The sequence below is a fragment of the Lycium barbarum genome, chromosome 7, assembly GCF_019175385.1.
Source record: "Lycium barbarum isolate Lr01 chromosome 7, ASM1917538v2, whole genome shotgun sequence".
NCBI classification, from domain to species: domain Eukaryota; kingdom Viridiplantae; phylum Streptophyta; class Magnoliopsida; order Solanales; family Solanaceae; genus Lycium; species Lycium barbarum.
The window spans coordinates 65083933-65156021 of record NC_083343.1 but is presented as its reverse complement, the minus strand read 5'-3'; the positions used below and the strand labels follow the sequence as shown (position 1 = coordinate 65156021).

The following is a 72089-nucleotide window of genomic DNA, read 5'->3' as shown; positions in this document are numbered from 1 at the left end:
TGAAAAGTAATTAAAATGGATCAAGAGAATACTTCATGCGGACGTGAGATATGACATTTGTTGACACCCAAATTTGTCCCGCCTCTCCTCCAAAATACCTATTTACGCTTTTAATATTTTTGGGCAAATTAAAAAATATATTTATATTTTTACTATAATTATTAGCCTCTTATCAATATCGGCATTTCGTTATTCTATTACAGTTACTAGCTATTATTATTATTATTATTATTATTATTATTATTATTATTATTATTATTATTATTAGTTCAAATATGAGCCCAATTCACCCCCAATATTTTTGGATTAACCCAAAACAATTTTCATAAAATCATCCCACATTTTAATTCACCCAGCCCATATTTTCAGCCAACCCAGTCCACTACACCCAATACCCGACCCGACCCGGCCGGCCCAATTTTCGGTCCAAAACAAGGGAACCCTAGGGTTCCCTTCCCATTTTTGCTTCAGCCGCACACCCCAGCCCCTTTCTCCTTCTCTTCTCCCTCTTTCGTCTCTCTCTCTTCTCTCTTCCACTTCCCACGTTGCCTCTGTCTCTTCCACCTCCCTTTGTCCCCCCACGCTCACTGCCATCTCCACCTCCTCTTGTTCCCCACTCCTCTGTATTCTCCACCTCCGTCTGTCCCCCCGCTCCTCTCTCTCTTGTCGTCAGACGAAAAGCCCTAAAATTTCCCTATAAGTACTCACTTCTTTGATCGATATAGGGAGGATTTTTTGGGGGGGATCGGTGAAAACCCCCCAAGAACGAGGTTGTTTTTCGATTCATGAAATTCCCCCAAAGCAAATTTTCAGCCGCACAAAATCCCCAAAATATTGAGCTTGTAGTAGTTGTGATAATCCAAAATATTGAGTCAAAATATTAGAATATTTGTTTCCTGTTTTTTTCGTCTGCCTTGTTTGTTGCTGTAAATTCGAGCATCGCAAGCTCTGATTTAGTAGTCTTCGAGGTAGATATCGAAACCTTCGCCTCACTTCGTTGCACCCGAAGAAGGTAATACCCCTTCCATTAGTGATTTTTTTTAGCAAATGTTTGAGTGCTTAAACTGCTTACGTGATTCGTTTGATCGTTGATGATTTAGTTCCTGTTTGTGTTCGGTTTTAGTTGTATTACGCGTGTTTGAGCTTAGTTTAATCCTGTGTGTAGTTCTGTAGTTATTCAGTTCTATGTTAGGTATCGATTCAGATTAATCATGTATTTTTTTTAGGTTCACATTGCTTATTTGTTCTTCATAAGATTAGTTCTGTATATTAGTTTGTGGTTTGCTAACGATGTGTATGGGTTTACTTTTCAGTTTGTTCCACGATGGTTCATTTTATGTTTTTGTTTTGATCAACCATATGCATCCAGCTTATAGCAGTTTAAGTATATTTTGTATGCTCAATAATGTTTGTTCACATATTAGTCCAGGTCTGTAGCTACTTAGCTATGCCATACATGTCCAGCTTTGACTAATCATGCATCAGATAAACCTGTGGTTTACCTGGCTATGGTAATAACATTTAGTTTAGGTTTATTATTATCCCCCATACTAGTTTAGTAGAAGTCCTATCGGCACAATTGCATATGTTTACTCAGATTGTTTTAGTAGTTCAATAAAGAATGTGAATGTTGTTTCAGCTTAGTGTCTCTTTCATATCGGTTTGGCATAAGCATATTGACCTTTTGTGCCTCTGTAGTTGTTTGGTTTGATTTGAACTTTGTTTGGCAGTTGTGTCATGGTAACCTCACTCAGAATATGACAATGGCCTTCCTTATTTGACTAGAATATGTTGTAATAAAAAATGAATGAGTTTCAACATGTTAGACTAAGTCATTAAAAATCTATGTTCTAAATCTCATCTGTTTGCACTAGAAATGCCAGTTTTTGGTTTTGTATTGTTTGAATCCCCTGGGTATGAGTTCATACACTAAGGTCTCTGAGTGTTCTATAAGAATTTGGATAAACATTTGACCTTAGCATAAGTTCATTTTTGTCCGCTGGGTGGAGTGTATATTAGTCCAAATTAAACATTAGCCTGTTTCTTTTGTTGCCATTCTTAGTTTGGTTGCTGTTGTAATCTATACCTAGTCTAGATATTAGCATATGGTGTAACTTTAAAATGGTTTTGAAGCCACTGCTGAGACTTCAAACTGATGACAGTTTTAAAAGTGTAACTTTGTTTTTAACATAGTTTGTCTAAATTTCTAGTTTGTAGCTGTTTCTTGGCAAGAATCTGCATTACTGCTATTAATCTCCAGATCAGCCCTTAGTTGGACTCTAGGATCAGGATCATATATTGCATCTCAACCATGCATTTGTAGGTCATACTACCCTTAGCATCATTCATTGACTAGTCTATCCTGTGGGAACACCGTATTAGCTTCATCCTGGTTTATGATCTCTGTGCATGTCACCATTTGCATTGTACCTACACTGTTCTGATTAATCTCTTATATGTTGATGTTGATATATCTTCCTTCCCTGCTATCCTGCCTCTCATCGTAAGCATCTCCTCCATCTCTGTGTATGTTTCCTTACAGTTCATAGCCTACTTGTATCTCTTTGCATCCATTCCCTTTACCAAGTTATGTCATAAAATCTAGGACTTCTTAAACCACCTATTCTATTGACTAACTGCAGTAGTTGTCTCTTGATGATCCTGACAACCTCGTGATCTTGCATCTGTTTTATTTGTTTTAATTTGGGTACATGTAATGATCTTGAGAAAAAGAGGTAACTACGACAATTATTTTTTAACTAGATAATGCATTCTTCTTTTCATTTGCTGAAAATATACAAGTAAGTGTTAAGATGATTCAGTATATATGAACTAGTCCATTGAACTTCCACCTGCCTGCTCCCTTACCAGAAAAGTATTCTGTGAGTCAATCATGTATGATGTATGTCTGCGTTTGCAATAGCCGTAACATTATCATATATTACTTGTTTCAAAATGACTTTGAGGCCTAGTATTCTACCTGTCTGTGTTATGTCTCTGCCTCAATATTTTGTCTTCCTCTTTATATGTTCATGATAAATGAGAAACTGATTGAATAATGTGAACTGAGAGGCGACGATGTTCTGTTATCGCTCTAGTATTATAAGCTACAGGCAGAGATGATATTTACTATAACTACTGGTGTCTTGCCTTGTTAATATAAAGATATGAACTGAAATGTGTCTGAATGCCATAAATGTCCCTCCTAAATTCAGTAGATGTTTAGTATACCATGAATCATCCCAAAATCTGCAGACCCTCGTTACTGCTAGTGCTGGGCAGATGTTGCCTTAGTATGTATAAATACTCTAATGCTGTTTGCCTTAGCATACTGGGCAGTTTTCTTGCAATATTCACTGCTATTGCTGTGTTGATGTTGTTTGCCTTAGCATATTGTATAATTTTTCTTGTAATGTCCACTGCCGTTGCTGGGCAGATTATGTGCCTCAGTACGTTATAAATGCTTTAACGTTGTTAAGGCAGTGAGATCGTATACCTATGTATACACGAGGTATACTTCAAATATACATAGAATATACAGATTTGTTTGAGTTTATATTCTACATGTTTGACCTTATTCATCGATTATATACTAATCCTTTTCTTCCGTTTTTGTGCATGAACATCGCATACGAGTCCAAGGGACTCGTTCTTCTTCCGCATTCGGTGTTGGGCTAAAAGCCCAACGTAATCTCCTCGAGTCATCGTCCGTCAATCCTGTCCGCAGCTGTGTATAAAGTTTCTGCTGGGCCGAGGCCCAACAGCAGCAAACAGATCCTAGCAGTTCCAAAATGGGCAGAGCCCATTTAATGTTATTTGCTCCTTATTTTATTTTATGCATTTAATTTGTATTATGCAACTAACTCTTGGTTTGTTTTTGTTTTTCTTAGTTTAGAAGAATACTAATGAATTAGTAGGTTAGTTTTAGTAATGGGTAGTTAGTTAAAGGGAGATCAATAATTAATTCCATAAATTTCATTTTCTTCTTTTTATATTAAAATTATTTATAGTATCCATAATATTCACTTCTAGAATAATTGGTAGTATAAATTCATATTTTCGAATTAAAGGAGTCATATCCTTATTATCTTAATTTCTAAACATCACTAATATGCAAATATAAATTCCCATTTTTGCTTCAGCCGCACACCCCAGTCCCTTTCTCCTTCTCTTCTCCCTCCTTCGTCTCTCTCTCTTCTCTCTTCCACTTCCCACGTTGCCTCTGTCTCTTCCACCTCCCTTTGTCCCCCCACGCTCACTGCCATCTCCACCTCCGTCTGTCCCCCCGCTCCTCTCTCTCTTCTCGTCAGACGAAAAGCCCTAAAATTTCCCTATAAGTACTCACTTCTTTGATCGATCTAGGGAGGATTTTTTTGGGGGATCGGTGAAAACCCCCCAAGAACGAGGTTTTTTTTCGATTCATGAAATTCCCCCAAAGCAAATTTTCAGCCGCACAAAATCCCCAAAATATTGAGCTTGTAGTAGTTGTGATAATCCAAAATATTGAGTCAAAATATTAGAATATTTGTTTCCTGTTTTTTTCGTCTGCCTTGTTTGTTGCTGTGAATTCGAGCATCGCAAGCTCTGATTTAGTAGTCTTCGAGGTAGATATCGAAACCTTCGCCTCACTTCGCTGCACCCGAAGAAGGTAATACCCCTTCCATTAGTGATTTTTTTTAGCAAATGTTTGAGTGCTTAAACTGCTTACGTGATTCGTTTGATCGTTGATGATTTAGTTCCTCTTTGTGTTCGGTTTTAGTTGTATTACGCGTGTTTGAGCTTAGTTTAATCCTGTGTGTAGTTCTGTAGTTATTCAGTTCTATGTTAGGTATCGATTTGGATTAATCATGTATTTTGTTTAGGTTCACATTGCTTATTTGTTATTCATAAGATTAGTTCTGTATATTAGTTTGTGGTTTGCTAACGATGTGTATGGGTTTACTTTTCAGTTTGTTCCGCGATGGTTCATTTTATGTTTTTGTTTTGATCAACCATATGCATCCAGATTATAGCAGTTTAAGTATATTTTGTATGCTCAATAATGTTTGTTCACATATTAGTCCAGGTCTGTAGCTACTTAGCTATGCCATACATGTCCAGCTTTGACTAATCATGCATCAGATAAACCTGTGGTTTACCTGGCTATGGTAATAACATTTAGTTTAGGTTTATTATTATCCCCCATACTAGAAAAGGATTATATAGATTTGTTTGAGTTTATATTCTACATGTTTGACCTTATTCATCGATTATATACTAATCATTTTCTTCCGTTTTTGTGCATGCACATCGCATACGAGTCCAAGGGACTCGTTCTTCTTCCGCATTCGGTGTTGGGCTAAAAGCCCAACGTAATCTCCTCGGGTCATCGTCCGTCAATCCTGTCCGCAGCTGTGTATAAAGTTTCTGCTGGGCCGAGGCCCAACAGCAGCAAACAGATCCTAGCAGTTCCAAAATGCGGTCATTTTAATTTCAGTCAGGCGTCCATCTTCCAATGCGGGTATTCCATTTTAAAGCTCTAGCATACAAAGTAGAGTATGCATCAGGATCTAGGCACACAACCCGATCTATTCATCAGGGTCCCAACACACAATTTTGTAGTCCGTTTCAATCCATGGCTCTGAGATCGGTCGCCCCTCTAGCAAGGAATCATTTTCCTCCCCAACAAGTTTTCACGAACTACGTCTGACCTAATTCTTTTGGGATACGTAGGTAACCCAAGGCGGGTTCGGCCCTTCTATTTTAAATTTTTAAAATCTTTGGTTTGTCCAACCATGTTAGTCCCTAGAAGATACATAAGGGTTTTTTGTATAAATTTTTGGTCTTCCCGTTGTTTAAATTCATGTGTCCTAATATCTTGAAACTGGGACAAATTTTTGAATTCGGTAAAATCGCTTCCAAAAACTTTCATTATAAGTTCTCACTTTTCAATCATTTAGAACCAAGCGCCTCCAGGACTGGAAACTAGGACAATTTTTTTAGAAGTAGCACAAAAGTGGTCTTAAATGTTCAACAATTTTAAATAAAGTTCGTCCATGTCTTTCTAAAATGTTGATAAGTTTGAATTCGAGTCTTCATAATCATTTTTATCTATTAGAGCCACTAAGTATCCTCTTTTGAAGTCATCCAAATCTCATTACTCTTATTTTCAAATACACTTTTTATTATTTATAACTGAAACTCCTTGGCAAAACAAAATATCTAGTGGGGCCTCGAAGAACGTGGACGCGATTGAGACAAGAATCAATTCAAGGACCAAGTTCCCCAACAAGCACAAGTCAACCAATTTTCTTTAAACTCACAACTTTTCTTTGATGAGACAGGTTTCAATTAACATAGATGTGGCGCATATTTGACTCTTCTTCAAATTTTAGTTATGGACGTGAACAAAGAGTTAGCCTTCTGCAAAAGGCAAATATTCTTCAATGTGGATGTAAATTTAGCTTGCGCTAAACGGTGGACGTTGTTCCACTCGTCATGAAATTTTGATCGCAGCAGTGGACACAAATTTATCTTCTCAACCAAGGGCTATGAGCATAACTCTTTCAAACCCAGCTATTTACATATTCTTATCACTAACAGTTGTTTTAGATCGTGGCATTTCTCGATGGATCAAGGGCACATAATCGTGGAGTTATCTTTCTTCAAGGTGGATACGGACATGGTCACCTAGTATCGGGTGAAATTCCTCAACATTTTCATCACTTTATATATACTTATTTATTTCAAGTCGATAAAAAGTTATTTTTTTAGAATGTGATATTTACTAAGATGACAAGATCGAAATCTTGCATCATATATTAAATTGTGGGGATAATTATAGATTTAACTTCCGTCACAACGGGACATGGATTAGGATGTGGATATAAACGTGGATACCTTTCTACAATACTATTTTTAAAGTGGACGTGGATTTACATTTTTTTACATTGTGGATGTGGACGTGGAAGTAGATTTATATTTGTACATTATAAAAAAATAAAATTGTGGAAGGGGATGTGGATTCATATGAACATTGTGGACGTGGAAGTGGATTTATTTTTAAAGTTTGTGAAAGTGGAGGTGGATTTATTTTCTTGCACCGTGGAAAGTGGATGCGGATTTATTTTTTGCATTGTGAAAGTGGATGTGGATTTATTTTTTGTACCGTATAATACGGATGTGGAAGTGGATGTAGATTTATTTTACCGTGTAATACGGACGTGGAAGTGGATGTGGATTTATTTTTTGTACCGTATAATACGGACGTGGAAGTGGATGTGGATTTATTTTTTGTACCGTATAATACGGACGTGGAAGTGGATGTGGATTTATTTTTGGTACCGTATAATACTGTTACACCTCGGAAAATTTTCCGTTGGTACGCAAATAAATGAACTAATGATGTGTGCGAGGAGTGCGAGTGTATAATGTTTTATGGGAAATGTGTGTAAAGGAATGTGGATGATTAGAATGAAAAGTCGAGAAATGAGAAAAACTGAAAGTTGGCAAAACTGCCCAGTGGTCGTATAGTGCAAAATACGGACCGTAAAGTGCAATACGGTCCGTAAACTTGACGTCGTAAACTGGCATGTCCAACTAAAACTTTCTGCCAGCTGAGGAAATGGCTAAAATACGACCTGGTGGACGGACCGTAAAGTGATTTACGTAAACCATGGTCGTAAATCACCATGCATGCAGGCCAAAGTTTCTGGTGCTGCTTAAGCTTAACAACGACCACGAGGGACGGTCCGTAAACTGAAATACGGACCGTAAACCTCCATGGACGACCACTGTTCACCCAGCACAGATTTTTTCAATTCATTAAATATGAGGATCAAGACTTGTCTTATTTCATTTACAACATTACACCACTTCTCTCTAGAACTTCTCTCTACATTTATTTTATGAGTTTTCAAGGATTGTAAGTCATCCATAACATTAAGACAAGTAAATCAAGGATAAGGGAATCATCAAGGATCATCCAAGTCAAGAAATCCAAATGGAGAAAAACTAAGGTTTTGCTCAAAGAAGAGTATTATCAACCAAAGCTTGTTCCTACAACTTCTAAGGTAAGATTCATGATTTTTACAAGATGTTTGAGGTATTGGAGAATTAAAATACATGGATTGTAGAAAATGTGGTCAACTAGGTCATGAATGATGAATAGTGACATTTTGAGAAATAGTTTGAATTGAGTTATGAATGTTGTTGTGTTGTGATATGAATGTGTTATAAATGTTATTAAGATCATGAACTAAACACTTTAGACGAATGGACGAAGATGGGTGTTATAATCATGAATGTGGGTGAATTAGAGGCAAATTGAGGAATTCTAGATAATGTGGATAATGTGAATGACTAATGGCCATTGTTATGATATTAATGAAGGTATAAACGCTAGCATTGGAAGGGAACGTGCAAGCATAGAATAGTTCGACGGAAAGGTATGTAAGGCTAACCCTTCTTTCATAAGGCATGGTTCTTGGCCAAATTCCTAAATTCCTCTATATGAGTATGTTGTCTTCACTTGGTTGACATTCCGAGCTCATAAGCTCACGACCCTTGATGTGTACTATGCTTATACTACGTTCCTCGTATGACGAGTAAGTCTATAATGTAGATGTAACGATAATGATGAGGATGGTAATGATGATGAGAGTAAAATGAGACTAGAGATGCTTGCGAGCTACGGTATATGTGTATGTGTGCCTATGAAGGGCTATAATAAGACCCCGAGCTTATGATGCCGGGTAAGACTATATGTATATGACTATGTGTAAAGTTTGTATACGATTACGAAACGCGCGCACACCTCTGCAGAGGGTACGGATAACCCTGATGCCTTGGTAGGGCCAGGTATGTATGACCTTGAGCCTTGGTTGGCCAAGTATGTATAAGACACCGATCCCATGAGGTCGGGTATGCTATGTAAATGCTATGTATATGAAATGACTATGTATACAATATGAATATGAATGTGAAAAGACTATGTATAGGAATATGAATAAGGACATGTATACGAATATGAGCACAAGTATGGTACGAGTATTATTATGGGATACGAACGACGATTTATGCAAGTAAGCGACATGATGATGATATTACTGTCTCCCCTCCTATGCTATCTTCATATGATATCTATTATGCTTCTATATTGATGTTGATCATTCTTTACATACTCAGTACATTCTTCGTACTGACGTCCTTTTGTTTGTGGACGCTGCGTCATGCTCGCAGGTGTGCAAGGAGACAGATTTGATCCTTAGCTGCCTATTCGGAGATTTCATAGATAGCTCCATTTCCTTCGGAGCCATATCTTTTGGGTACTCATTCTTTTGTGTATATAATTATGGGCATAGCGGGGTCCTGTCCCGCTAAGGTGATATGTTATACTCTTAGAGGCTCGTAGACATGTGTGTGTGTGGGTAGATGTGTTTGGCCTTGTCGGCCTATGTTTTGTATATCATTTTGTCGGCCACGTTGGCCCATGTATATTGACGTGGCATAAATGCCTATGATGATATAAATATGCGGTTGTCCATATGGGACTAGTTGACGAATGAATGGAAATGCATGTATAATTATGTGGCTCACCTAGATGTAAGTGTAAGAGTAAGCTAAGAGGGTGCTCGGGTGGGTTAGCACCGGGTGCTCGGGTGGGTTAGCACCGGGTGCTCGTCGCGTCCCCGAGTCGGGTCGTGACAAAAGTGGTATCAGAGCAGTTCAGTCCTAGGATGTGTCTACGAGCCGTGTCTAGTACAGTCCTGGTTATGGGTGTGTTGCGCGCCACACTTATAAACGAGAAGCTGCGGACATTTTAGGAATATATGACCTTCTTTCTTCATAAGAATCGTGCGATAGAGCTATGATGTAAGAAATTCTTGTTCCTAAGTCGTGTGTTGTGTATTTCAGAGATGCCTAAAAAGAAAAAGGCTACAGCAGCCCAAAAGGGCAAGACGGTGGCAGAAAAGCGGGCTGAAAGAGCACCGCCACCGGTAGTAGAGGAAGATGAGTCCCAGAGTGCGGCTCATTCTCAGTCCTCCCAGACAGTGCCTATTACTGAGGAGCACGTGGGAACCTCAGCCCCAGCTCCAGCTCCTCCACCGAATGCTTCGGGCCAAGACGTGAGAGAGGCCATTAATTTGTTGACTCAGTTGGTTGCGGCCCAGACTCAGAGGCCAAGCGCAGGGCAAGGTGACAGGGCTGTTAGTGCAAGGGCCCGTGACTTCATTGCTTTGAAACCCCCGGAATTCTTTGGGTCGAAATCGGAGGAGGATCCCCAGGACTTTATTGATGGTATGCTAAGGACGCTCAGGTTGATACATGCTTCAGACACTGAGTCGGTAGAGCTAGCGTCCTATAGATTGAGAGATATCTCGATCCAGTGGTATACAGTATGGATGGCTTCGCGGGGAGCCAATGCACCTCCGACGGTATGGCAAGAGTTTGTCGATGCTTTTCTCCGTCACTACATGCCTCCAGACTTTCGGCGAGCTAGGGCCGATAAATTCTTGAATCTGAGGCAAGGTAGCATGAGTGCTACAGAGTATAGTCTTCGCTTCAATTCCTTGGCTAGGTATGCTTCGGCCATGGTAGCGGATATGGGCCACACTTGATGGATAAATGTTTGACTGCGTCCCTTCAGGATGGCATGGATATTTCACGCATTCAGGCACATGCTCAGGAATTAGAGGAACACCTACAGCAGCGGAGAAATGAAAATGAGCAGGATAGGGGCCATAACAAGAGGGCCAGACCTTCGGGTTCAAGGACCGAGTACAGGGGCGGACACAGACAGCAGTTTCCCAGCCATTCAGGCTATTCTATGATCAGTACACCTCTACAGTTCACGGGGCAGAGATTTGACAGATCTACTCGTTCCGAGCCGAGTCAGGGTTATTCGGGGTCTCAGTTTAGAGGTGATTCAGGCCAGCCAAGGCCACCCGTACCATGATGTTCTCAGTGTGGAAAGTTGCATTAGGGTCAGTGCCGATCAGGTTCAGACACTTGCTATTCATGTGGTCGGCCAGGCCATATTATGCGTGATTGCCCCTCAGTACATGGTAGAGGTAGGACCCAGCTATCAGGGTCGGCAGCCGGATCTTCGGCATCTGTACGCCCTACGGGGCCAGGTTTACATGCGCCAGTTGGCCATGGTAGAGGTATAGGCAGAGCTCCCAATACTAGCGGTCCTCAGCACCGTATTTATGCTTTGGCTGGACGCCAAGATCTTGAGTCTTCTCCTGATGTGGTCACAGGTATATTATCGGTATTTTCTCATGATGTATATGCTTTGATTGATCCGGGATCCACATTATCATATGTTACTCCATATATTGCGGGTCGATTTATAATTGAGCCGGAGTCTATCAAACCTTTTGAGGTGTCTACACCCGTGGGTGAATCGGTAATAGCTAGCCGAGTATATAGGAATTGTGTGATTGTGATTTTTGATCGTCGTACCATGATTGATTTGCATGAGCTAGAAATGGTAGATTTTGATGTTATTATGGGCATGGATTGGTTGGCTTCTTGTTACGCCAATGTTGATTGCCGAATGAAGATGGTTCGTTTCCAGTTTCCGGGAGAACCAGTCTTAGAATGGAAAGGGAATGCGGCATCACTAAAAGGTAGGTTTATTTCCTATCTAAAGGCAAGGAAGATGATCACTAAAGGGTGTATTTATCACCTAGTGCGAGTTCAAGATGTAGAAGTTGAGTCGCCGACTCTTCATTCAGTTCCGGTAGTGAACGAATTTCCGGATGTGTTCCCGGAAGAGCTTCCAGGCCTTCCTCCCGAGCGAGAGATCGATTTTGCGATTGATGTGTTTCCAGACACTAAACCCATATCTATTCCTCCCTATAGGATGGCACCCGCAGAGTTGAAAGAGTTGAAGGAGCAATTAAAAGACTTACTTGAAAAAGGCTTCATTAGGCCTAGTTCATCCCCGTGGGGAGCACCCGTATTGTTCGTCCGGAAGAAGGATGGCTCTTTGAGAATGTGCATTGATTATCGGCAATTGAATAAAGTGACAATTAAGAACAAGTATCCCCTCCCGAGGATTGATGATTTATTTGATCAATTGCAAGGTGCCAAATGGTTTTCAAAGATTGATTTGAGGTCCGGGTATCACCAAGTAAGAGTTAGGGAGAAAGATATCCCTAAGACAGCTTTCAGAACAAGATATGGCCATTTCGAGTTTCGAGTAATGTCGTTTGGGCTAACTAATGCACCGGCAGTGTTTATGGACTTAATGAACAATGTATTCAAGCCTTTTCTGGATCGATTCGTGATTGTATTCATCGATGATATCCTGGTGTATTCTAGATCCAAGGCAGAGCATGTGGATCATTTGCGAATTGTGGAGGTCCGTAGCTTTTTGGGCTTAGCCGGTTATTACAGAAGATTTGTTGAGGGTTTCTCTTATATTTCTGCACCGCTCACCAAGTTGACTCAGAAGTCAGCTAAGTTTCAATGGACAGATGCTTGCGAGCGTAGTTTCCAAGAGTTGAAGGACCGACTGACTTCAGCCCCAGTCTTGACACTTCCAGAGGGATTGGAAGGATATGTTATTTATTGTGATGCTTCAGGCGTCGGGCTAGGCTGTGTATTGATGCAAAACGGTAAGGTGATTGTGTATGCTTCTAGACAATTACGGAAACATGAGCAGAATTATTCTACCCATGACTTAGAATTGGCCGCGGTGGTCCATGCTTTAAAGATATGGAGACATTACTTATATGGTGTCCACGTGGATATTTATACAGATCATAAGAGTCTCCAGTACATCTTCAAGCAGAAAGAGTTGAATTTGCGGCAACGACGATGGCTAGAGTTGCTAAAAGACTATGATGTTGAAATCCTATACCACCCCGGAAAGGCAAATGTTGTGGCTGATGCTCTTAGCCGTAGGTCGATGGGAAGTCTAAGTGAGGTACGACCAGAAAAGAAAGAGATGGCCTGTGATCTTCAGCAGTTAGCAAGCCTAGGAGTCCGAGTGGTGGACTCAGGTAGCAGCGGAGCTACTATTCAGAATTCAGCAGTTTCATCGTTAGTAGCGGAAGTAAAAGAGCGACAATATGAGGATACCATGCTAATGCAGTACAGAGATACACTCCCTCAGAAGGAGGGGTCATCATTTGACATTTCGGAAGACGGAGTTCTCCGATGTCGAGGCAGGTTATGTGTTCCCGATGTGGCAGGTCTACGCCATCAGATTTTGAGAGAAGCTCATTGTTCCCGTTACTCCGTTCACCCCGGAGCGACGAAAATGTATCATGATCTTAAGACTATATATTGGTGGAATGGGATGAATAAAGACGTAGCAGAATTCGTAGCTCAGTGTCCTAATTGCCAATGGGTGAAGATCGAACACCAAAAGCCGGGTGGCTTATTGCAAGCTATAGAAGTCCTAACTTGGAAGTGGGAAGTGATTAATATGGATTTCATTACAGGGTTACCCCGTTCTCGACGTAAATATGATTCTATATGGGTGATCATGGATAGGCTCACAAAGTCAGCGCATTTCTTACCAGTCAGAACGACCTATATGGCAGAAGATTATGCCAAGCTTTATCTTAAAGAGATAGTGAGACTCCACGGCGTTCCGGTATCTATTATCTCCGATAGAGGGACTCAGTTTACAGCCAAGTTTTGGGGGTCTTTCCAAGAAGGTTTAGGGACCCAAGTGTGCCTAAGCACAGCGTTTCAGCCACAGACCGATGGGCAAGCTGAACGTACCATTCAGACTCTTGAAGATATGTTACGGGCATGTATGATAGATTTTGGAGGAAATTGGGATGACCATTTGCCACTCATTGAGTTTGCTTACAATAACAGTTATCATTCTAGCATTCAAATGGCACCGTATGAGGCTCTATATGGGCGAAAGTGTAGATCCCCAATTGGGTGGTTTGAAACCGGAGAAGCTAAGTTGATAGGGCCAGACTTGGTCCAGCAAGCAATAGAGAAAGTTAATCTCATACAAGATCGGTTGCTAGCGGCTCAAAGTCGTCAGAAGTCCTATGTGGATAATCGTCGAAGAGACTTAGAGTTCGAAGTGAAAGATTGGGTATTCTTGAAAGTGTCGCCGATGAAGGGCGTGATGAGATTTGGCAAAAAGGGGAAGCTCAGTCCCCGGTATATTGGGCCATACAAAATTGTGCGCAAAATAGGCAAGGTGGCCTATGAGCTAGATCTACCTCCAGATTTGGAGTCAGTCCATCCAGTATTTCATGTCTCGATGCTTCGGAAGAGTGTTGGAGATCCTACGAGGATCGTCCTAGTGAATGATATTCAAGTGACAGAAAAGTTAACTTATGATGAAATACCCATTGCCATATTAGATAGGCAAGTACGGAGGCTTAGAAACAAAGAAGTGGCCTCAATTAAAGTTCTGTGGAGAAATAACAATCTAGACGAAATGACATGGGAAGCAGAAGAGAATATGCGATCCAAATACCCACATTTATTTCAGCCCTTGGAAGAAGTCCAAGATGAGACGTCAAAATCATAAGGTATGCATGTTTTCCTTTTATACATTCAGGTCGTGTGTGGCCAAATTTCTAGTGCGGTTGTATTATTGCCCTGTGAGGCATTGTTATTGTGGGTTGTTGTGACAGGGTGGTAGTGCCACATTACTGAGGAAACTCTGGCGAAATTTTTATAGAATTCCCCAAGCCTTTAACATTCGAGGACGAATGTTCCTAAGGGGGGTAGAATGTTACACCTCGGAAAATTTCCCGTTGGTACGCAAGTAAATGAACTAATGATGTGTGCGAGGAGTGCGAGTGTATAATGTTTCATGGGAAATGTGTGTAAAGGAATGTGGATGATTAGAATGAAAAGTCGAGAAATGCGAAAAATTGAAAGTTGGCAAAACTGCCCAGTGGTCGTATAGTGCAAAATACGGACCGTAAAGTGCAATACGGTCCGTAAACTTGACGTCGTAAACTGGCATGTCCAACTTCAACTTTCTGCCAGCTGAGGAAATGGCTAAAATACGACCTGGTGTACGGACCGTAAAGTGATTTACGACCCGTAAACCATGGTCGTAAATCACCATGCATGCAGGCCAAAGTTTCTGGTTCTGCTTAAGCTTAAAAATGACCACGAGGGACGGTCCGTAAACTGAAATACGGACCGTAAACCTCCATGGACGACCACTGTTCACCCAGCACAGATTTTTTCAATTCATTAAATATGAGGATCAAGACTTGTCTTATTTCATTTACAACATTACACCACTTCTCTCTAGAACTTCTCTATACATTTATTTTATGAGTTTTCAAGGATTGTTAGTCATCCATAACATTAAGACAAGTAAATCAAGGATAAGGGAATCATCAAGGATCATCCAAGTCAAGAAATCCAAATGGAGAAAAACTAGGGTTTTGCTCAAAGAAGGGTATTATCAACCAAAGCTTGTTCCTACAACTTCTAAGGTAAGATTCATGATTTTTACAAGATGTTTGAGGTATTGGAGAATTAAAATACATGGATTGTAGAAAATGTGGTCAACTAGGTCATGAATGATGAATAGTGACATTTTGAGAAATAGTTTGAATTGAGTTATGAATGTTGTTGTGGTGTGATATGAATGTGTTATAAATGGTATTAAGATCATGAACTAAACCCTTTAGACGAATGGACGAAGATGGGTGTTATAATCATGAATGTGGGTGAATTAGAGGCAAATTGAGGAATTCTAGATAATGTGGATAATGTGAATGACTAATGGCCATTGTTATGATATTAATGAAGGTATAAACGCTAGCATTGGAAGGGAACGTGCAAGCATAGAATAGTTCGACGGAAAGGTATGTAAGGCTAACCCTTCTTTCATAAGGCATGGTTCTTGGCCAAATTCCTAAATTCCTCTATATGAGTATGCTGTCTTCACTTGGTTGACATTCCGAGCTCATAAGCTCAAGACCCTTGATATGTACTATGCTTATACTACGTTCCTCGTATGACGAGTAAGTCTATAATGTAGATGTAACGATAATGATGAGGATGGTAATGATGATGAGAGTAAAATGAGACTAGAGATGCTTGCGAGCTACGGTATATGTGTATGTGTGCCTATGAAGGGCTATAATAAGACCCCGAGCTTATGATGCCGGGTAAGACTATATGTATATGATTATGTGTAAAGTTTGTATACGATTACGAAACGCGCGCACACCTCTGCAGAGGGTACGGAAAACCCTGATGCCTTGGTAGGGCCAGGTATGTATGACCTTGAGCGTTGGTTGGCCAAGTATGTATAAGACACCGATCCCATGAGGTCGGGTATGCTATGTAAATGCTATGTATATGAAATGACTATGTATACAATATGAATATAAATGTGAAAAGACTATGTATAGGAATATGAATAAGGACATGTATACGAATATGAGCACAAGTATGGTACGAGTATTATTATGGGATACGAACGACGATGTATGCAAGTAAGCGATATGATGATGATATTACTGTCTCCCCTCCTATGCTATCTTCATATGATATCTATTATGCTTATATATTGATGTTGATCATGCTTTACATACTCAATACATTTTTCGTACTGACGTCCTTTTGTTTGTGGACGCTGCGTCATGCCCGCAGGTGCGCAGGGAGACAGATTTGATCCTTAGCTGCCTATTCGGAGATTTCATAGAGAGCTCCATTTCCTTCGGAGCCATATCTTTTGGGTACTCATTCTTTTGTGTATATAATTATGGGCATAGCGGGGTCCTGTCCCGCTAAGGTGATATGTTATACTCTTAGAGGCTCGTAGACATGTGTGTGTGTGGGTAGATGTGTTTGGCCTTGTTGGCCTATGTTTTGTATATCATTTTGTCGGCCACGTTGGCCCATGTATATTGACGTGGCATAAATGCCTATGATGATATAAATGTGCGGTTGTCCATATGGGACTAGTTGACGAATGAATGGAAATGCATGTATAATTATGTGGCTCACCTAGATGTAAGTATAAGAGTAAGCTAAGAGGGTGCTCGGGTGGGTTAGCACCGGGTGCTCGTCGCGGCCCCGAGTCGGGTCATGACAAATACGGACGTGGAAGTGGATGTGGATTTATTTTTGTACCGTGTAATACAGACGTGGTAGTGGATGTGGATTTACATTTTTGTACCGTGAAATGCGAACGTGTATTTATATTTTTGAACTGTGGAAGTGGACGTGGATTTATTCTTCTGCACTGTGGAAGTGGATGTGGATTTACATTTTTGTACCGTGAAATGCGGACGTGGATTTATATTTTTGCACTGTGGAAGTGGACGTGGATTTATTTTTCTGCACTGTGGAAGTGGATGTGGATTTACATTTTTTGTACCGTGAAATGCGGATGTGGATTTATTTTTTGCACTGTGGAATTAGACGTGGATTTATTTTCTGCATTGTGGAAGTGGATTTATATTTTTGTACCGTGGAAGTGGATGTGGATTCATATTTTTGTACCGTGGAAGTGGATGTGGATTTATATTTTTGTACCACGAAAGTGGATGTGGATTTATATTTTTGTACCACGAAAGTGGACGAGGATTTACATTTTTGTACCACGAAAGTGGACGTGGATTTACATTTTGTACCGTGGAAGTGGACGTGGATTTATATTTTTGTACCGTGGAAGTTGATGTGGATTTATATTTTTGTACCGTGGAAGTGGATGTGGATTTATATTTTTGTACCACGAAAGTGGACGTGGATTTATATTTTTGTACCACGAAAGTGGACGTGGATTTATATTTTTGTACCACGAAAGTGGACGTGGATTTACATTTTTGTACCTTGGAAGTGGACGTGGATTTATATTTTTGTACCGTGGAAGTGGATGTGGATTTATATTTTTTGTACAGTGAAAGTGGATGTGGATTTATATTTTGTACAGTGGAAGTGGATGTGGATTTATATTTTTGTACAGTGGAAGTGGATGTGGATTTATATTTTTGTACAGTGGAAGTGGACGTGGATTTATATTTTCTACACAGTGGAAGTGGATGTGGATTTATATTTTGTACAGTGGATGTGGATTTATATTTTGTACAGTGGAAGTGGATGTGGATTTATATTTTAGATTTCCTTAAAATAAACGTGGATGTGGATTTAGATTTCATTAAAGTGGATATCAATGTCGACTTAATTCTTCTTCAAGTGGAAACCATAAATTTAATCTCCAAAGTATGTTGCGGATTCAACTTTCAAACAGGGGTTACAAGTGTAAACTTCTCCAACCCTGTCTTATTTACACATATATTTCTTTATTGCTAACAATTGTTTTTAGCTTGTGACTTTTGACAATATTAAAGTTGGCGTCACACATCAACTCGTGGAACTATTTCTTCGGCAGCGAACTGGGGCAATTTGTTGGGAAGGATAATCAGACTTCTCGACAAGGGTCAAGGATCTACCTCGAACACTCATCTCGAACCCCAAATATTCCTCTTGCATTCCAGCAATTCAGTTTTCAGAATTCCCAAGTTCTATCATTATACCCAGTGTCATCATAATTCGACACTGGGAAAAAAAGATTCGCGCAAATCGGGATTCGTTATTCATAAGGTGTCGTGGTTATCCCGGAACTACACTCGGCCTGATTCTCGTGTAGCCCGAGATATGTAGGCAACTCAGAGACCGGAGTTCGGCCATAATCCTCTCAAATTTCCTTTAGCCGGGACAAAATAGGCTACTGAGTCAACGTCTTTGCCCGACAATTCTTTTCATCATTACCGGGCAATGAGGGACAAGTTGTTGACACCCAATTTTGTCCCGCCTCTCCTCCAAAATACCTATTTACGCTTTTAATATTTTTGGGCAAATTAAAAAAAAAATTATATTTTTACTATAATTATTAGCCTCTTATCAATATCGGCATTTCGTTATTCTATTACAGTTACTATCTATTATTATTATTATTATTATTATTATTAGTTCAAATATGAGCCTAATTCACCCCCAATATTTTTGGATTAACCCAAAACAATTTTCATAAAATCAACCCACATTTTAATTCACCCAGCCCATATTTTCATCCAACCCAGTACACTACACCCAATACCCGACCCGACCCGGACGGCCCAATTTTCGGTCTAAAACAAGGGAACCCTAGGGTTCCCTTCCCATTTTTGCTTCAGCCGCACACCCCAGCCCCTTTCTCCTTCTCTTCTCCCTCCTTTGTCTCTCTCTCTCTTCTCTCTTCCACTTCCCACGTTGCCTCTGTCTCTTCCACCTCCCTTTGTCCCCCCACGCTCACTGCCATCTCCACCTCTTCCTGTTCCCCACTCCTCTGTATTCTCCACCTCCGTCTGTCCCCCCGCTCCTCTCTCTCTTCTCGTCAGACGAAAAGCCCTAAAATTTCCCTATAAGTACTCACTTCTTTGATCGATATAGGGAGGATTTTTTGGGGGGATCGGTGAAAACCCCCCAAGAACGAGGTTTTTTTTCGATTCATGAAATTCTCCCAAAGCAAATTTTCAGCCGCACAAAATCCCCAAAATATTGAGCTTGTAGTAGTTGTGATAATCCAAAATATTGAGTCAAAATATTAGAATATTTGTTTCCTCTTTTTTTCGTCTGCCTTGTTTGTTGCTGTGAATTCGAGCATCGCAAGCTCTGATTTAGTAGTCTTCGAGGTAGATATTGAAACCTTCGCCTCACTTCGCTGCACCCGAAGAAGGTAATACCCCTTCCATTAGTGATTTTTTTTAGCAAATGTTTGAGTGCTTAAACTTCTTACGTGATTCGTTTGATCGTTGATGATTTAGTTCCTGTTTGTGTTCGGTTTTAGTTGTATTACGCGTGTTTGAGCTTAGTTTAATCCTGTGTGTAGTTCTGTAGTTATTCAGTTCTATGTTAGGTATCGATTCGGATTAATCATGTATTTTTTTTAGGTTCACATTGCTTATTTGTTCTTCATAAGATTAGTTCTGTATATTAGTTTGTGGTTTGCTAACGATGTGTATGGGTTTACTTTTCAGTTTGTTCCGCGATGGTTCATTTTATGTTTTTGTTTTGATCAACCATATGCATCCAACTTATAGCAGTTTAAGTATATTTTGTATGCTCAATAATGTTTGTTCACATATTAGTCCAGGTCTGTAGCTACTTAGCTATGCCATACATGTCCAGCTTTGACTAATCATGCATCAGATAAACCTGTGGTTTACCTGGCTATGGTAATAACATTTAGTTTAGGTTTATTATTATCCCCCATACTAGTTTAGCAGAAGTCCTATCGGCACAATTGCATATGTTTACTTAGATTGTTTTAGTAGTTCAATAAAGAATGTGAATGTTGTTTCAGCTTAGTGTCTCTTTCATATCGGTTTGGCATAAGCATATTGACCTTTTTTGCCTCTGTAGTTGTTTGGTTTGATTTGAACTTTGTTTGGCAGTTGTGTCATGGTAACCTCACTCAGAATATGACAATTGCCTTCCTTATTTGACTAGAATATGTTGTAATAAAAAATGAATGAGTTTCAACATGTTAGACTAAGTCATTAAAAATCTATGTTCTGAATCTCATCTGTTTGCACTAGAAATGCCAGTTTTTGGTTTTGTATTGTTTGAATCCCCTGGGTATGAGTTCATACACTAAGGTCTCTGAGTGTTCTATAAGAATTTGGATAAACATTTGACCTTAGCATAAGTTCATTTTTGTCTGCTTGGTGGAGTGTATATTAGTCCAAATTAAACATTAGCCTGTTTCTTTTGTTGCCATTCTTAGTTTGGTTGCTGTTGTAATCTATACCTAGTTTAGATATTAGCATATGGTGTAACTTTAAAATGGTTTTGAAGCCACTGCTGAGACTTCAAACTGATGACAGTTTTAAAAGTGTAACTTTGTTTTTAACATAGTTTGTCTAAATTTCTAGTTTGTAGCTGTTTCTTGGCAAGAATCTGCATTTCTGCTGTTAATCTCCAGATCAGCCCTTAGTTGGACTCTAGGATCCAGGATCATATATTGCATCTCAACCATGCATTTGTAGGTCATACTACCCTTAGCATCATTCATTGACTAGTCTATCCTGTGGGAACACCGTATTAGCTTCATCCTGGTTTATGACCTCTGTGCATGTCACCATTTGCATTGTACCTACACTGTTCTGATTAATCTCCTATATGTTGATGTTGATATATCTTCCTTCCCTGCTATCCTGCCTCTCATCGTAAGCATCCCCTCCATCTCTGTGTATGTTTCCTTACAGTTCATAGCCTACTTGTATCTCTTTGCATCCATTCCCTTTACCAAGTTATGTCATAAAATCTAGGACTTCTTAAACCACCTATTCTATTGACTAACTGCAGTAGTTGTCTCTTGATGATCCTGACAACCTCGTGATCTTGCATCTGTTTTATTTGTTTTAATTTGGGTACATGTAATGATCTTGAGAAAAAGAGGTAACTACGACAATTATTTTTTAACTAGATAATGCATTCTTCTTTTCATTTGCTGAAAATATACAATTAAGTGTTAAGATGATTCAGTATATATGAACTAGTCCATTGAACTTCCACCTGCCTGCTCCCTTACCAGAAAAGTATTCTGTGAGTCAATCATGTATGATGTATGTCTGCGTTTGCAATAGCCGTAACATTATCATATATTACTTGTTTCAAAATGACTTTGAGGCCTAGTATTCTACCTGTCTGTGTTATGTCTCTGCCTCAATATTTTGTCTTCCTCTTTATATGTTCATGATAAATGAGAAACTGATTGAATAATGTGAACTGAGAGGCGACGATGTTCTGTTATCGCTCTAGTATTATAAGCTACAGGCAGAGATGATTTTTACTATAACTACTGGTGTCTTGCCTTGTTAATATAAAGATATGAACTGAAATGTGTCTGAATGCCATAAATGTCCCTCCTAAATTCAGTAGATGTTTAGTATACCATGAATCATCCCAAAATCTGCAGACCCTCGTTACTGCTAGTGCTGGGCAGATGTTGCCTTAGTATGTATAAATACTCTAATGATGTTTGCCTTAGCATACTGGGCAGTTTTCTTGCAATATTCACTGCTATTGTTGTGTTGATGTTGTTTGCCTTAGCATATTGTATAATTTTTCTTGTAATGTCCACTGCCGTTGCTGGGCAGATTATGTGCCTCAGTACGTTATAAATGCTTTAACGTTGTTAAGGCAGTGAGATCGTATACCTATGTATACACGAGGTATACTTCAAATATACATAGAATATACATATTTGTTTGAGTTTATATTCTACATGTTTGACCTTATTCATCGATTATATACTAATCCTTTTCTTCCGTTTTTGTGCATGAACATCGCATACGAGTCCAAGGGACTCGTTCTTCTTCTGCATTCGGTGTTGGGCTAAAAGCCCAACGTAATCTCCTCGAGTCATCGTCCGTCAATCCTGTCCGCAGCTGTGTATAAAGTTTCTGCTGGGCCGAGGCCCAACAGCAGCAAACAGATCCTAGCAGTTCCAAAATGGGCAGAGCCCATTTAATGTTATTTGCTCCTTATTTTATTTTATGCATTTAATTTGTATTATGCAACTAACTCTTGGTTTGTTTTTGTTTTTCTTAGTTTAGAAGAATACTAATGAATTAGTAGGTTAGTTTTAGTAATGGGTAGTTAGTTAAAGGGAGATCAATAATTAATTCCATAAATTTCATTTTCTTCTTTTTATATTAAAATTATTTATAGTATCCATAATATTCACTTCTAGAATAATTGGTAGTATAAATTCATATTTTCGAATTAAAGGAGTCATATCCTTATTATCTTAATTTCAAAACATCACTAATATGCAAATATAAATTCAAACATATTTTAAATAACTCTTCAAGTTTTGAGTCAATCACGCATTTTCTTAATTAAGCATAGTTAATAAAGATAATAAAAATGGATAAAGAAAATCTATTAGCTATTTTGTATTTTATTCACACTTCTAAAACTTAAAGTCAATTAATACCTCATCGCTTAGTTCGTTTTAAATATTTATTAAAACATTGCATAAACTCGCATCTTCTTCTACTTATATGTAAATTATCATATTTCGTAAATTTCATTTTCATTATGCTGCTTCCATTTAAACCATTAGCAACATTTATAAGCTTTATTTTAAATAGCATTTTAAAACCTCCTTTTATGCAAGTTATTATATCTTCTACAAGCCTTATTTTATATAGCATTATTATTTTTTAACATTTATAAGTTTTATTTTAATAGCATTTAAAATCATCTTTTATGCAAGTCATTGTTTTCTGTAAATTTTATTTTAAATAACATTAGTATGTTTTCCTTTAAAACGTTAGCAACATTCTTTAGCCATTTTTCTTAAAACTTTAAAATGCTACATTAATATCTTTAGTCTTAATTAATTAACCTAAGTTTGGCCGGATAACCGTAAGTTAACGGATCTTAAAGGATGCCTAACCCCTTCCCTTTAGGATAATATAGAACCCATATCTAGAATCACACTGGTTAAGCAGACCATTAACGGAGGTTTAGTTTTAACTTTACCTTAGTTAACATCTAGGTGTCCTAATTCACCGTTAAATTAATTAGGTGGCGACTCCTTAAAGTAAAACAAATATGAATCACCAATATGTTGTACTCTAAAATAACCCGGTTAAAATGGGGTATAACAACATTTCTAGACCAAGAAAATTTGTGTCGCACCTAAATAGGCAGCGACGTATCCTAAAGAGTAATAAAGAAAGTAAGAATGCTCTGCAAGTTAACTACAAAGAGAATGTCGAAATGGATGATGAGTACAAAGGACACTTTGGGTTACCATGGAGGAAAATCTTGATATAAAGGAAAAATATGAGAATCTTAACAAAAGGAGTAACCATAAGCGGTGTGGCGATCTCTAAAGAGAGGAAAAATGATGTGGGTGCAGATAGAAAGGCATCTGCATCACTAGAAATTATAAAGTATATCACGGTCACTAACCATGCGGTGCATAAGGGTATGTATTATAGAATTATACGAATCATCAGCGTAAGGTTATGCCCCGCAGATGGGAATGGACACACCGAAAAGCCAAAAAGGAATGACAGCTAACTAAGTGATCACTGGAATGAGGATGTCAAGGGTAAGTATACCATACCGATGTTGGAAAAGAAGCTGTGGTAAAGTGAGAATTGCCCTAACTTCATAATTATAAGTTATATTACAAGATTTTAGGCAAAGGAATTAAAGGGAGAGTTTGAAAAGAGCTCGAAGATATTGTGAGCTATAGACTAGTTCGAACTATGATTATTGGTTCATCGCAATACATAATCCTGCTACGACAAATAATAAAGATGGTGATGGAACATTAGGAACCGTTAAGAGATTATATTGAGGATATGCTTATAACTGATCATGGAAAGAAAGTAAGACGGATGGTTGAAGAAACGTAACTGTTAAGAATAAGGATTTGTCAGTAGCAGAGTACCGCTGAACAAGCAACGGGACATTAGTATAAGAAAATTTATGATGAATCGGAAAGCTTGGCTGATGAATTACAAGGGGATAATCTAGCACGTATCTAAGCTCAACAAGTACAAGTAGGGATAGCCAACATAGCATCAGAAGAGTCAACAAAAGAAGGTGTTGTATTCAAGCAAGGGAATTATCCGTTAGTAAAGAAATGAGGAACGAAGAGGAAGGACGCTCGCAGGTCGGCGAGTAACCGTGGCGTGGCTAGTTAAACCACAGGAAGGAAGACAGAATGAGAATGGAATACTAGCTAACTTGTATACATGAAGATTGAAGACTGTACGACTCACAAATGACTTTGATAAGGAGCTACAAAAAAGCAGGACAAAACGGACCAAATTATAGTATAAGTATATGGTAATCGAACAAAAAATTCAATAAGGATATTGAGGATTGGCACACTACAACATTCGAGGACGAATGTTTTTAAGGGGGGAAGGATGTTACACCCCGTATCTTCGAAGAAGCGCTTATCAAATTTGAAACATAAGTACGTTGAGTTATGGTTAAGTAAAACCACTTTGGAATATAAGGAGCAAGCATTATTAAGTATATTTAATGAGTGAAGGATGTATATAAGGTATACCGGAAGGTTTTATAAGGAAATGAGTGGAAGAGATGGAGTAGTACCACTTTGGAGAAAAGATGGGTAATGTTTTGTGTGAAAATTTTGGTCCAACTTGGGGGACGAATATCTCTTAGCATATGAAGTGTTTGAAGGTGAAACAAAAGCCTAAAATGAAGTTCGTCGAGTCTAGTTTCCAACGCAACAAACTTCTCATCAATAGGATATCGGAGTAGAGAATTATGGACGTTACAAGTTCAGCTGACAGAGCAGAAACGCGTGCTACAGTACTGATACATTAACCGACCTGCTACAGTAAAATACTACAGTCCCGACCCGAATTTGACCCTTATAAAAAAGGTAGGAACCTCTTTTTTTTCACCATATTTTGCTGGAAAATTCCAGAAAATGAAGAGAGAGAGAGAAAGGGAAACAAAAAGTGAGCAATTTTTAAGTCGCGCAGTAGTGGTTTAGGTCCGGGCAACGCATGGTTGTGATTCTAGTATCGTTTTGCGGGAGATTTTAGTGTGGATATTGAGGATATTGCTGCCTTAACAAGAAAAAAGACTTGCGGGCTCGGACGGATAAGCGTAGGTAGTTGGTGGCTGAACAGGTATGTAAGGCTCGTCCCTTTCTTTCAAAGGCATGATTCATATGCTATGATTCCATAAGTGTTTCCATAACCTCCTTGATTTCAAAAGCTAGAAGTTTATGACTCTTAAATCTTCTTATGATGCTAAAAATGAGAATGTTTTTATGAGGGTTACGTGAGGATAATTTTATGCTTAAAGGTCTCAAATATGATTTCAACGATGATGTGAAGAAGTTAAGCTATTTCAAGATTTTCTCGATTTATTTCATTGTTGTTGATCTCACCTTATAAATTGTTCCTTCAAGGTGGGATAGAGCGATAGTTTTCATTTGAACTCTTATGCATGCCATGAGTATAATATATGTATATGGCTATTTTGTGACATTACGGAGAGCTCTATTATTTCATTTTGATTATGCACTGCACTCATTTTCATTCTTCATGTATATGTAAGGCACAGTTGACAGGGGGTGTGCTGTGGCCTTTATTGTGATGTGTATATCTATGGCACAATTAACAGGGGGTGTGCTGTGGCCATTGTTGTGATGTGTACATATATGGCACAATTGACAGGGGGTGTGCTGTGGCCTTTGTTGTGATGTGTATATATATGGCACAGTTGACAGGGGGTGTGCTGTGGCCTTTGTTATCATGTGCCTATATATCACACAGTTGACAGGGGGTGACGCTGTGGCCTTTGTTGTGGTATTTCTATGGATATATGTGTTTCTTTGATATAGCTATGCTGATGCATTTATTTTGCCATTCATTGACATGCCTCAAATGTTTTCTAGGATTTTATGTATATGTTGATTTCATGCCTTACATACTCAGTACACTATTCGTACTGACCCCCTTTCTTCGAGGGTTGTGTTTCATGCCCGCAGGTACAGACACTCAGTTTGGTGATCCTCCGGCTTAGGACTTCTGCTCAGCTGCTTGGAGAGCTCCATTGTTCCGGAGCTTGAGTTATTTTGGTACAGATTCTTTTGGCATAGACTTGGTTATACTCTTAGAGGTCTGTAGACATGTGTGGGTTATGTATATATGGTTTGGTCAGCTATACGGATGTAGTTCGTTTTGGATATTCTCGCGTATAGTGGCAGCCTTGTCGGCTTGCATATTTTGTTATGTTTGGTTAACTGTGACTCCTCAGGAGACAGGTTCATTTGATATATCGCATTATGAGTTTACAACACGTTTTTGCAAATTTTTCGCACTGTCCTAGTATCAGTCTGATTATAGCTAACAGGTTCGTGTACGAGTGTCCAGCTCGGGCACTAGTCACGGCCCATCGGTTTGGGTCGTGACACCAACCCAACCCTCAAGTTGCCACATGTGCAGTCAACGGTTAGTGGCGTTTAAAACATAGGTTTTGATCAAGTAGAAGTGTCTCGATGAAACTCCGTGGAGTATTGAGACCGGGATGTCAAACTGGTACAAGTACAAGGGTTTACTAGGCTATTCGGCCTGACTAGAAACCAGGCATGTGATGGAAAATGGTTAGCTTGGACTTGAAGTGCGCTAATTTTGAAAACTTGGAGGACTATTATTGCTCCAGATAATAAAGCTGGGATGATTTCAAGTGTTGGTCCAAACAGTAGGGGTGATTTTAGGCCTTTTCTTGAACATTGGTTCCAAAATTGGCCTGAAAGAAATAGTAGAAAAAGGTTAACAGAAGAAACAGAAGGTGAAAAGACGTGGCAAAACAGAGAGCCACAAATATTAGGCTTTGTAAATATAGGTGTTCATTTTAAATTGCAGCCTCAAGATTCAATAGAAGAAGAAATCTCCAGCTTCGGTTTGTGATTTCTGATAAAAATTTGTGGATAAGATCGCACCAACAAATGTCACTACCCAACAATGTCATGTCTTACATGCAGATTCTAACTGATCTGCAACCATGCAACTCTTCTTCTCTTCTCATAGTCAACAGGTACCCACATATCCCTTCCTCCTAGCCCTTCTCAATTTCTTAATTTTCTGCTAATGGTAATTGTTGCTCTTTTATCATCTTGTTTACTTAGGTAAAGTGCTTATTGCTTAAAACAATAAGAAAAGTGAATGACAGAGCTACAAGTTATAACTTTTTGAAATTTGTTTCATGAGCAAGGAATCTCAGTTTGTTGCAAAATTCATGGATTATCTTTCCTGTTCTTTCTTTTAAGTATATGGGAAATTCAGTAGAGTGGTTCAAAGAATACTCGAAGTTGTTGGGTTTGTTTACAATTGCCAGTTTTTGTTAATTTATTTGCCTATATCATGATCTTTGACTTTGTAGTCCTCTCAGATTGCAGCTTCTCAATCCTTAATGCAGTAGTTTTTGCTCATACCTGTATATGTAGAAAAGTATCGTCACTCATATAGATTGCTGACGCGTGGCCGTCTTGCAATTTTATATTCCCTATGTTTTAATTTATGTGAATTTATTTACTGGGCACGGAATTTAAGAAAAAAGAGAAGACCATTAAACTTATGATATTAAATGAGTTATATATTTTTTGTGTGGCTATAAATTATTTCATAAAGGTAAATTATTTTCAAATATAAGAAGAGGTCATTCTTTTTTGCACGAACTAATAAGAAAATAGGTTCACATAGATCGAAACGGAGGTAGTATTATCTTCCCACTTTAGGAAATTACCTTTTCGAACTAGAAGTTGCATACTACCGGATTTTCCCTTTCTGGATTTGGGTGACTAATTTACCCCTTTGGAGCTAATAATGGAATGACTCAGTGACCACTCTATTAATTGCCTATACTTCTTATCTTAGCTAATTTCTATTTTGAGTGTGTATATATATATAGTGCAGATCTAGATTGATTATTAAAAATGATTAACAAATACTAATATTTTGTATCCAGTAATTTAATAGAACACATAAAGTTCAAGGATCTGGCTCAGGACATGGATTTTTGGGTTCTTAGTGTCTCACTAGCCATACATGGACTTATTGCTGTCATTTCATGCTCAAATATCAGCTTGACAACACCCTTGAGTGGCTATCCTAACACTTTTATTTGTGATAAGCATTTAAATTTCAGAGTGCAATCTCTCTTGTGAACCTTTCTTATCAATAGGCAGATGTTTTTCCTTGGGCTCCTAATGTTTGGCATTTTCAGCTTAGTCTGTTACAAACTGCTAATTACCTATCAAGTCTTGCAAGTGGACATTTGTTGCTTTCAAGATAGCTGTGCAAATTCCTTGTTACTTCAGTGTCTACATGAGTAGTAGATTAAAGTAAAATTGCACATAATTTTCCTATTAAAATCTTGGCACTGAGGATTAGTATGACCTTAGTTGCCTTGCACAACCACTGCATACTTTTGTGCAAACATGATACATGGCGGCTTCCCTTCTTTCCTAATGAGTACATCTAAAACTTGATTTTGTCCTTACTTAACCGAGTTACATTTTTGAATACTGATAAGATATTATGGCTTAACTGGATCACACTGAATACCTCTAAGTTCTGTAATACAATAGAACCCAATGGCACTAATTCTAGTGATTCTTCGTTTCAATATACCAGCATGGCCAAGGATGAGCTAGGCGGATTTTGGGCAGGTAGGGGCTGCGGCCCCATCTAGCTTTTCAAATTGTAGGTTTCTGGCCTTTTTGACTATTGAATAGTTTACTTGTTGAAAAGAATTGAAAATTCTTCTGAAATATACTCTTCCCTTGCCCCCATCCCTAATTTTTTGAATGTTCCTGTATAAGTTGCCTCCACTGTCCCTCCACTCTCCTGGCTCCAACACTGACGTGTTTACCTGGAATACTACTTTCAGATAATTGGCTTTCAATTGCTTGACAAGTTGAGTTCTTCTGAAGTCTATACTCTGCCTTTTTGATACTTCTGGTGTGGAAAAGTCCTTGTCGAAAACGTGTGGTATCATCAACTTCTTCCAGCTCACTCTTGTTTCCCGGCGTTCTTTTGCTTTTTTATTCATCACTATCTTAAAAGGTTCCCATTTTGCAGGGAAAATTCCCTTGAGGCAGCGGTAAATTTCTGTGGGATAGATAAATAGAGGCAATTAATATTGCTATCATCATAAGCAGCAGGACAATTAAGAAGTGATAAGCAGAGTATGGGAGAATTTGGAAATGAGGTAGCCAAGTCTATTATTTTTGAGAAAAAGAAGAATGGAACAAGTTCAAGCAAGGTGAAGATTTCTGCGTCTTCCACCATGGTATTGGCACACAACTGAATGGATTTTGATGACATCTTAGTTATGCTTTCTTGTATATATGTTTTAAGCTCTCTGTTCACTTAACGTGTGCAGGAATCTCATCTACATGAAAACCAAGCTCATCTTATTTCAGCTATGGCGAATTCTCCACGTCAATCTCACTGCACTGCCTGTAGGGAAAGTAGGAGTTGCCAAATTGTTCGTTCAAGAACAAAACTGATGAATGTTTTTATTGAGAGGAAAAAACCACAAGAGGTCCATTCAATATTGAAGGGTCTTACAGAAGAAGGACATCGGCCAACACTTGTGACATATACAACTGTTTTGGCTGCCTTGACTCTCCAGAAACGTTTCAAGTCGATTCCGTTGCTTTTTTCCAAATTGGAGCAAGATGGACTAAAACCTGACTCCATATTCTTCAATGCCGTGATAAATGCTTTTTCTGAATCTAGAAATGTCAAGGAGGCAATGAAAGTGTTCCAGAAAATGAGGGAGAAAGGATGTAAGCCCACAACCAGCACTTTTAATACATTAATTAAAGGATTTGGAATCGTTGGTAAGCCTGAAGAATCTCTGAAACTGTTGGAAATTATGTGTCTTGAAGAGAATGTGAAACCTAATGACAGAACGTATAATATTCTGGTCCGAGCTTGGTGTAACAAGAACCAAATTGCAGAAGCCTGGAATGTGGTTCACAGAATGGTTGCAGCTGGTGTAAAACCTGATGTTGTTACTTACAATACTATAGCAACGGCCTATGCTCGGAACAAGGAGACTGGTAGAGCTGAAGCAATGATTTTTCAAATGCAAAATCACAAAGTGCCACCAAATCATCGAACGTGTGGTATTATTGTGGATGGGTACTGTAAAGAGGGAAATATGACAGAAGCATTGCGGTTTGTTTACAGGATGAAGGATCTTGGTGTACTTCCTAATCTAGTAATATTCAACTCTCTCATCAAAGGCTTTCTCAACATCACTGATACTAATGGTGTTGATGAGGTATGCATCCATATTGGTTTTATATCAGCAATTTACTGATCATTAAGTTGTATAGAAAACCATTCTTCATTGTATCTTTTCATCTACAAATTTTAATTTTGCATGTATGAGTGTCAGTTTTCACCTATAAAGAGTAAATAAATACCCCTTGAATACTTAAGAAGGGTGGAAACCACTGCAGTGTTATTTAGTGTAGCTTCGAGCTTTGTGGAGAAACAAAAGGAGAAAAAGAAAAGAGTGTTGCGTCATTCTGATCATGACATGTTTCTTATTCATCGGTTAAATGTGCAGACACTTACTTTGATGGAAGAGTTTGGGGTGAAACCAGATGTGGTAACATTTAGTACTATCATGAATGCATGGAGTTCAGCTGGACTTATGGATAAATGCCAAGAGATATTTGATGACATGATTAAGGCCAGTATAGAACCTGATAGCCACGCATTCAGCATTCTTGCTAAAGGCTATGTGCGTGCTGGAGAACCTGAAAAAGCCGGAGCACTCTTGAAAGTTATGGCTTCATCAGGTGTACATCCAAATGTTGTAATGTTCACAACAATCATCAGTGGATGGTGCAGTGCTGGACAAATGGAGTATGCTCTGAGGGCATTTGAAAGGATGTGCCAAATGGATGTACCTCCTAACTTGAAAACCTTTGAGACCCTCATATGGGGTTATGGAGAAGCACAACAACCATGGAAGGCTGAGGAGTTCCTCCAAATTATGGAAGAGATGGGTGTATCTCCCACGAAGAATACTCTTCAACTTGTTGCAGATGCATGGCGATCAATTGGTTTCCTTAACGAGGCCAAGAAAATTTCAGATGATGGTAGGGCAATCTTGAATGCTCTGGAGGATAAGCAACCAGCGGACAACTATGAACAAGTTTATCCTATAGAGAAATCAAATGGTTCTCTCTCAAGCCTCAAGCAAATAACCAACAAAAATGGTTCGAGCACTGTCAATAAAAGAAGCCAAATTGTGCTGAACAGATCCACGTCTTTTTCCAGAAGCATAAATGTGGCAACTAAATCAATATTGCTTCCCCACACTTGTAGATTCAAGGTGAAATCTTTGATGATATTACACAAGCAGTGTCAAGTGCAGATAGGAATATACGGTTTTGTGAATTCATGTAGAATGGTGGCCTGAAATTAACAAGCTTGTGGTTCAGTCTATTATGGGAAGTCTCATGAATTCAAAATGTATACAGGCATTGAAGCCTTTGGCATCACAAAGGCCTGCAATTGTACCATTGGATCATAGATGGTGTATTTATTAACATGTATGTACACTGATATCTTATTCAAAACGTATACGATTATGAAATGTATATTCTTTAGGTTGAAATGATGTTCATGGCAACTGTCCAATGTCTTGGGCTTCTATTAACAGAATTAGCTACCTGCATCTTGAAGTTATCTAATTTCTTGGCGATGGTTTTTAGAATGGAAACTGTAGCAATTTTATCTTTGGGAAAGCCTACGCCTAAAATGATAATCTAACTCTTTCAGCGGATACAGACAATCCTTGAGGTCAAGTTTTACTTCTTCATTTTTGTTTACTAATTTTTCCCTCAAAATCTCCTCTATCATGGTTCGTAACCCCTTAAAAGAATCTTACCCAATGTAATCTTTCAATTGATTTTGATTTTTTCTCTCGATTTCTCAGCTCACCCAATCGGAGTTTCATCATTTTTTGGCGTATCATTTTCAGTTTTTCATACTCATTAATGATTTCCACCTTGGAGCTCATTTCTCACATTCAACTGGTTTTTGAGATTAAGTTTGTAACTAGTTAGTTCTTAGTACCACTTAGTTATGAGATTAAGTTTATAACTAGTTAGTTCTTAGTACCACTTAGTTACAGTTGTATTTATTAATTTACAACTCAGTTAGTTAATTACTAAGGTTAGTTCTGTAATTGTAGGTCTCGGCTTAAATCGGTTGTGTATGCATATAGCATAGATAGCACTTGTACTTTACTCATTTTACATCAATAGAAAATATCTTTTTCCTCCCATATTCTCCCCTCTTCTCTGAAGCTCGACCTCTCTTCAATGGAGATTGAAATTGTTTTTTTTCTCAATTCAACCTCATACAACATGGTATCAGAGCTACAACTTTCAACTCCGCATCATTTCATCGCTAATGTGATTTTCAGCTTATCGATTCAACCTCGTTGTTTCTAGCTTTAGGAACCTAGAATAGGAAAACAATTGTTCAGTTCTCTCTAGCAATTGTTGCAATTATTGCAACTCTATTTGGATCTTATTGCAATTCTCACAGTTCTCTAGTTCAATTTCTGTTCAACTTCTTCTTTCGATTGACTTTTACTTCTCCGTTGGTGAAATTTCTTCTTGAACCAAAAATCAATGGCTAAGGATAAGGAGACGTCGGATTCAACTGATCCACTGTACATGCATTTGTCTGAAAGCGTTGGATCTACTCTAGTACCTCTACCTTTTGATGGGATTGGATATTGATCATGGAGAATGGGAATATTGCGAGCCTTTTCAGTGAAGAACAAAATGGTCTTCACTAATGGGAAGTGCAAAAAGCCAGATTCAAATGATCCTACGTTTAATCAGTGGGAAAGATCGACGATATGGTCACTTCGTGGATTCTAAACTCACTATTGAAGGACATAGCAGATAGCATGTAATATGTCAACAATGCCAAGGAACTTTGGCAGAATTAGAAGACCGATATGATTAAACTAACGGAGCAAAACTGTATCAACTTCAAAAATAAATCAACGACCAAACTCAGGGGCCTTTGGACATCACTAGCTACTTGTCACGACCTATTTCAGCCTAGGTCATGCGGGCACCTACCTTTCCCACCTCGGTAGGCGAACCCTTAACTCAACATTGACAATAATAGAAAATAGCAAAAGAAAGTAAAATAACGTAAGTCTCACAATATAATATAATTTTAACAAGTGCGGAATTAAATGAAATCCACCCCAGTATCTGGTCTGGTCATACAAGGTCTGAATAATAATACATAAGTAGTCTTAAATCATGTCTCTGAATGGAAAGCAAGATATAAGTAACAGAAGAGTCTTCGAGGTCAGCGGACGCCATGCTCACCCTGGAAAACTCGAGTGGAAGCTGAAGAGTCGATCAACCACGAGTCAGAGAAGTAGATCCGAAAAGAATGCAGCAAGTGCAGGTCAGTACAAACAATAGTACTGGTAGGCATCATCGGCCGACCAAGCATAGATAACACAATTCAGAAAATAAGTAGATAGCAAGGAATCCAACAAGTATAAGATAATAAGATCACGACCAAGTATTCATCATCGTCTACGTAAAGCCTCTAAACCCAAGTACACCAAGTTCGAAATATGTATATATCCAATTCAATCATCACAATAGAATCATCACGATCCATCATCATAACAGAGTCATCACAATCCAATCATCACAATATCTCAATCAAGTCATAATGCAATGTAGTGCAATGTAATAATGGAATAGATGAGATGTAATGCCATGCAAATGAGGTGTACACATGTACTCCGGATGGAAATATCGACGTCTCGGTTTCACAACTCAGTGTGACTCGTAAAGTCTAAGTTCCACCCGTCCCGGATCTTTGCCCAACAGACAAACGGGACCCTGGTTAATTGCTCACAGGGAGAGTCTCACCGGCACCACTCTGGGGGACCCGCGGAGCCCATGCACTAACAATGATTCCGGAATAACATCGGAATCGGCCATGCAACAACGATGCCGGTGTCATGACCCAAATCGATGAGCCGTGACAAGTACCCGACCACTACTGGCCGAGCACTCCCATGTTGACATTTACTCCTCACTGACTATCCTAGGCCCATACACAATTTGTAACTGAGATATACTGTCTCCTGAACAACCAACACAAGAGACACCACATCGAGAACTCACGGCCAATACATACACATAAGCGTAAACATGAATACTGACAGTAACAGCGTAGACCAATTCAGCCGCTATACATACATACACACACACACACACACACACACACACACACACACACACACACACATATATATATATATATATATATATATTTATATATACTGTGCGACCAAATTAGCGCCGATGAGGCTGCATAACACCACGACTACATATCACTGTCTACAGACCTCTATAGAATACAGACTGTAGAAAGGACAGGACAAGGCCCTGCCGTACCCATATATGTAGATAACAGATGGCATACGAAAAAGAGCTGCAGCTCCGGATCAATGGAGCGTACTGACTACTGCTGAGGGGAGGTCCTACTGCTGTGGATCGCCCAACTGGCTACCTGACCCTGCGGGCATGAACGCAGCGTCCACAAGAAGGGACGTCAGTACGAATAATGTACCGAGTATGTAAGGCATGAACAATACTATAATAAAAAATACGGAACACAACATGAGATAAGGGAATAACCTGTACATCAGGATGCCTCTTAGGGCAGATGCCATGTATGCTTAGCTTTCTTTGAAAAACATTTCTTATACATGTATACATAAAATAGAACATATCATATTACCGAGGAACATCGGCTCCGATCCATTAACCATATACCCCACGTCCGGGCATCCTGCGTCCGGGATGATATCATGTCATATTATACCAACTGATCAGGTGGCCATGCGACTATAGCGCCTCGCCCTTATTCCCATATTCCCCATATACATATACATATACATATACATATATCATATACATATATCGTATAAGCAGCATGCGTGAGAGCCCAAAAAAAGTTATGTCTTTATCGGAGTGACGTAAGGTCGGTAACCTCCGATTGTGTTATGGAATAGTCATCATCGCTCTATCTCACCTTGAAGGAATAATTATTATAAGGTGAGACTACCAATGAAGAATAGCATCTAGAGAAAACATAGAATAAGGTTATAAATCTCATAAGGCGTCAATTCATATACTTTGGAATCTTTAAAAATAGTCATCATCCATGAATAAAATTGAGAAATCAAGAAATAGCTCAACATTCTTATATCGTCATTGAAATCGCAAACTTGGAACCTTTAAACACAGAATCATCATCATCATAATCATCATAGGAGAATATTCTCATCTTTGACATCATCAGTATCATTGTGAAAACAGGTTCATCGTTGTTATCATAAGACCTTACAGAGCCATAAATCTCTGATTTGGAAATACGAACATTTTGGAAAGCATTTATGAATTATTAGGAAAGGAATTATGCCTTGGAGTCATAAACATCTAACTTTTGAAAACAAGGAAGATATGGAAACATTTATGAAGTCATAACATAGGAATCATGCCTCTAAAAGAAAGGGACGAGCCTTAGCATACTTGTTCGACCTTCTATTAGCTACGCTTATGCGTCCGAGCTCGTAAGTCTACATTTAAGAGGATTTACACTAACATTAGCCTCTTTATAGCACACTTGTTCCAAGTTCTCAAATCAAACTATTTTATATTCTGCCAAAAATCGGGCAGCATCTCCCCTGTTTATATGCCTAGCTCGAATTCTCAATTCAGCAACCAACAACAACAACAACAACATTACCAACATCAATAACATCATTTCCAACGCCAAAGTATTCCATAAAACAGCCCACACGCTGTTTTCTAACTTCCATAACTAATCGGCTCAGTATGCAATTATTTAACCATTCTATCTTCGTGAATAAGCCGGTAATAACATAAATAGGAAGAGTATCACGACCCGTCTAGAGGGCCGCAACGAGCACCCGGTGCTAGCCCACCCGGGCACCCTTGGCTTACACATATACTTTCATCTAGGTGAGCCATACGATTAAACATACATCTCCTTTTTTTATTAATCACGCTAGTCCCATTGGACGACAACTTCTTTAAATCATCATTGGCATCTATGCCACATCAAATGTATATAAGCCGACGAGGCTATCAAAAGATATACAAAATATAGGCCGACAAGGCCGGACACGTCTAATCATACACACGTGACTACGAGCCTCTAAGGAGAGTATAACATATCACATGAGCGGGACAAGACCCCGCTATGCCCACAATTATGTACACAAAAGAATAAGTACCCAAAAGTTATGGCTCCGAATGAAACGGAGCTCTGTTGTGAAGCCTCTGAGAAAGCAGCTATGGATCAAGCCTGTCTCCCTGTGTACCTGTGGGCATGACGCAGCGTCCACAAACAAAAGGACGTCAGTACGAAGAATGTACTGAGTATGTAAAGCATGATCAATATCAATATAGAAGCATAAATAGCAACATAAGAAATAGCATAGGATGGGAGATGACAATATTGTCGTCATATGCACTTACTTTCCTTTCATAGGAACTTTCCCTTGCTAATACGTATTTGTGTACATACATCATTATCCGTATTCCGTGATAGTACCCGTGCCATATTTGTGCTCGTATTCGTATACATGCCCTTATTCACATTCATATACATAGTCATATCATATTCGTACTCATATCATATACATAGCATTTCCATAGCATACCCGACCACGTAGGATCGGTGTTTCATACATACTTGGCCAATCAAGGCTCAAGGTTACTCATACCTGGCCCTACCAAGGCTTCAGGGTTATCCGTACCCTCTGCAGAGGTGCGCGCGCGTTACGTAATCGTATACAAACTTATTTACATATCATACCCGGCCTCATAAGCTCGAGGTTCTATAATAGTCGTACATATACATAATAGCTCATAAACATCTTTAATTTTAATCATCGTTATAATAATCGTCATCGTTATTATCATTATAGTCATCATCAATAGCATTATCACTACTATCGTCATTCACCTCTTCTACCTTAATAGGCCTACTCGTAATACGAGAAACGTAGCGCAATCGTACCGTATCAAGAATCGTGAGCTTACAAGCTCGGAAGATCAATTCATTTGGAAGACAACATACTCGTATAGAGGATTTAGATGTTTGGCCAAAGAACCATGCCTTATGAAAGAAGGGTTAGCCTTACATACTTTTCCGTCACACTATTCTACACTTGCGCGTTCCCCTCCAACGTTAGCGTTTCGACCTTCATTAAAGTCATACTATCATTAGAATCGATAATTAGCACACATGGCTAAAACTAGGGGAAAATCGGACAACATTTCCTTCACATCATAATTCAACTCCCAAACGTCAACAATACATTCACAATATCATAACAATGGCCATTAGTCATTAACATTATCCACATTCCTCAATTTACTTTCATTTGCCCATATCTATGGCTATAACACATGATTTCGTCCATTCACATACAATGTCTATTTCATGGTCTTTCAACGTCATTTATAACCCATTCATGTCACAATATAACAACAATTATGATTCGATTCCAACTAATTCTCTAAAGGGCACTATTCATCATTCATGACCCATTTTACCATATTCTTCTACACTCCAAGTATTTCAACTCTCCAATATCTTAAACAACATATAAACATCATGAATCTTACCTTAGATGTTGTAGGAACAAGCTTTAGTTGATAATACTCCACTTTGAGCAAAACCCTAGTTTATCTCCATTTGGATTTCTTGACCTTGGATGATCTTTGATGGTTTTCTTACTCTTGATTTACTTGTTTTATGTTGTTGGTCATCAAATATCTTTGAATTCTTGTGGAATAAATGTAGAGAGATGTTTTAGAGAGAAGGGTGTGATGTAGAAGTGAAATGAAATAAGCCTTGGTCCCCTTATTTAATGACTTGAAAATCTGATTTGAAGTGCACAGTGGTCGTAAACTTGGTTTACGGTCCGTATTCCAGTTTACGGACCGTCCTTCATGGTCGTATTTAATCATAACAGAACCAGAAACTCAGGCTGAAGCATGGTGATTTACGATCACGGTTTACGGGCCGTAAACCACTTTACGGTCCGTATTTTGGGTCGTATTTAACCATTTGATCAATTGGTAGAAAGTTGAAGTTTTGGAAGCCAAAATATGACATGGCAGTTTACGGACCGTATACCAATTTACGGTCCGTATTCACTTTATGACCAACTGGCCAGAATGCAAGCCTGCAACTTTTCACATTTCCAAAACCTATAATTAGTCATTGTGGAGCATAACCTATCTCTTATCGCAATTGCCTTTGGAATCTTATTTAGGGTCATCAAATGTCGTTTCTTACTCATGGAAACATCATACACTCGTGCTCATCACAAGGTCATTCACTTGCGTATCAACGGAAGATTTTTCGAGATGTAACATTCTTCCCCCCTTAAGAACATTCGTCCTCGAATGTTAAAGCCTTCGGGAATTCTATAAAAAATTCGCCAGAGTTTCCCCTATAATATGGCATTACCATCCTGCCACAAAAACCCATAATATCGATGCCTCACAGGGCCACAACACAATAGCATAAAAATTTGGCCACACACGACCCAGAAAACATAAAAGGAAAACATGCATACCTTATGATCTTGACGTCTCATCTTGGACTTCTTCTAAGGGCTGAAATAAATGCGGGTATTTGGATCGCATACTCTCTTCTGCTTCCCATGTCATCTCTTCTCGTTTACTGCTTCTCCATAGAACCTTAACCGAGGCCACTTCTTTGTTTCTAAGCCTCCGTACTTGCCTATCTAATATGGCAATGGGTACCCCTTCGTAAGATAGCTTTTCTGTCACTTGAACATCATTTACTGGGACGATCCTAGTGGGATCTCCAACACATTTTTGAAGCATTGAGACATGAAATACTGGATGGACTGACTCCAATTCTGGAGGTAGGTCTAACTCATAGGCCACTTTGCCTATCTTTCATACAATTTCATATGGCCCAATATACCGGGGACTAAGCTTCCCCTTTTTGCCAAATCGCATTACACCCTTCATAGGAGACACTTTCAAGAATACCCAATCTTTCACTTTGAACTCCAAGTCTCTTCGACGATTATCCGCATAAGACTTTTGACGACTTTAGGCTGCTAACAACCGATCTTGTATGAGCTTGACTTTCTCTATAGCTTGCTGGACCAGGTCCGGCCCTATCAATTTAGTCTCCCCTGTTTCAAACCACCCAATTGGGGATCTACACTTTCGCCCATATAAAGCTTCGTACGGTGCCATTTGAATACTAGAATGATAACTGTTATTGTAAGCAAACTCAATGTGTGGCAAATGGTCATCCCAGTTTCCTCCAAAATCTATCATGCATGCCCGTAACATATCTTCAAGAGTCTGAATGGTGCGTTCAGCTTGCCCATCGGTCTGCGGATGAAAGGCCGTGCTAAGGCGCACCTGGGTCCCTAGACCCTCTTGGAAAGACTTCCAAAAGTTAGTCGTAAACTGAGTCCCTCTATCGGAGATAATAGATACCGGAACGCCATGGAGTCTCACTATCTCTTTAAGGTAAAGCCTTGCATAATCTTCTGCCACATAGGTCGTTCTGACCGGTAAGAAATGAGCTGACTTTGTCAGTCTATCCACAATCACCCATATGGAATCATACTTACGCTGAGAACGGGGTAAACCTGAAATGAAGTCCATATTAATCACTTCCCACTTCCAAGTTGGGATTTCTATAGCTTGCAACAATCCACTCGGCTTTTGGTGCTCGATTTTCACTTGTTGACAATTTGGACATTGAGCAACGAATTCCGCTATATCTTTCTTCATTCCATTCCACCAGTATATGGACTTAAGATCATGATACATTTCCATTCATTCGTCACCTAGTCCCATTTGGACAACAGCACATTTATATCATCATAGGCATCTATGCCACATCAATGTACATGGGCCAACGTGGTCGACAAAATGATATACAAAACATAGTCCGACAAGGCCAGACATATCCAAACACATACACGTGACTACGAGCCTCTAAGAAGAGTATAACATATCACATGAGCGGGACAGGACACCGCTATGCCCATATTTATATACACAAAAGAATGAATACCCAAAAGCTATGACTCCGGAAGAAATGGAGTTCTGCTATGTAATCTCTGGATAAGCAGCTATGGATCAAGTCTGTCTCCCTGTGCACCTGCGGGCATGACGCAACGTCCACAAACAAAAGGACGTCAGTACGAAGAATGTACTGAGTATGTAAAGCATGATCAAAATCGATATATATAAGCATAAGGAACAACATATGAAATAGCATAGGTGGAGAGACAATAACATCATCATCATTACACTTACTTGCCTTTCATAGGGGCTTCCCATTTTTCATACGTATTCGTACACCTACGTCATCATCCGTATTCCATAATAGTACTCGTACCATACTCGTGCTCATATTCGTATACATGTCCTTAGTCGTATTCTCATACATAGTCTTATCACATTCATATTCATATTATATACTTAGTCATTTCATATACATAGCATTTTACATAGCATACCCGACCTCATAGGATCGGTGTTTCATACATACTTGGCCAACCAAGGCTCAAGGTTACTCATACCTGGCCCTACCAAGGCTTCAGGGTTATCCGTACCATCTGCAGAGGTGTGCGCGCATTTCGTAATCGTATACATACTTTATACATATTCATATACATATATTCTAACCGGTGTCATAAGCTCGGGGTTTCATTATAGCCTTTCATAGGCACATATAAGTATAATAGCCCGTAGGCACCTTTAGCATCATTATTAATATCATCATCGTTACTATCGTCATCATTATCGTTACTTCTATATCATGGGCTTACTCGTCGTATGAGGTGCGTAGTACAATCGGAGCACATATCAAGGATCGTGAGCTTATGAGCTCGGAATATCAATCATTTGGAAACAACATACTCATATAGAGGAATTTGGGATTTGGCCAAGAAACCATGCCTTATGAAAGAAGGATTAGCCTTACATACCTTTTCGTCGGTCTATTCTACGCTTGCACGTCCCCTTCCAATGTTACCGTTTCTACCTTCATTAATATCATAACAATGGCCAGTAGTCATTCACATTATCCACATTATCTAGATTTCTCAACTTGCTTGTAATTCATCCATATTCAAGGTCATAACACCCAACTTCGTCCATCCGTCTAAAGTGTCTAGTTCATGATCTTTAATACCATTTATAACACATTCATATCACAACACAACAACATTCGTGATCCAATTCAAACTATTCCTCAAAATGTCACTATTCATCATTCATGACCTAGTTGACCATATTTTCTACAATCCATGCATTTCAACTCTCTGTCACACCCCTTTTTTTCCGTTATAAAAAATAAATTAATTTAATTTGTTGGTTTAAAAAGGGTTTTTCCAATTAAAGTGACGTTTTGAAAAGGGACTATTTATTTTACAGAGTCGCCACTTGGAATTGAGTTTCGGTGTTCCAAGTCACCTATGAATCCCTAATCAAAAGGAAATGACTCTATTTTTATTGGTCTACGAAAATAAAAGTACGGGTAAGGAATTCTGTTGACCGAGGGGAAGGTATGAGGCAGCCCTCGAGTCCCGTGGTTCTAGCACAGTCGCTTTATCAACTTGTGTTCGGCTTAAATTATTTATGGAAAAAATGTATTTATTAGCTATGCCTATGGTTTGCTAAAAATGTTAAACTTTTATTAATCTTAAATAAGACGCATAGTTGCGACCTCAGCTTCGACATACACGCGTCATGGCGTGTAAACGCGACCTCAACTTGCATACCACACCTAGAATTTTGAGCCTAATGAAAATATTATCTTTATACCTTGTATCCTTATATATGAGATGCGAGTCCAAAATACACTCAGGTGCAAATTAAACATGATCCATTACGTTGTTAACTAGGATTTTAATATATCTATTGATCAATATTTGAGAAAAGAGACCCTTTAACACCAAGGTAACATTTATTAGCTTAAATACTGCAAACCCTCCTAGTTGTGTTAGAAGAAAGAAAAAGAAAAAAAAGTTTTTACCATACCACAAACATGAGATTGAAAAATATAAGTACTAAAACTAAGCAAATTCTGAATGAACAGAATATTATGGAATCAACAAAAGGTCAATCCCTTTTACTCTAACTTTTATTAAGAGAATCATTTTTTACCTTTTACTTTTAAAAGACATCAGTAGTGCTCTATTATTATTATTATTATTATTATTATTATTATTATTATTATTATTATTATTATTATTATTATTAATAATAATAATAATAATAATAATAATAATAATAATTACAGTAACCACCTATTCAACTTGGAACACAAATCAATGATAAATCTAAATCTACTTTTTGTGCTAGCAGAATACGTTCCAAAGTTCATAATCTCGTTTTTTAATAAGTAAAGAAAATTGTTTAACAAAAAATAATACTCATAAAAAAACTAAAAAAAAAAATACTCATAACACAACTACGCTAACTAGCATGCCATTAAAGATTTTTGATGCAACAAAACAACTTTGAAGATTACTCCTGTTTGTACTTTAGCATCCTCGTAAGAAAAAATAGCAACAAACAAATAAAATAACATGATAGAAATATGAAATTGTACGTTGTAACTTTAATACTCTAATAGCAAAATATCAACTACAACATGCTTATTATTAGACTTTAAAAGTACTCCTACCATAACTGGTCAGACCATCAAAATAGGAAGGAAGCGTAGTGACATGTAAATAAATTTATTATAGCTAATCAAATGGAAAATATAATAGCTACTTCAGATCCTTCATAAATTGATGTAAATTTAGAAAAAAAAATTAACTTAAGCATGCAATAACAATCACATGTTATACCAACTTTATCCTAAATTTAACGATACAAGAATCGGAACATACTTTATGTTATAACATCGAAGAACAATAGGCGGCTAAACAAATTCGAAATTTGAGCAACCTCGTAACATTGAAATCAGGTCTCATATAATAGTGATATTAAATCATACAATGAAGATTGAGTGTTACCTTTGTGTAATATCTCGCTGAAAAACAGTAATATGAAGCTATAATATTCTACCGATTTCCCAGTTAGCAACGACTAACTTCAAGTCCACGAACTCAAAACCGCGAAACGGAAACCTCGAACTCCAACTTAATTTTCAAACAAAAACCTTTTCGAATACTGGTATTCTTTATCTCTTCTACTGCTTCTGATCTTTTTGTTTTTTTTTTTTTTTTTAACTCTCCGTTGCCTTTTTTTTTTCTTTCTACTCTCTGTTGCTTTTTTCTTTCTACTGTTTCTGATGCATCTTTTTTCCTCTCCGTTGCTTTTTTTCTTATTTATTCTTTTCTCTGTTGCTTTTTTTTTTTTTCTTTCTACTCTTTGTTGCTTTTTTTTTCTTTCTCCTCTCTGTTGCTTTCTTTTTTCTTTCTGTTTCTAATGTCTTTCTTTTACTCTCTGTTGTTCTATTTCTTCTTTTCCTACGTTGTTTTTCTGTGTTTTTTTCTTCTACTGTGTTGTGTGTGTATTTATATTTTGTGTGGGCTGCATCATGTGTGCATGTCGTGTGTGTGTGTGTGTGTGTGACATGGGAGGAGGATGTGAGGGAGTGGGAGAGTTGGGATAATTTTTGTTGAGAATTTTAAGGGAGGAGGTTTGAAGGGATTAGTTAGGATGAGGACGTGAGGGGTTTAGGGTAGTAGGTTATAGGGTTTGTTTTGGGTTTATCAGACATATGGTGTAGGGATTTTAGGATTAGTGGTAAAGTTATGTTAGGTTAGTATCTTTTAGTTATTTGGTCCTTTTTTAAAAAAAAATTAAAGTTAAATAATATAAAAATATAAGGATAAGAAAAATTAACTAATTATTTCTAAACCAATGAAATATAGCAAAAATTAAATATCTAGTTCATAGTAAAAGAATACTAAAATCCCTAGTTTATTTATTAAACCCAATTTAGAAGAAAACGTATTATTATTATTATTATTATTTATTATTATTTTTTATTTTTTTGCAAATTTCTTTTCTCTTAAAAATAAAAATGAAAATAAGATTTATTCTAAAATGTGACTCTATTTTTAAAGTTTTCAATTTTTAAAATAAAACTAACTAAAATTGACATAAAAATCAAAATATCTAATCTAGACCTAAAAGAAATATTTAAAATCTAAATAGGGTGTAAAACTTATGTCCGGTCAAAAATTAGGTGTTTACAGAATGTCCCTCTTTGCTTGGAAACATGAAGAGTTTTCAGGCAAAGATGTGAACACTGTGACTGATTTTTGACCTGACTATTATTTGAAAGGCGAAAAGAAATAAAAGGAAAGGATGTACCGAGTCTTGGTTTTGGATAGCCTACATATCCCGGGTTATAAGGGAATCAGGTCACGTGTAGTTCAGGTGGGTAAAAGGATGAAATGATGAGTTGGATGATCGAGTGAGGTCCCTTCGAGATTACGGTTCGTGGCTCATGTTATTACATTAAAGAAATGAAAAATACGACAAAAGAAGAAAGGAAATACAAGATCCTATTTACTCTACTTGTCTTGAATCTTCCTTTAGACCTTCACTTGGATCTTCAGTTATCACCTCACCTTCTTTCGGTGGGTACCTTGATCTCAAAGTATGATCTTGAAGTTAGAATTTGTGACTTGAACTTGCAACTTGGAGTGAATTGTTGATTATCTTCCAAGTGACAGTTCGCAGAATATTCTTGGATGCTTGTTTCTGGATTAGAGGCTGAGAAGATGAATCTTGAGATGTTGGGTTGCTTTATATGTCAAAGCCGACTCTAACTATCCTTACGATTGAGCATTCTTCTTATCTCTGACCAATGATGGAACTTCATTCTTGAATATCAATTCTGTGCTTCACGGGAGAATCTGCAAGCCATCAAAGACAAACAAAAACGAACAAAATTTTTCTGTCCCAGTTTGTACCAGGAAAATTTTGTGAGTGTTAGCAAAATCATGAACCACTTGGGACTGTATTCTGAGGTAGTCAACCTGAAATTTAAAAACATGACTTTATTTTGAGGTAGACGACCTGAGAAAAAAAAATGACTTTATTCGGAGGTGGTCAACCTAAAATTTAAAAACGTGACTGTATTCTGAGGTAGTCAACCTGGAATTTAAAGTACGTGACTGTATTTTGAGGTAGTCAACCTAAAATTTAAATACGTGACTGTATTCTGAGGTAGTCAACCTGGAATTTAAAATACGTGACTGTATTTTGAGGTAGTCAACCCAAAATTTAAATACGTGACTGTATTCTGAGGTAGTCAACCTGAAATTTAAAAACATGACTTTATTTTGAGGTAGTCAACCTGAAATTTAAACACGTGACTGTATTCTGAGGTAGTCAACCTGAAATTTAACAACCTGAAATTTAAAAACGTGATTGTATTCTGAGGTAGTCAACCTGAAATTTAAATACGTGACTGTATTCTGAGGTAGTCAACCTGAAATTTAAAAATGTGACTGTATTCTGAGGTAGTCAACCTGAAGTTTAAAGACGTGACTGTATTCTGAGGTAGTCAACCTGAAAATATGACTTTATTTGGAGGTAGTCAACCTAAAAAATATGACTTTATTGTGAGGCAGTCAACCTAAAAATATGACTTTATTTGGAGGCAGTCAACCTGAAATTTAAAACGTGACTTTATTCTGAGGTAGTCAACCTATGAAAATATGAGAAAAGCAGGGATTTTTGTTCCCTAAAATGCAACCACTAATAACATGATTATATGCATATCAAAGGAAAAACAAACATTTGAGAACTTTACTTTATAGCGTTCATCATCATTTTTTTTAATAACAGTTTTTTCCTAAATTTCTTCGCCCCTGTTTTCAACAAAGAAAAATTTGTTAGTCTTAAAATGGTGGTCGGTTTGTGGCCTTCACTCGCTGTGGAAATTGTCTTAGAGCCCATCCCACTTTACGAAAAACGAGGCTGATAGTGATCGACCAAATTGCTTAGTAACTATCTTTGCTTGCGAGAGACCATGATCTTTCAATGCTCACCTTGACTATTTTGTACCCCGTATCATTTTACGTATGTGGTGTAATCGATCTTATTCTTAGAGCGAATTTTTGTTGTGGTGATCCTTCACCCTAGTACCTCGAAATAATGCTTTGCTTTTTCGGGCAATTCACTTTCCTGGATAGATCACGAATGGATTTATGCCGTTGCCGATGCGGTGCGTGCCCAATAGTCATTGCTCTGTACCGCTAGGAAACTATAGTCAATTTTGCAGCCTTTTCTTTGCTCTTGAATTTGACTCAAGATTATACCGAAAGGGACTCAGAGAACAATACTAGAGATAAGGAGAAGAAAATGACAAAATAAAAAATAAAAGGAGTTATGTTTAAACAAAAAGGTGTCCCTTTCGGGGAAAGAGGGAAGAGACTTATCTGGAGGTATATGCCGACTTCAATGAATCATGACATGCATTTTGGACTGGATGCTTGATCCGTCTGAGCTGTCTAAATCTCAAAATATGGTACCTTTCAATCCAAAACCGAGCTTTCTACGTAGATCGTGTTCATGCCAGAATAGAAGAAACTCATTCGATCAATGGTTCCCTATGCAGGTCTTTACCAACTGACCTTTCTCAACTTACAATCATCTTATAGTGCCCTTGAGGGTTTTCACCAATAAGACTCTCTCATTTTTTTTTTAACTTACAATCGTCTTATAGTGCCTGTGAGGGTTTTCACCAATAAGACTCTCTCATTTTTTTTTTGAACTCATTATTGCCTTATAGTGCCCGTAAGGGTTTTCACTAGTCAGACTCCCTCATTTTTTCTTTCCTCGTTTACATTCAAATAAAGCGTTGTATACAACACCAAAGTCGTGGCACGCTGATTTGGCATTCTCAAAGATCGATTAGAAGGTCTTAAAGGGGAAAAGCAAAAGAATCATAGATTGAATTACAACTTTGGAACCTTTTTATGAAATAAAAATAAAAAAAATAATATAAAAAAAATAATAAAATAAAAATAATAATAAAAAAAATGTCCCAGTTTCTTCGAATACTAGGGAAATATGATTTTTATTTTTTGGTGGGACCGAACCCCGAAATAGGCCTATGTATCCATTTAGGAATCAGGTCGAACGTAGTTCAAAAAACACATTTTTTTTGTGGTTTTGTTTTTTTTTTTGTTTTTTTGTTTTTGTTTTTGTTTTTGTTTTTGTTTTTTTTTGTTTTTTTTTTGGTGGGCTACATTAGTTCCAAAGAGGGGAAAACAAAGAAAATGTGAATAAAGCTCAAAGGGGCTAGAAAAGGGTGACCGGTGTTTGGATAGTGAGAACGATAGCCTTTCGTCATCCGGAACTGAAAATGCCAAGTACCATAGCGTCGAAGTGAAAACATATCAAACATAATATCTTTTGACTGAGTCTGTGTTAATGGCTATGTCAGTCACCTTTCCCTCTATATCGGACAACCGCAAAGCTCCCTTTGACAACACCTGTTTGATAACATAAGGGCCCTGCCAATTTGGGGCGAATTTTCCCCTCGCTTCTTATTGGTGCGGAAGGATGCGTTTCATAACAAGTTGTCCCACCTCAAAATGTCTTGGATGCACCTTCTTGTTGTAAGCGCGAGCCATCCTTTGCTGGTATAACTGGCCAAAACAAACTGCTGTCAACCGCTTTTCATCGATTAACGATAATTGGTCTAGTCTAGACTTGACCCATTCAGTGTAATCAATCTCTGCTTCAACAATGATTCGAAGAGAGGGGATCTCTACTTTTGCTGGTATGACCGCCTCAGTTCCATAAACCAATAAGTAAGGAGTTGCGCCAACAGACGTGCGGATAGTCGTGCGGTACCCTAAAAGAGCAAAAGGCAATTTCTCTTGCCATTGCCTGGATCCTTGTATCATCTTCCTGAGGATCTTTTTGATGTTTTTGTTTGCAGCTTCAACAGCTCCATTGGCTTTAGGTCGATAAGGGGTAGAGTTGTGATGCACAATTTTAAACTGCTCACATACCTCCTTGATGAGATGACTATTAAGGTTGGCTGCATTGTCCGTGATAATGGTCTTTGGTATACCAAAACGACATATGATGTTAGAGTGAATAAAGTCTACCACCACTTTCTTGGTGACTGATTTGAACGTAACAGCTTCTACCCATTTGGTGAAGTAGTCAATGGCAACTAGAATGAATCTGTGCCCATTAGAAACTTTTGGCTCAATTGGCCCAATAACATCTATCCCCCAAGCTACAAAAGGCCAAGGAGCAGACATAGGGTGCAACTCCGACGGGGGAGAATGAATTTTGTCATTGTGAATTTGGCATTGATGACACTTGCGAACAAAGCGAAAACAATATCGCTCCATGGTAAGCCAATAGTATCCTGCTCGAAGAATCTTCTTTGGTAGAACATAATCGTTCATGTGCGGGCCACATACTCCGGAGTGCACTTCATTCATGATCATTTCAGCTTCTTGGGTATTCACACATCTCAACAAATTCAAATTCGGGGTCCTTTTGTATAAGATCTCCCCTCTCAGAAAGAAACCATTGGAAAGTCGCCTGATAGTTCTTTTTTGATCTCCATCGGCATGTATTGGATATTGTTTTGTTTTTAAGTATCTTTTGATATCGTGATACCATGGCTCACCATCTGGCTCTACTTCAATTGTATTGCAATAACCATGTTGATCCCTAATCTGAATCTCCAACGGATTAATGTAAGCATTGTCTGGGTATGGAAGCATTGAGGCTAAAGTGGCTAAAGCATCAACCAACTCATTGTGAAATCTGGGAATATGTCTGAACTTGATCGACTTAAACCTTTTGATAAGGTCTTCCAAACATTGTTTGTACGGAATGAGCTTGATATCTCGAGTTTCCCATTCACCCTGAGCCTGCCGAATAAGTAAGTCAGAATCTCCCAAAACTTTTAACTCGTGTGCATCCAGATGTATTGCCATGTTTAAACCCATTATGCAAGCTTCATAATCCGCTGTATTATTGGTACAAAAGAAGCGAAGTCGTGCCGTGGCGGGATAATGATTCCCCATTGGTGAAATGAGAATTGCCCCAATCCCGACACCTTTAATGTTGACCGCTCCATCAAAGTATAATTTCCATACGTGACTGTCATCGCGAACTTCCTCCTCAACTGAATTAATCTCTTCGTCAGGAAAGTAAGTATTCAAAGGCTCATACTCATCGTCAACTGGGTTTTCTGCCAAATGATCGGCCAATGCTTGTGCTTTTATAGCAGTGCGGGTGACATAGACAATGTCGAACTCCGTAAGTAAAATCTGCCACTTTGTTAACCTTCCACTCGACATAGGTTTCTGAAAGATATACTTCAAAGGATCCATTCGAGATATGAGGTGAGTCGTATAGGATGAAAGATAGTGCTTCAGTTTCTGGGCGACCCAAGTCAAAGCACAACACGTTCTTTCAAAAAATGTGTATTTTACCTCATAGCTTGTGAACTTCTTGCTCAAATAATAGATCGTTTGTTCCTTCTTGCCTGTGGCATCATGTTGTCCTAGAACGCAACCAAAGGAATTATCCATCACTGATAGATACAAAAACAAAGGCCTACCCGGTTCTGGCGGGACAAGCACTGGAGGGTTAGACAAATATTCCTTAATTTTATCAAAAGCCTCTTGACACTCGTCTGTCCACTTGACAGCGGCATCCTTCTTCAACAGCTTGAATATGGGCTCACATGTAGTGGTGAGCTGAGCGATGAACCTACTGATATAGTTCAACCTACTAAGAAGACTTATGACTTCAGTTCTGTTCTTTGGTGGCGGTAATTCCCGAATGGCCTTTATCTTGGAAGGGTCTAATTCAATTCCTCGCCGACTAACTATAAACCCTAGAAGTTTCCCAGATGGAACTCCAAATGCACACTTGGCTGGATTGCGCTTGAGGTTGTATTTGCGCAATCTTTCAAAGAACTTTCTCAGATCACGCACATGGTCAGCTTGAGTTTTGGACTTAATGATCACATCATCGACGTATACTTCGATTTCTTTATTCATCATGTCGTGCAAAATAGTAGTCATAGCTCTCATGTAAGTTGCCCCTGCGTTCTTCAAACCAAATGGCATAACCCTGTAACAGTAAGTACCCCATGGGGTGGTGAAGGCGGTCTTTTCTGCATCCTCTTCATCCATCAAAATTTGGTGATACCCAGCATAACAATCCACAAAAGATTGAATCTCGTGTTTGGCACAATTGTCAACAAGAATGTGGATGTTAGGCAAAGGAAAGTTTTCCTTTGGACTGGCTTTGTCCAAATCTCTATAATCAACTCAAACTCTGGTTTTCCCATCCTTCTTTGGTACGGGCACAACATTTGCCAGCCATGTAGTAAATCGGACGACCCTGATCACATTTGCACTCAATTGCTTCATGATTTCCTCTTTAATCTTATCACTCACCTCTTTCTTAAATTTTCTTTGCTTTTGTTGGACTGGTGGAAAATCAGGGTATGTAGGAAGTTTGTGCACTACCAGATCAACGCTCAAACCCGGAATGTCATCATAAGACCAAGCAAACACATCTTTATATTCAAACAAAACCTGGATTATGTCATCTCTGGTCTTTTGTTCGGCATGAATGCTTACCTTTGTTTCTCTAGTTTCATGAGAAGTTCCCAAATTAATTTCCTCGGTTTCATTTAGATTAGGCTTAGGCTTATTCTCAAATTGATCCAGTTCCCTTTTTATTTCTTCAAAATCCTCTTCTTCATCATATTCATCGACCTCTTGATTCATTATTTCGAGATTAGACAACTCTTTAAGATCTGGACGTGAATTCCGCATGCATGTCATGTTATTAAAGCCGGCGTTAACGAAAATGGAATGAAAATTAAATAACAAAATTAGGGAAAATGAGAAGATAGAATTGACTAAGAAACTGGAACTTCATTTTATTGAATTGGAAAGGATAGAAGGGTTAACATTAGAGCATAGAAACTAAACTATTTGGATTACCACCCAGAGAATAATCCAAATATAGAAAAACAACAGCAAAATAAACTACCAAGACTCCTTATTTGTGGGGAGAGGAGTAGCTTCCCAGTTGGCGAGCTTGACTTCTGGGCCAATACGTTGCACATCTACATGACTAGGGCCTTCACCAATCGGAACCATGTTTACTCCATAGAACATTTCTTTGAGACCTTGACATATTTCGTCCACGTCATCTTGGACAGACACGTCTTTACTCTCTTCAAAACGTGACCTAGTAAAAGACTTAGCAATATGGGGAACGGGCTTTGGCAATTTCCAAACCTTATTTTTCTGCTCTTTTGCCCATTTTCTGTCAGCATTAGTTGGCCTAAAACCCAAACTAAAAGTATCTTGATTACCAAATGGAGAGATAGGGTCAACAATTCCTTGCAATGACACCCCCAAACCCTTTCCTGGCTCATAACCATTTTGCAGCATTTGTGTAGCCACCATGACTGAAGTAGAGGATAGACGAGGCTCTAAGATAGGCTTCCCTTCCATAAACTGATCAGCTGCCACTATTTCAAAGGTCTGAAATATGAGGGGTTCACAACCTTCCTTGGCCTCAACACATGGGACAGAAGGGTCTCCATATATTGAAAGCTCATCTTCACCGTGAACAATAATTTCTTGTTTCTCATATTCAAACTTGACCACTTGGTGTAAAGTAGATGGCACCGCTGCATGGATCCATGGCCTTCCTAAAAGCAAGTTGTAGGAAGTGTCCATGTCTATAACTTGGAATGTGATCCCAAAATCAACAGGTCCAATTTTTAAAGTAAGATCAATCTCACCAATGGTGTCTCTTTTTGCGCCATCGAAAGCTCGAACACACACATTGTTAGTACGAATTCTATCTCTGCTGATTTTCAAACTCTGCAAAGTAGAGAGGGTGCAGATGTCCACACTCGAGCCTCCATCAATCATGACTCTTTTCACATAATGTTCTTCACATTTGACAGTTAAATGCAAAGCCTTATTATGTCCAGCTCCTTCCACATGCAACTCATCGTCGGTGAAAGTGATTCTATTCACCTCAAATATTCTATTGGCCATCTTTTCCAGGTGAGTTACAGTTGTTTTGTCTGAAACATGTGCCTCATTTAGAATTCTAATCAATGCTTGACAGTGCTCTTTAGAATGTATGAGCAAAGATAGCAATGAAATCTGAGCAGGAGTTTTTCTCAACTGATCAACAATAGAGTAATCCTGGACTTTCATCTTCTTCATGAACTCTTCAGCTTCTTCTTCAGTGATGGGTTTTTTCACCGGAAATTGGCTATCCCTGGCTTGTTTGGCTCTCCTTAGTTCTTCTGGAGCATAACACCTTCCAGAACGCGTTAAGCCACCGGTTTCGTCTATTTCTTCAACAATCTCCTTGCCTTTGTAAGTCACAGTGGTTTTGTTGTAGTTCCACGGGACAGTTTTCATGTTTGTCACTGGAATTTGTGTCGTGTGCTTTATCACAATTGGTTTTGTCATCTTTCCTAAACCGTTATGGTTTTGACCAAACCTAGGAAAACCACTAGGAACATATAATTTTGGTCCAGTTACTAATGTCTCTTTTTTCTTTGTGGCTCCAGGAACATACAATATCAACTTCCCCGAGCCTTTGAGATTTGCATTAGAACTTGCACCTTTTACACACAACGGTGCTTCTTGTGCAGACTTTGTCACCATACCCAACCCTTCTTTTAAGGTGTCAATTTCCATTATTGTTTTGCCTGTTTGATTTTATTCCTTATCGTCACAGATCATCCCAACAACATGAGCATTGTTGTGAGGAGGAAGTGGGTTGTTGGTGACATTCGGAGCCTCTTCGTCATGTATTACAATTGCTTTGTCATCAATTAGCTTCTCAATGGCTCTCTTCAAAGTAAAACAATTTTCTGTGCTATGACCCTGAGCATTAGAATGATACTCGCACCTGACAGTGGGGTCAAAACCTCTTGTATTTGGGTTGACATTATACGACATGATAGGTTCAATCAAACCCAATTGTATCGATTTCCGCAACAGGCTTGTGTATGATTCTCCAATTGGGGTGAAATTTTCCCTCTGTCTTTGTTCTCTTACATAATCAGTCTTAGGACGTGGATTATAAGGTGCTTGAAAATTTTGTTGTTGGGGACGAAAGCCTTGTGAAGCAGGCGCCCTCCATTGTTGGCGTTGAGGAGGTCGGGCATATGCCTGGGTATTGAAAACCGTATATTGGGGTGGAGCAATTGAGTAGTGGGGATCCTGATGCGGATAAAAATGTTGAGGTGAGTTGGATTTTCCTCATAAGATTTGGTGGTTAGTCCCCCTTTGAGCAGCACTGGACCCTGATGCCATCATGGATCCTTCCTCTTTCTTTTTTCGATTTCCAAAACCACCAGACCCATTTTGAATTGCTTGGGTGGTAGCCTTGAGTGCTACCTGACTCACAATTTTGCCGGACTTGATGCCATTTTCAACCATTTCCCCAACTTTAATTGCTTCTGCGAATGTCTTTCCCACTGTGGAAAGCAAGTAGTGGAAGTAATCAGGTTCTTGTGCCTGGAGGAAAACATCAATCATTTCCGACTCCTTCATCGGCGGTTTGACCCTGGCAGCTTGTTCCCTCCACTTGATAGCATATTCTCTAAACCTCTCGGTAGGATTTTTTCTTATACTGGCGAGAGAAGTGCGATCAGGCACAATATCAATGTTATACTGAAATTTTCGAACAAAATCTCCTGCCATGTCATCCCATGTAGGCCAATTAGAAATATCTTGATCGATGAACCATTCTGAGGCAATTCCCACTAGACTTTCTCCAAAATATGCCATGAGTAATTCTTCCTTACTCCCTGCCCATCTTAGTTGATTACAATACTTCTTCAAGTGTTGTACGGGGTCGCCGTGACCATCGTACTTCTCAAACTTCGGAGTCTTAAAACCAAGGGGCAAATGAACATTGGGGAACATGCACAAATCTCTGAATGAGACGCTTTTTGGACCTCCTAATCCTTGCATATTCCTCACACTCTGCTCTAGACTCTTCATTTTTCTAGCCATTTCTTCTTGTCCCTCATTCTTAGCAGTTTTCTCGATCTCGACGGGGGAACTATACTGCTGAAAGGGGTTATACGAGTCTGGGACTTTATAAGTCAATTCTGGAGAATAATATTGATCGTGGTGACCTTTAGATGGAGGCTCATTATTGGAATTCTGTACCAATGTTGGTTGAGGGATTGTAGTATTTTGTACAGTGGGGATGAAAAGTGGGTTATTTCTGAAGGGTGCATTTGGAGGGCGCACAGTGGAAGTTCCAGAAGTGTTTGATATGTTAACATGTGGACCAAATCCAGGAGGAAAAAGTGGATCACTTGTCGGGGTTTCAATGGGAATTGACATAGTCACATCCGGGAATCCAGGGATTGAAGATGGTGGAGCTTTCCCATTCATCCAAGCCTGGTACATGTCAGCCATATGTTGTCTCAACATCCTTACTTCCTCTGCTGATGCTGATTCATGTTGAACCATCTGACCTCGAGATTCATCACCGTCTGACTCATTTCCATCCTTATGGGACATTATCCCCTTGCTTTTGGACATTGTGTTATATTCGTGAGGAGCCAGTTCAACCACAAACCAACCACCTTATCTTTGAGACGAGAACAAACAAGTTAAGGTTTAGCATTTTGCAGATATTAATCACACGTTGTATGCCATGCACCTAAATTATTTTCCATCTAATATGAGCATCAGAAGGCTTTCATGTTTCATCCCGGCTTTTAGGTGAATTCATTTCTCATTTTATTTATTTATTTATTCCTCTTTCGGTGATTTTGAAGTATTTTGATCGAACCCATTAAGGGGTGCCTACGTATCATGTTAAACATGAATCAGATCATTACGTAGTTCATGAAAAAGAACAAATTTGGATTTTTTGAATCAACTAAAAATATTTTAATTGACTTTCCAATTAGTATTTTTCAGTATAAAGACGTAAAGGAAAATAACCAAAAAGAAAGGCACCATAGACTCGAAAAGACTAAATCGGGACTAGAATATCCAAAACAAACTAAAAATAAAGACTCGAAAAGAGTGAGTCTCAAAATACAACTACTGAACTAGAACTCCTAATAATTATAACTAAACTTCAATCTTGAGAAATCCTCAATCTTGCATGTGAACTAATGCATATCTGCTCACGGTGCTTCTTGTTATATCCCGTATTTTTAAACGTCAGATTAATTGCTGAGGTGGGACCCACACATCGAGATTTTTTTGGGACATCTGAAAATTCATATGAATCACATATGAGAAGTTAAACACAACTCAAGAAGGACCCTTGGGCCAAATCAAAGTGGAAGTCCTCCAAACGAATATTTTTAAGAAAACATTTTCGGGTGATCTGACTTCAAGGGGCAAAAACGGTATTATAAGTTTGGAATTTGGAAAAGTATCAAGATATAGAAGTTGTAGATAATTGAATTAGCTTTCCAACCATAGGTCGTAGGTTCCCAGGTGACGTCGGTACAAGGAGATATGAACGTTTTAAGGTCGAAAGGTCAGTGGGCTAGGCCCAATTCGGGACCAACCGGGTTGGCCCAAAAAAAATCAAAAAATAATAATAAGGCCCAAATTTGTGAGGGATGGCCGGCCAACATGGCCCAAGCCCATGATTTTATTAATTATCCATGTGATAATTAATATAAAGGATCAATTAATGAGTCATATCTCATTAGAAACTTCAAGAACACTTGAGAAAAAAGGAAAGAAGGAGAAATCTTCAAGGCCATTTCGGCCAAGTGCAAAAATTGACAAGAAAATTGACAAAAATTTCTTCAAAAATTATTTTCTACCAATTAAAGGATTCCTAGCAAGGTGGAGTGGTCTTTGGAGCAAGAAAAATTCATATTCTAGCAAGTTGCAAGACTTAGCTAAGTGAAAGATCAAGGAAGAAGGTAAGAACTTATTCTTTACATGTTATGGATATTTTTGCATGTTGTAGTGTGCAAAAGTGAGTGAAATTCATGAATAGCAAGAATATAGTTGTGTGGCGGTGAGTTGTATATCACATGTATAGCCGTGTATATTTGGTGAATCATGAATGCATGGTGAGCAAGTTTTATTTAGTATGTTGGTTGTTGTGTTGTGGATTTTATATTGCAAACAAAAGCCTAATGAGCTTAGTGAAGTATTAGTAGTTGGAGGCTTGTCTTGGAAGATTATGTAAATTGAATATTATGTTCTTACATGTATGGAAGATAATGATATTAGTATGGTGTTGTTGGAATATATATATTATAAGGTTGTTATTGTTTTCATTGGAGTTGGAAGGTTTTGAAAGAAGTAGTAAGTTGATTAAGTTGTTATAATGTATCTTGGATTGAATATGGAAATTGTTAGTGTGGTTGAGTTATGTTAATAGTTTGGCCGAGTTTGAATTCCCGGGTTGTTGTTGATTGAAAACTTGCTAGGTAAATGTTGAGGATGGTGTATTTACAGAGGAAATGTTGCCGAAATTTTGGTAGCCAAGTGTTTCCTTAAGATTCTAACTCTAAGTACCCTAATGAAAGTTTGGGTAAATGTGACCAAATCGCAAATTTTGGCGGATTTGCAGCTTGAATTCGGAATAGCAAAAGAAGCGGAAAGAGGTATGTAAGGTTTCACCCTTCCTTCTATGGCATGTCTTAGCTGTAATAAGTTGGGTACGAGCCTCGGGGACAACTCGGTTCCCCGGAATCCGCACCTAAAGTTTTCCACTTTTTGTTCAATAGAATTGAACTAGAAAGTGTGCCAATTGTTGGAAAAACATCCTACACCCTTAGAACTTGTATAAATGGGACCCGATTACCCTAAGACCCTCACAAGTAACGCTATGACACGTAACATACGTAAATCGTATACGCTACCTCATCCGGCCCGAGGTGGGCCCGCTACTCTCGGATGTTTCCTTACAGTCTTGCTTGACTTACTTGAAGTGAATCCAAAGGGAACCTTTGATCCCGATTTCGTTACCAAATGATAAATACTATGACTCCTCTAACGAGGGCACTTCCATGACGATAATGATAACAATGATGTTAGATAAGAAAATATGCCTATGATACGTACTACCGGAACGACTCTATGACTAAGATGACTAAGCTAAGTATCTTATGTAAACATGAAAATGATAAACTAATTTTTGAATATTATTTATATTTCCTTGCTATGACTTTATTTTCTAAAAGATTTCAAAGTCTATGAACTGTCATCTATGATGCCCCGATTTCATTCTACGTTTACTTTAATATTATTCCCCGTTGATAGTCTCACCTTAAAATACTCGTTCCTTCAAGGTGAGACAAAGAGATCACGAGTATTCTATAATATAATTGGAGGTCACCGACCTTACGTCACTCCGATGACTACATGATTCTTCTTTGGGCTTTCCTGCGTGCCTATGAGACATATGTATATAGGATACGTAAATGCATATAAGACATGTAAATGTATGTAAGATATGTGTATATATTTTTAAAACATGCACATGACGAAAGAGCTAGAGCGCTATAGACGCTGATACATGCACATGATACACGTATATGTATATGATAAAAGCACCAGAGCGCTATAGACGCTGATGTACCTACATGACACACGTATATGTATATGATAAAAGAGCTAGAGAGCTATAGACGTTGATATATGTACATGATATATGCATATGTATACGGGGGAAATGGAGGTAAGGGCAGAGCGTTATGAACGCATATCCACCTGATCAGTTGGCATTACATGATATGATATCGTCCCGGACGCGGGATGCCCGGACGCGGGATGTGTATATTTATGGTTAAATGGATCGGCTGCCGACGCTTCGGCAATATGAGATGTCCCATTTTATATGTATATGTATATGAACAAGGAAAGATTCTTAAAGGAAAGCTAAGTACGCATAGCACCTGCCAAGGGTATATATATATACAGGTTATATTTCTATCCCAGGACATGTGTTGTAACTCTCTTATGTCATTATACATGATTCATATTTTTTGTATATTACTATTCATGCCTTACATACTCGGTACACTATTCGTACTGACGTCCCTTCTTGTGGACGCTGCGTTTCATGCCGCGCAGGTCAGCAGACAGGCGGATTTGATCCTTAGAAGCCTTACCAGCAGTGTTGACAGCGCTCCAGTTGTTCCGGAGCCCCACTTTCGTGGTACTATTTTGTGTATGTATTTTCGAGCACGACAGTACTCGACCCTTTCTATGTATAAGTGTACTATGTCTAGAGGCTCGTAGACAGATATGTACAGTCAGTCAGGTACAGTTAGACATATGGTGTTCTAGCATGTTAATGTTGTTGTAGAAAGTGATAATGAAGTTGAATAGTCTATGCTCATAATGATGCTGCTAATGTTCAAAAAAAAAAAATATGGCACAGTTCATACGGCCTGCTAAGAGGAAAAAGTAAAAGGATAAGCAAGGGGTGCTCGGTACAAGTATCGGGTACTCGTCACGGCCCCTAGTCGGGTCGTGACACTTCTGGCCCAGGCTGACCCCCTAACATGCGATATATCTGCTTCAGTTCTGCTGTGAAGTGGCGTGCGAAGGTAGGCACCTCTCTAGAAAATTGCTCATAACCCATCCCCTGACAGTCCAGACAACTTTGAGCAACATGAACAACTAAATGGTAGACATATTCTCTAACATCCTGATAGTTCTGCTCTAAGTCTCGGACTTGCTGCTGGCGAGTAGTGGCTATCTATCTTATACCTGCCTCACGATTCAATGCTAATTCAAGTTGGTTTCGAATTCTTGCTCGGTCATTCATTAATTGGCTCCTTTCTACACCAAACTGAACTCTTTCTCTGTCAAATTCAGCTTGTTGTCGAGCTTGCAGGGTCAAAAATTGAGCTTTCTCATCTTCAAAACGTGCTTTCTCTGCATCAAACAGGTCTTCCTTCTTATCAATCTTCCTCTGTAACTGATCCACAGCTTGTGTAACAATGCCTAAGTCCTCATACAAGGTCTGAATTGTAGAGTGATGTTTCCTCACAGCTATTTTGCGGGCTGTCGTAACTCTAGCATCCACCTCTGCCTCCATCTAGGCCAAATACTCTCTGGCATTTGTTAGCTCTTTATCGAGAGTGTGTAGAGTGGACTGATAATTTTTCTCCACATCTACACGGGTTTGCATGATCCTCGCTTCGTATACAGCCTGTTGCTCATTTAATCTAGCTCGAAACTCATGTTCAACCTCCAGACGGGCCTGCCAAACTCTTGCTCTGACCTCTGACTCTCTGTCTATCTTTCTTTTTCTAGACCCCTCAGGCCCTTTTTCAGACAGGGATGGCTTGCGCAACCACAAAAGGTACCCAGGAACTACTCTCCCCCTGTCACGATCCTCCACCATTTCTCTCAATTCGGAGATTATGCCTCCATACCAAATCTTCAGTATTCCATCACTATCAAAAAGAAAGCCTGGAGGAGTGTCATATATAAATATGCTCATGTTTTCTTCTCGAGGAATTTCTTGAAGTCTACCTAGCTGTCGCATAACCCGAAGTGGGGCATAAGGTTGGACACCCCTGAGCCCAATTAGTACTAGAAAATGATGGTGTGAGGACATACAAATGACTTCGTGTGCGGGGAACCAGTGGTAGTTCCAAATAATCTTATCAGTAGTCAACTTAGAGAGTTTTTCCTCCCAGGCTTTAATACCAATTGGTAAATCACACTTCTCTACCCTTTCTTCATGATCGGTCATGTAGTTCACCTAATCCGCATTGAATTTTGGTGCAAAATGATGACGATAGAAGTGTTCAAGAAACCAAATTTGTAAAAGAATGTTGCATCCCTCAAAATATATAACACCTTCTTTACATTTGGTCAGTGCTCGGAAGATGTCCCCAAGAATCATGGGTATAAGAGTGGGGTTATCCATCGTAGTCAATTCCTGCACTACTCCAGCCAGACGAATATCAATTTGTTTATCTCGATCAGGGAAAACAATACAGCCCAGGAATGCAACCATAAAAGCAAGACGTCTATGTATTTTCCATGTCTCGATTTCTCCTTTGTTGTTAAGTTGACCCAAATACTTCTCAAATCCGTCTTCTTGCCCGTACCTTTCATATAAAAACTCCAAAGAAACCCAACCGCTTTCCAAACATGATTCCTCCATCTTATTGATTTTTAAATAATTCAAAAACTTAGTTCCATCCACCCGTTTCGGAACTATGGGTCTTTTATTATGAAGATCAGAACCCTGGAGCTTAGAGCCCATCCCCATGAAGCCTGCAATTTCTTCTAGGGTCGGTTTCATTTCACAGTCTGAGAATCGAAACACGTTGTTCTTCTGGTCCCATACCTGAACCAATGCCTCAAACACATCTCTTCTAGGTTTGATTTCCATCATATGCACCAGATGCCCCAAGTGAACTTTTACTTGCCTTTGGTCATATCCCCCCATGTTTCTCCACCATTGCCATAGTTTTAGTGGTATTTCATCGACAATCATGAACTTTGGTATCCCTTCAACCCTGGGCCTTTTATCACACACTCCTCTAGTTGGTAGCGACATATTGTACCTTTAGGGAAAATAAAGAAAATTAAGATTGAAACTTACTAAGACACAAAATTCCCGATTTTCTCGAGTATACAAAAAAAAACTTAAAAGAATGAGAAACTTAAAGTAGATTTGGCCAATACACCGGTCCTTAAATCAATTTTTGGAAACAAACTCTGATAGACTTTATGGGAGGTTTTTAGACTAATTAAAGAAACGATCAAACGGAAGGTAAAACTAACTAATGAGACTATTTTTTGCAAGATAATTTTTTTTATACTTTCGAGTAGAGTTTTAAAATTGTCTTAGCAAAAAATGGACGAAGGAGGGACCACAAAGTAATCATTTTTGCAAAAATCAACCTCTAATGTGACCGAATAGGAGACAAGATCGACAAAGTGGTTACTCTAATGAAAACAACATTTATTTACTCTCCATTGCAAGATTTAAAGCTATTTTGATAAAGATGGCCAAAAGCAAAAAAAAAAAAAAAAAAAAAAAAAAGGACTTAAAATTAGCTTTCTTCCCTTTTTTTTTTTTCAAAACAAGATTTTTTATTTTTTATCCCAAAAAAATAAATAAAAAAATTTGGAGGATAATTATTTCTTCCTTATTCTTCCTAATCAACCTAAAAACCGGTCAACATGCAAAATCCTTCCAAATAAATGTGTTTTCATATAGCACATAAAATGAACATGGTGGTCTTTTGAAATGGATACCTGTCTTAGACGGACCCGGCCCCTGTGCCGAGTCCCACTAAGTCAAATGCACGTGATGTAAATAAAGCGTAGCCTACTAGGGATAATCATTACTTGTGGCTTGTTATGCTAGGTTAAACACCCTAAAGGAGAAGGTGTCTTGACTGGCTTACCCGAGCGGACAACTCGAGCCGGGGAAGGGCCAGATTGCCGGTAGCAGAGCTTTTCCGGCTTCACTGGTGGTCCAACCCCGCCTAACATGTGTGACTGCTAATTATCCTGAACCAGGAGCGTAACCGCCCACAGGCTCATTCAGACAGAAAATTTTGTGGAGCGTAACCGCACACACAGTGAACAGTGGTGAAGGTGTTCAGACACTCAGAGGGGTGCGCAAGAGGAGACAATTTATATATGAAGTCACATAATATTAAAGCGGTAAATAAGCAACAAATAGCATATTAGGCCAACAAGCACAGAATATATATCCAAGAAATAAAGAAAGCCAATTACAAGTAAATATATAAAGCTCGAATTCTGGTTATCCTCAGCAGAGTCGCCATCTGTCACACCCCTTTTTTTCCGTTATAAAAAATAAATTAATTTAATTTGTTGGTTTAAAAAGAGTTTTTCCATTTAAAGTGACGTTTTGAAAAGGGACTATTTATTTTACAGAGTCGCCACTTGGAATTGAGTTTCGGTGTTCCAAGTCACCTATGAATCCCTAATCAAAAGGAAATGACTCTATTTTTATTGGTCTACGAAAATAAAAGTACGGGTAAGGAATTCTGTTGACCGAGGGGAAGGTATGAGGCAGCCCTCGAGTCCCGTGGTTCTAGCACAGTCGCTTTATCAACTTGTGTTCGGCTTAAATTATTTATGGAAAAAATGTATTTATTAGCTATGCCTATGGTTTGCTAAAAATGTTAAACTTTTATTAATCTTAAATAAGACGCATAGTTGCGACCTCAGCTTCGACATACACGCGTCATGGCGTGTAAACGCGACCTCAACTTGCATACCACACCTAGAATTTTGAGCCTAATGAAAATATTATCTTTATACCTTGTATCCTTATATATGAGATGCGAGTCCAAAATACACTCAGGTGCAAATTAAACATGATCCATTACGTTGTTAACTAGGATTTTAATATATCTATTGATCAATATTTGAGAAAAGAGACCCTTTAACACCAAGGTAACATTTATTAGCTTAAACACTGCAAACCCTCTTAGTTGTGTTAGAAGAAAGAAAAAGAAAAAAAAGTTTTTACCATACCACAAACATGAGATTGAAAAATATAAGTATTAAAACTAAGCAAATTCTGAATGAACAGAATATTATGGAATCAACAAAAGGTCAATCCCTTTTACTCAACTTTTATTAAGAGAATAATTTTTTACCGTTTACTTTTAAAAGACATTATTATTATTATTATTATTATTATTATTATTATTATTAATAATAATAATAATTACAGTAACCACCTATTCAACTTGGAACACAAATCAATGATAAATCTAAATCTACTTTTTGTGCTAGCAGAATACGTTCCAAAGTTCATAATCTCATTTTTTAATAAGTAAAGAAAATTGTTTAACAAAAAATAATACTCATAAAACAACTAAAAAAAATACTCATAACACAACTACGCTAACTAGCATGCCATTAAAGATTTTTGATGCAACAAAACAACTTTGAAGATTACTCCTGTTTGTACTTTAGCATCCTCGTAAGAAAAAATAGCAACAAACAAATAAAATAACATGATAGAAATATGAAATTGTACGTTGTAACTCTAATACTCTAATAGCAAAATATCAACTACAACATGCTTATTATTAGACTTTAAAAGTACTCCTACCATAACTGGTCAGACCATCAAAATAGGAAGGAAGCTTAGTGACATGTAAATAAATTTATTATAGCTAATCAAATGGAAAATATAATAGCTACTTCAGATCCTTCATAAATTGATGTAAATTTCTGCATCCACTTCAGAGAAGAAAAAAAAAATTAACTTAAGCATGCAATAACAATCACATGTTATACCAACTTTATCCTAAATTTAACGATACAAGAATCGGAACATACTTTGTGTTATAACATCGAAGAACAATAGGCGGCTAAACAAATTCGAAATTTGAGCAACCTCGTAACATTGAAATCAGGTCTCATATAATCGTGATATTAAATAATACAATGAAGATTGAGTGTTACCTTTGTGTAATATCTCGCTGAAAAACAATAATATGAAGCTATAATAGTCTACCGATTTCCCAGTTAGCAACGACTAACTTCAAGTCCACGAACTCAAAACCGCGAAACAGAAACCTCGAACTCCAACTTAATTTTCAAACAAAAACCTTTTCGAATACTGGTATTATTTATCTCTTCTACTGCTTCTGATCTTTTTTTTTTTTTTAACTCTCCGTTGCCTTTTTTTTTTCTTTCTACTCTCTGTTGCTTTTTTCTTTCTACTGTTTCTGATGCATCTTTTTTCCTCTCCGTTGCTTTTTTTCTTTTTTTTCTTTTCTCTGTTGCTTTTTTTTTTTTTCTGTTTCTAATGTCTTTCTTTTACTCTCTGTTGTTCTATTTCTTCTTTTCCTACGTTGTTTTTCTGTGTTTTTTTCTTCTACTGTGTTGTGTGTGTATTTATATTTTGTGTGGGCTGCATCATGTGTGCATGTCGTGTGTGTGTGTGTGTGTGTGACATGGGAGGAGGATGTGAGGGAGTGGGAGAGTTGGGATAATTTTTGTTGAGAATTTTAAGGGAGGAGGTTTGAAGGGATTAGTTAGGATGAGGACGTGAGGGGTTTAGGGTAGTAGGTTATAGGGTTTGTTTTTGGTTTATCAGACGTATGGTGTAGGGATTTTAGGATTAGTGGTAAAGTTATGTTAGGTTAGTATCTTTTAGTTATTTGGTCCCTTTTTTTTTTTTTTTAAATTAAAGTTAAATAATATAAAAATATAAGGATAAGAAAAATTAACTAATTATTTCTAAACCAATGAAATATAGCAAAAATTAAATATCTAGTTCATAGTAAAACAATACTAAAATCCCTAGTTTATTTATTAAACCCAATTTAGAAGAAAACGTATTATTATTATTATTATTATTATTATTATTATTATTATTATTTTTTTTTTTTTTTTTTTTTTTTTTTTTTTTTGCAAATTTCTTCTCTTAAAAATAAAAATGAAAATAATATTTATTCTAAAATGTGACTCTATTTTTAAAGTTTTCAATTTTAAAAATAAAACTAACTAAAATTGACATAAAAATCAAAATATCTAATCTAGACCTAAAAGAAATATTTAAAAGGTAAATAGGGTGTAAAACTTATGTCCGGTCAAAAATTAGGTGTTTACACTCTCCAATATCTTAAACATCATATAAATATCATGAATCATACCTTAGAAGTTGTAGGAACAAGCTTTAGTTGATAATACTCCACATTGAGCAAAACCCTAGTTTTTCTCCATTTGGATTTCTTGACTTGGATGACCTTTGATGATGTTCTTACTCTTGATTCACCTTGTTTTATGTTGTTGATGACTTATGATCCTTGAAAACTTGGATAATAAATGTAGAGAGATGTTTTAGAGAGAAGTGGTGTAATGTTGAAATGAAATAAAACAAGTGTTGGTCCCTTTATTTAATGACTTGCAAAATCCGAACTGAAGTGCACAGTGGTCGTCCATGGGGGTTTACGGTCCGTATTCCAGTTTACGGACCGTCCTTCGTGGTCGTCTTTAACCATATTCAGAACCAGAAACTTAAGGCTGCAACATGGTGATTTACGACCATGGTTTACGGGCCGTAAATCACTTTACGGTCCGTCCTCCAGGTCGTATTTAGCCATTTCCTCAATTGGCAGAAAGTTGAAGTTTTGCATGCCAATTTACGACCTGCTAGTTTACGGACCGTATACCAATTTACGGTCTGTCCTAGCACTTTACGACCACTGGGCAGTTGTAAATCTGCAACTTTCCATATTTCTTAGACTTCTCATTTTAATCACCCACATCCATGCATATGCATTGCTCCCCTTATATCTCATCTTAACTTAGCCAACTTTCTCATTTCACATCGGATACCTTTGCAATCTCGCCTAAGGTTATCAAACGTCGTTTCTTGCTCATGGACATCATGCACTCATATTCATTACTAGTTCATTCACTTTCGTACCAACGGAAAAATTTCCGAGGTGTAACATTCTCCCCCCCTTAAGAACATTCGTCCTCGAATGTTAAAGTCTTCGGGGATTCTATAAAAATTTTGCCAGAGTTTCCCCTATAATATGGCACTACCATCCGGCCACAACAACCCATAATATCGATGCCTCACAGGGCCACAACACAATAGCATAAAATTTTTGCCACACACGACCTAAAAGCATAAAAGGAAAACAGGCATACCTTATGATCTTGACGTTTCATCTTGGACCTCTTCCAAGGGCTGAAATAAATGTAGGTATTTGGATCGCATACTTTCTTCCGCTTCCCACGTCATTTCCTCTCGTTTACTGCTTCTCCATAGAACCTTAACTGAGGCCACTTCTTTGTTTCTAAGCCTCCGTACTTGCCTATCTAATATGGCAATGGGTATTTCTTCGTAAGACAACTTTTCTGTCACTTGAACATCATTTACTGGGATGATCCTCGTAGGATCTCCGACACATTTTCGAAGCATCGAGGCGTGGAATACTGGATGGACTGACTCCAACTCGGGAGGTAGATCTAACTCATAGGCCACTTTGCCTATCTTTCGTACAATCTCATATGGCCCAATATACCGGGGACTAAGTTTCCCCTTTTTGCCAAATCGCATAACGCCCTTCATCGGCGGCACTTTCAAGAACACCCAACCTTTCACTGCGAACTCTAAGTCCCTTCGACGATTATCCGCATAGGACTTTTGACGACTTTGGACTGCTAACAACCGATCTTGTATGAGCTTAACTTTCTCTATAGCTTGCTGGACCAAGTCTGGCCCTATTAACTTAGTTTCTCCGGTTTCAAACCACCCGATTGGAGATCTACACGTTCGCCCATATAAAGCTTCATACAGTGCCATCTGAATACTGGAATGATAACTGTTGTTGTAAGAAAATTCAATGAGTGGCAAATGATCATCCAAATTTCCTCCAAAATCTAACATACATGCTCACAACATATCTTCAAGAGTCTGAATAGTACGTTCAGCTTGTCCATCGGTCTGTGGATGAAATGCCGTGCTAAGGCTAACTCGGGTCCCTAAACCCTCTTGGAAAGACTCCCAAAATTTAGCTGTAAACTGAGTCCCTCTATCGGAGATGATAGATACTGGAACACCATGGAGTCTCACTATCTCCTTAAGGTAAAGCTTGGCATAGTCTTCTGCCACATAGGTCGTTCTGACTGGTAAGAAATGAGCTGATTTAGTGAGTCTATCCACAATCACCCATATCGAATCATACTTACGTCGAGTACGGGGTAAGCCTGTAATGAAATCCATATTAATCACTTCCCACTTCCAAGTTGGGATTTCTATAGCTTGTAGCAATCCGCCCGGCTTTTGGTGCTCTATTTTCACTTGTTGATACTTAGGACATTGGGCTACAAATTCTGCTATATTTTTCTTCATTCCATTCCACCAGTATATGGACTTAAGATCGTGATACATCTTCGTCGCTCCGAGGTGAACGGAGTAACGGGAACAATGAGCTTCTCTCAAAATCTGGTGGCGTAGACTTGCCACATCAGGGACACATAATCTGCCTCTACATCGGAGAACTCCGTCTCCTGAAATATCAAAGAATGACTCCTCCTTCTGAGGGAGTGTATCTCTGTACTGCATTATCATGGGATCCTCATATTGTCGCTCTTTCACTTTCGCTACTAGCGACGAGACTGCCGAATTCTGAATAGTAGCTCTGCTGCTACCTGAGTCCACCACTCGGACTCCTAGGCTAGCTAACTGTTGCAGCTCACGGGCCATCTCTTTCTTTTCTGGTCGTACATCACTTAGACTTCCCATCGACCTACGGCTAAGAGCATCAACTACAATATTTGCCTTTCCGGGGTGATACAAAATATCAACATCGTAGTCTTTCAGCAATTCCAACCATCGTCGTTGCCGCAAATTTAACTCTTTCTGCTTGAAGATGTATTGAAGACTCTTATGATCTGTGTAAATATCCACGTGGACACCATATAAGTAATGTCTCCATATCTTTAATGCATGGACCACCGCGGCCAATTCTAAGTCATGGGTAGGATAATTCTGCTCATGTTTCCGCAATTGCCTTGAAGCATACGCAATCACTTTGCCATGTTGCATCAACACACAGCCTAGCCCAACACCTGAAGCGTCGCAATACACAACGTATCCTTCCAATCCCTCTGGAAGTGTCAGAACTGGGGCAGAAGTCAATCGACCCTTTAACTCTTGGAAACTACGTTCACAAGCATCTGTCCATTGAAACTTGGCTGATTTATGTGTCAACTTTGTGAGTGGTGCAGAAATAGAGGAAAAACCTTCAACGAATCTCCTGTAATAACCTGTTAAGCCCAGAAAGCTACGAACCTCTGTAGGAGTTGTGGGTCTTGGCCAAGTTTTCACGGCCTCAATGTTTTGACTATCCACTCGGATACCATCAGCTGCAACAATATGCCCAAAAAATACCACTGAGTTCAACCAAAACTCGCATTTGGAAAACTTCGCGAACAACTCTCGAGTTCGAAGAACTCCAAGGACCATACGCAACTGATTCGCGTGTTCTGCCTCGGATCTAGAATACACCAAGATGTCATCAATAAATACTATCACAAATAAATCCAGGAAGGGCCTGGACACATTATTCATCAAATCCATAAATACCGCTGGCGCGTTCGTTAGCCCAAATGACATTACCCGAAATTCAAAATGACCATATCTTGTTCTGAAGGCTGTCTTAGGGATATCTTTCTCCCTAACTCTCACTTGGTGATACCCTGACGTCAAATCAATCTTTGAAAACCATTTGGCACCTTGCAATTGATCAAACAAATCATCAATCCTCGGGAGAGGATATTTATTCTTAATCGTCACCTTATTCAATTGCCGGTAATCGATACACATTTTCAAAGAGCCATCTTTCTTGTGGACAAACAATACGGGCGCTCCCTATGGGGATGAACTAGGCCTAATGAAGCCTTTATCAAGTAAGTCCTTCAGTTGCTCCTTCAACTCTTTCAATTCTGCGGGTGCCATTCTATAAGGAGGAATAGATATGGGTTTAGTGCCTGGCAATACATCAATGGAAAAATCAATCTCCCGCTCGGGAGGAAGGCCTGGAAGCTCTTCCGGGAACACATCCGGAAATTCGTTCACTACGGGAACTGACTGAAGAGTCGGCGATTCAACTTCTACATCTTAAACTCGCACTAGATGATAAATAAATCCTTTCGTGATCATCTTCCTTGCCTTTAGATAGGAAATAAATCTACCTTTTGGTGATGCCGCATTCCCTATCCATTCTAAGACTGGTTCTCCCGGAAACTGGAAACGAACCATCTTCATTCGGTAATCAACATTGGCATAACAAGAAGCCAACCAATCCATGCTCATAATAACATCAAAATCTACCATTTCTAGCTCATGCAAATCAATCATGGTACGACGGTCACAAATCGTGACTATACAATCCCTATATACTTGGCTAGCTATTACCGATTCACCCACGGGTGTGGACACCTCAAAAGGTTTGATCGACTCCGGCTCAACTATAAATTGACCCGCAATATAAGGAGTAACATAGGATAAGGTGGAGCCCGGATCAATCAAAGCATATACATCATGAGAGAATACCGATAATATACCTGTGACTACGTCAGGAGAAGACTCAAGATCTTGGCGTCTAGCCAAAGCATAAATATGGTGCTGAGGACCGCTAGTACTGGGGACTCTCCCTCTGCCTCAACCATGGTCGACTGGCGCATGTGAACCTGGCCCCGTAGGGCGTACAGATGCTGAAGATCCGGCTACCGACCCTGATGGCTGGGTCCTACCTCTACCATGTACTGAGGGGCAATCACGCATGATATGGCCTGGTCGGCCACATGAATAGCAAACATCTGAACCTGATCGGAATTGACCCTAATGTAACTTCCCACACAGGGAACATCGTGGCATAGGTGGCCTCGCCTGACCCGAATCACCCCTAAACTGGGACCCTGAAAAACTCGGACTCGGCCCTGAACGAGCAGATCTATCAAATCTCTGGCCTGAAAACCGTGGAGGTGCACTGGTCATAGAATAGCCTGAATGCCTGGGAAACTGCTGCCGGTGCCTACCTCTAAACTCGCTCATCGGACCCGAAGATCTAACCCTCTTGTTTTGTCCCCGATCTTGCTCACGTTCACTCCTCTGCTGTTGTAAACTTTCTTCTAAGTTCTGAGCGTGGGCCCGAATGCGTGCAATATCCATACCGTCCTGAAGGGACGCAGTCAAACACCTATCCATCAAATGTGGCCCTAGGCCTTTAACCAATCGGTGTACCCAGTCACCTATATCCGCTACCATGGCTAAAGCATACCTAGCCAAGGAGTTGAAGCGGAGACTGTACTCTAGAGCACTCATGCTACCTTGCCTCAAATTTAAGAATTTATCGGCTCTAGCTCGCCGGACTTCTGGCGGCATATAATGACGGAGAAAAGCATCAACAAACTCTTGCCATACCGGGGGAAGTGCATTGGCCCCCCGTGAAGCCATCCAAACTGTATACCATTGGATCGAGATATCTCTCAATCTATATGACGCTAGCTCCACCGATTCGGTGTCCGAAGCATGTATCAATCGAAGCGTCCTCAACATACTATCAATAAAATCCTGAGGGTCCTCCTCCGGCTTTGACCCAAAGAATTCCGGAGGGATAAAGTAACGAAGTCACAGGCCCTTGCACTAACAGCCTGAAGCATCTGAGTCTGGGCCGCAACCAATTGAGTCAGCAAATTAATGGCCTCTTTCACATCTTGGCCCGAAGCATCTGGTGGAGGAGCTGGAGGTGCTGGAGTTGGGGCTGAAGCTCCCGCACGCTCCTCAGTAAGAGGCATTGTCTGGGAGGACTGAGATTGAGCCGCACTCTGGGACTCACTTTCCTCTACTACCGGTCGCGGTGCTCTTTCAGCTCGCTTTTCTGCCACCGTCTTGCCCTTTTAGGCTGCTGTAGCCTCTCTTTTTAGGCATCTCTGAAATGCACAACACACGATTAAGGGACAAGAATTTCTTACATCATAGCTCTATCGCACGATTCTTATGAAGAAAGAAGGTCATTTATTCCTAAAATGTCTGCAGCTTCTTGTTTATAAGTGTGGCGCGCAACACACCCATAACCAAGACTCTACTAGACACGGCTCGTAGACACACCCTAGGACTGAACTGCTCTGATACCACTTTTCTCACTACCCGTCTAGAGGGCCGCAACGAGCACCCGGTGCTAGCCCACCCGGGCACCCTTGGCTTACACATATACTTACATCTAGGTGAGCCATACGATTAAACATACATCTCCTTTTTTTATTAATCACGCTAGTCCCATTGGACGACAACTTCTTTAAATCATCATTGACATCTATGTCACACCCTAATATTGCTAGGGTGTGATGGGCACCCGACCCTTACTTAGGGCCGAGCGAACCCTCTAACCCTTAGTACACACACAATCTCTTTGGACTTTTAAATCAAATAAGAATGAAATACATAGTAAAGCTTTCAGAAACTTTCTTTTCATCGTGCTCAAATCAAATAAAATCTGCCATCACATGAAATTTGTAACATGAAACAAAATAACACATCGGCTGGTGGAGCCGCTCACAATACTGACATTTTATACCCACGACTCTGTCTGCAAAGTCTATAACATCAATCGAAAATCATAGCGCATATACTCTGACTCGGCAACACTCCAGGAGAAAATGGAGATTGCCAACGCCGCTGGAACATCTTCTATAATGGCTTCTACTCATCTGGGTGTACCTGCGCGACATGAATCGCAACCCCCGAAGAAAGGGGGTCAGTACGGAATATATACTGAGCCTGTAAGTCAAGAATCACAGTAAAAGAATCATAACTGATATAAGGGGTGCAAAAACTTATACAATGTCCAGAATACCAAAACTCTTGCCTTTAAAACATTAGTCATGCATATCATTATCACATAGCGTACCCGGCCCGTTATGGGACTCGGTGGATAAAATCATGT

At 38.8% G+C, this 72089-nt stretch overlaps 3 protein-coding genes across 7 annotated transcripts; 1 reads left to right on the top strand and 2 right to left on the bottom strand.

The window, feature by feature from the left end:
• The first annotated feature begins 27355 nt into the window (after positions 1-27355).
• LOC132603462 (pentatricopeptide repeat-containing protein At5g25630-like) lies at positions 27356-32148 on the top strand. Of its 5 annotated transcripts, none has more exons than XM_060316547.1 (5): positions 27356-27540; positions 29395-29490; positions 29586-29796; positions 29890-30798; positions 31090-32148. In XM_060316547.1, exons 3-5 carry the CDS (start codon positions 29695-29697, stop codon positions 31948-31950), a joined length of 1872 nt encoding a protein of 623 aa, XP_060172530.1. In that variant the 5' UTR covers positions 27356-27540; positions 29395-29490; positions 29586-29694; the 3' UTR covers positions 31951-32148. The 5 variants fall into 5 exon arrangements, with proteins under 5 accessions (XP_060172530.1, XP_060172527.1, XP_060172529.1 ...); XM_060316544.1 differs by having other exon boundaries at positions 29395-29495; XM_060316546.1 differs by lacking the exon at positions 27356-27540 and adding an exon at positions 27576-27596 and having other exon boundaries at positions 29395-29495.
• Positions 32149-48162: 16014 nt separating this feature from the next.
• On the bottom strand, positions 48163-50790 carry LOC132601513 (uncharacterized). The gene has a single exon (XM_060314593.1). It carries the CDS (start codon positions 50788-50790, stop codon positions 48163-48165), a length of 2628 nt encoding a protein of 875 aa, XP_060170576.1.
• A 3120-nt stretch (positions 50791-53910) lies between these two features.
• Positions 53911-55209, bottom strand: LOC132601512 (uncharacterized). The gene has a single exon (XM_060314592.1). It carries the CDS (start codon positions 55207-55209, stop codon positions 53911-53913), a length of 1299 nt encoding a protein of 432 aa, XP_060170575.1.
• Between the last annotated feature and the right edge of the window lie 16880 nt (positions 55210-72089).

Excerpts from the sequence above, each read along its gene's own strand:
- LOC132603462 (XM_060316547.1), top strand. The coding sequence starts at position 29,695 with ATGGGAGAATTTGGAAATGAGGTAGCCAAGTCTATTATTTTTGAGAAA. Across the intron at positions 29,797-29,889 it reads TTTCTGCGTCTTCCACCATG|GAATCTCATCTACATGAAAA; the intron begins GTATTGGCACAC and ends TAACGTGTGCAG. Across the intron at positions 30,799-31,089 it reads ATACTAATGGTGTTGATGAG|ACACTTACTTTGATGGAAGA; the intron begins GTATGCATCCAT and ends TTAAATGTGCAG.
- LOC132601513 (XM_060314593.1), bottom strand. The coding sequence starts at position 50,790 with ATGGATGAAGAGGATGCAGAAAAGACCGCCTTCACCACCCCATGGGGT.
- LOC132601512 (XM_060314592.1), bottom strand. The coding sequence starts at position 55,209 with ATGTCCAAAAGCAAGGGGATAATGTCCCATAAGGATGGAAATGAGTCA.